The following is a 71,347-nucleotide window of genomic DNA, read 5'->3' as shown; positions in this document are numbered from 1 at the left end:
GCTGTCAGCGGACACAGCCAGTCATCCAGTCTATCAATCACGTTATGCTGTCAGCGGACACAGCCAGTCATCCAGTCTATCAATCATGCTATGCTGTCAGCAGACACAGCCAGTCATCCAGTCTATCAATCATGTTATGCTGTCAGCATACACAGCCAGTCATCCAGTCTATCAATCACGTTATGCTGTCAGCAGACACAGCCAGTCATCCAGTCTATCAATCATGTTATGCTGTCAGCAGACACAGCCAGTCATCTAGTCTATCAATCATGCTATGCTGTCAGCAGACACAGCCAGTCATCCAGTCTATCAATCATGTTATGCTGTCAGCAGACACAGCCAGTCATCCAATCTATCAATCATGTTATGCTGTCAGCAGACACAGCCAGTCATCCAGTCTATCAATCACGCTATGCTGTCAGCAGACACAGCCAGTCATCCAGTCTATCAATCATGTTATGCTGTCAGCAGACACAGCCAGTCATCCAGTCTATCAATCACGCTATGCTGTCAGCAGACACAGCCAGTCATCCAGTCTATCAATGAACTGAATTATTTATACCAGGTTAAATTATTCATTGATAGTTGATGACATTATTGATTGATTTTGCAGGTGAGTCTGTTGAAGGAGTCGGACCTTGAAGACTTTGGCTTCAGCGTGTCGGACGGCCTCCTGGAGAAAGGCGTTTATGTTAACAACATCTGCGCAGGGGGACCTGCAGAGGTCGGGGGGCTGAAGTCCTACGACAGGCTGCTACAGGTACTCACACTCACACACACACACACACACACACACACACACACACACACACACACATAGCTGCTTCAGGTGATAATGAACAATATACAGTGGGGGAAAAAAGTATTTAGTCAGCCACCAATTGTGCAAGTTCTCCCACTTAAAAAGATGAGAGAGGCCTGTAATTTTCATCATAGGTACACGTCAACTATGACAGACAAATTTAGAAAAAAAATCCAGAAAATCACATTGTAGGATTTTTAATGAATTTATTTGCAAATTATGGTGGAAAATAAGTATTTGGTCACCTACAAACAAGCAAGATTTCTGGCTCTCACAGACCTGTAACTTCTTCTTTAAGAGGCTCCTCTGTCCTCCACTCGTTACCTGTATTAATGGCACCTGTTTGAACTTGTTATCAGTATAAAAGACACCTGTCCACAACCTCAAACAGTCACACTCCAAACTCCACTATGGCCAAGACCAAAGAGCTGTCAAAGGACACCAGAAACAAAATTGTAGACCTGCACCAGGCTGGGAAGACTGAATCTGCAATAGGTAAGCAGCTTGGTTTGAAGAAATCAACTGTGGGAGCAATTATTAGGAAATGGAAGACATACAAGACCACTGATAATCTCTCTTGATCTGGGGCTCCACTCAAGATTTCACCCCGTGGGGTCAAAATGATCACAAGAACGGTGAGCAAAAATCCCAGAACCACACGGGGGGACCTAGTGAATGACCTGCAGAGAGCTGGGACCAAAGTAACAAAGCCTACCATCAGTAACACACTACGCCGCCAGGGACTCAAATCCTGCAGTGCCAGACGTGTCCCCTTGCTTAAGCCAGTACATGTCCAGGCCCGTCTGAAGTTTGCTAGAGTGCATTTGGATGATCCAGAAGAGGATTGGGAGAATGTCATATGGTCAGATGAAACCAAAATATAACTTTTTGGTAAAAACTCAACTCGTCGTGTTTGGAGGACAAAGAATACTGAGTTGCATCCAAAGAACACCATACCTACTGTGAAGCATGGGGGTGGAAACATCATGCTTTGGGGCTGTTTTTCTGCAAAGGGACCAGGACGACTGATCCGTGTAAAGGAAAGAATGAATGGGGCCATGTATCGTGAGATTTTGAGTGAAAACCTCCTTCCATCAGCAAGGGCATTGAAGATGAAATGTGGCTGGGTCTTTCAGCATGACAATCATCCCAAACACACCGCCCGGGCAACGAAGGAGTGGCTTCGTAAGAAGCATTTCAAGGTCCTGGAGTGGCCTAGCCAGTCTCCAGATCTCAACCCCATAGAAAATCTTTGGAGGGAATTGAAAGTCCGTGTTGCCCAGCGACAGCCCGAAAACATCACTGCTCTAGAGGAGATCTGCATGGAGGAATGGGCCAAAATACCAGCAACAGTGTGTGAAAACCTTGTGAAGACTTACAGAAAACGTTTGACCTGTGTCATTGCCAACAAAGGGTATATAACAAAGTATTGAGAAACTTTTGTTATTGACCAAATACTTATTTTCCACCATAATTTGCAAATAAATTCATAAAAAATCTTCCAATGTGATTTTCTGGAAAAGAAATGCTCATTTTGTCTGTCATAGTTGACGTGTACCTATGATGAAAATTACAGGCCTCTCTCATCTTTTTAAGTGGGAGAACTTGCACAATTGGTGGCTGACTAAATACTTTTTTCCCCCACTGTATACTGTATGTATATATATTTTTTTAAACAAAACATCCACATACAAACGACAACATACTGACGCACACAAACCACAACAACATCCCACCTGCCCAGACCCACCTGATCCCACCCCCCCGTCTCCAGCGCCTGCATCCCTCTCCGCCACGTGGCCTCAAACTGCACCATTTTGTTTCTCTACGTCACCCATTGCACTTTCAACGTTTAGATAATAAATCATTTGACCTTTCCAATATTTTCTATTTCCAACATGTAGCTAAAAGGTAGTAAGTAGATATGGATGTTACAGTCACAGAGCTTCAGAGCTCCCTAAAGTAGAGAGTATCTACGCAGTTCATAGAACGTCAAAGGGGTTTTTGTATTTCTTGGCCCAAATTGATACACAACATTGGCATAATTTCCCCCTGGTCTAAATGAGGCTGACTTTGCGGAGAAAGTCCCGTTGATGGATAGATGAATCCCTCTCCAGGGAAGCTATCAATCTAGTAAAAGTCTCATTAACATATGAAGAGGAGAGAACGGGTTGTCTCGTGTTGTCTTGAAAAGAAAGGAAAGTCGCTCTCATTATTCGCTGCTCAGTGAGAGACTCGTTCCTTATCAGCTGTCCTCAGGTCACCGTTGTTGTTTTGAAAGCACAAACAAGGAACTCAACTACAATTTCGTCTGCTGACATCAGGTGAAAGTCAACGTGGGACGATATTCAACTTTTATGTTGATATTTTCAAGTCACCGACAATGTTGTTTAAGGAGAGGAACTGCAATGTATTCTGATAGCCAAGATGATACATTATTCAGCTTTTATGTTTCTAGTCGGGTAATGGAAGGGTACATCAGTCAATATTAATAATATAATAATAATAATAATAATATGCCATTTAGCAGACGCTTTTATCCAAAGCGACTTACAGTCATGTGTGCATACATTTTTGTGTATGGGTGGTCCCGGGGATCGAACCCACTACCCTGGCGTTACAAGCGCCGTGCTCTACCAGCTGAGCTACAGAGGACCAGTCTATCATACACAGGAGCAGAGGGAGAGAAGTGATCTGGGTTTACAAACTGTTTACCTGAAGGTTTGAACAGAGTAGATGTATTCATCTTCTACGCTTCTAACTGAAAATGAAAGGAAACTGCTCTGAGGCGAAGCCTGAAGTAAAGATTTCAGCCTCAAGAAATACAAATATTAGATTTGTATTTATTTTTTAAAGCTTTTAAACCAAAGCTTTTAAACCACCATAGCGGCAAACCTCTGCTCACCCGATGATGGTCGAACAGAGGTTTTCCAAAAGCGGACCTCCAATCTGTGCTCGCTAGCTGGAAACTCCAAACTCAAGTCATTTCCTTTTGTTGCCTCTGTAACATCTGAGTTGAAACTTAATTCAATGGACCTCAAAGCTTTTAAACCAAATATAAATAACTCATAACTTTCCCATGTCTTTGCTTTCTCAGATCAACCATGTGAGGACCAGAGACTTCGACTGCTGTCTGGTGGTCCCTCTGATTGCTGAGTCAGGCAACAATCTGGACCTGGTGATCAGCAGGAACCCTGCTTCCTCCAGGACCGGGTCCCAGTCAGAACTGAACCAACTACCCACCGAGGAGCCCGTCATCAACTGGACCGAGCCGGGGGAGAGCCTCTCTGGCCCTCCACCGAACCAGAACCACCACTCCTTATCCAGGATGGCTGCCGGGATCGGGGTGACTGGTATCGGGGTGGCGCTGGCCGGGGCTGAGCTAGATGACAGAGACCCCTCTAAGACCTTATAGCAGACTGGAGGTCTGAAGGCTCAAGGCTCTGTCTGTCTGATAGCCAGCGCCGGCCCTTCCCCTGCGAGTTAGCCTCCCCCTGGTGCGCCGGCCCTTCCCCTGCGAGTTAGCCTCCCCCTGGTGCGCCGGCCCTTCCCCTGCGAGTTAGCCTCCCCCTGGTGCGCCGGCCCTTCCCCTGCGAGTTAGCCTCCCCCTGGTGCACCGGCCCTTCCCCTGCGAGTTAGCCTCCCCCTGGTGCGCCGGCCCTTCCCCTGCGAGTTAGCCTCCCCCTGGTGCGCCGGCCCTTCCCCTGCGAGTTAGCCTCCCCCTGGTGCGCCGGCCCTTCCCCTGCCAGTTAGCCTCCTCCTGGTGCGCCGGCCCTTCCCCTGCGAGTTAGCCTCCCCCTGGTGCGCCGGCCCTTCCCCTGCGAGTTAGCCTCCCCCTGGTGCGCCGGCCCTTCCCCTGCGAGTTAGCCTCCTCCTGGTGCTACTGTAGAAAACCACTCTGATGAGACAGGGGTCAATCTAAAAATGGAGCCCTATTGCATGTGTAGGGCACTACTTCTGTCCAGAGCCTCTTTGCAGGCTAACCCTCACAGCTCTGGCTAAACGTAATGCACTACCAAGGGAATAGGGTACCATTTAGGACACAGACAGACAGACAGACAGACAGACAGACAGACAGACAGACAGACAGTGTTCCTAGGTGGACGGTGGGGGCCCGGGGCCGCTAAGTCAAAGCACACTGACAAAAACTAAACTCCTTCCTCTGAGCCACAATCACAAGAGGTTCCCTCTCCTCTTCCTCCTTCACACTGGGGACTATTGGCTACTGTGTGCACCTCTAGCCCAATAACTACAAAGAACTTCAAAAGATGGAGGCAACATCGACCACACTGACCTCTTGGAAAATACCTGAGACAAAAACGAATAACAGTGAAGAAGTGAAATAATAGTGCCATCCAATCTATCCATCCTTTTTATTACTGCAGCTGGACAATAAACAGGAACACACTTCTGTTCTTTAAAACAAAAGGGAAAAAAAAAAGAACATTTGCTGAAACGTTTCCATGTGATGCTGGACTGGCCACTCTGTAAGTGTATGTGTATGTTTGTGCGCGTTCACCACTGCTGCGTCACGGCGTGACTGAAACAAGGCCAGAGCGAAACAAACCCTCCATCTTGTTTTTCTAGGAGTCCTTCCTTCTCTCCCTTTCTCTCTGTCTCTCTCGCTCTGTCCTTCCTTCTCTCCCTTTCTCTGTCTCTCTCGCTCTGTCCTCCTCCTCTCCCTTTCTCTCTGTCTCTCTCGCTATGTCCTTCTTTCTCTCTGTCTCTCTTGCTCTGTCCTTCCTCCTCTCCCTTTCTCTCTGTCTCTCTCGCTCTGTCCTTCTTTCTCTCCGTCTCTCTCGCTCTGTCCTCCTCCTCTCCCTTTCTCTCTGTCTCTCTCGCTCTGTCCTTCTTTCTCTCTGTCTCTCTCGCTCTGTCCTCCTTCTCTCCCTTCAGACCTGGGTCTAACTAGCTCTCTATTCCCAGTGATTTCTAAATGATTTCTACAGAAAAAAATATCAGTGCTGCTTCTCACTTCTTCCCAATGATTTCTAATGATTTTTAAGTAGACTATTTCACTTGAAAAAAAACATATGGAAAATACCACAATATTTTTACGTTAGCCCCATTTAGTTTCTCAGGCTGGTACTGTAGACGAGCCTCTCGTAGACAAGACTGAGGAGGAGGATGTTGAAACGAGGACAGTCAGGCATCCCCTTGGGCTTCATCACAATGCATTTGGCAGACGAGATATGGTGTGATGTCTCCTATCCATGTATGTCACCAAGCTCACTGGTTGACCTAGAAGCATAATATATGAAACCCTTTAGAAAGTGATTTAAAAAAGCTAGCTTTGGGGAGGAGAAGAAAGAAGCAGCTTTATCTAGGCTACACGCAATTAGAAAGAAAGAAAATCGTACCCGCCGTACAATCTGCAATTCCCAAACAAAATGGCAACTTCTCTGAATCATAGAATACAGGGTCACCATTTCCCTTATAATACGGTGGTGGTACTGAAGCACCTTATCCTTCATTTGGACATAATCTATTTTCATAAATAGATGCAGAAGAGATGTGTTTTACCGTACGAGAGGTAATATATGCAATGTGAGCATAGCTTCCTTACAGCTGCGCTAGAGGAAGGACTGACTTCGTGGTCCTGTCTGACTTGATTGCATGCAGTATGTGTGAAATAGGTATGCTAACATTGTGCTGTTACAGGGACCAGAGAGAGATTTTTGCTGTTGTTGTGATATCCAATTAGTAGTTACAGTCTTGTCCCATCGCTGCAACTCCCGTACGGACTCGGGAGAGGCGAAGGTCGAGAGCCATGTCTCCTCCGAAACACGACCCTGCCAAGCCGCACGGCTTCTTGACACACTGCTCGCTTAACCCGGAAGCCAGCCGCACCAACGTGTCGGAGGAAACACCGTACAACTGGCGACCGAAGTCAGCTTGCAGGTGCCCAGCCCGCCACAAGGAGTCGCTAGAGCGCGATGGGACAAGGAAATCCCGGCCGGCCAAACCCTCCCCTAACCCGGACAACTGTGTGCCGCCTCATGGGTCTCCCGGTCACGGCTGGCTGTGACACAGCCTGGGATCGAACCCTGGGCTGTAGTGACGCCTCAAGCACTGCGATGCAGTGCCTTAGACTGCTGCGGCACTCAGGATGCCCCAGAGAGAGAGAGTCCTATTACTTCAGAACACTGGACACCGCACATTACAGGTAGTTTCATTGGTACTGAAACTAACTCCTACTTAGGAAGCGGCACCCCATAAAACTGGGTTTAGAAAACGACCTCCATATTACAGCAGTCATTTATCCTTTTAAAATGACGTTCTGAAAGAACACCAACCAACCAGATATCAAATCAACCTTAAATGTCCCATCCTGAATAGTAACGTTACTCGTTTAATTTCTACCAATCAATCAATCAATCAATCAATCAAAATGACCCATTGATTTAAGATTTTAAAAAAGAAAAAAAAAAGCATGAGGTAAAATCAAAAATAATAAGTAATTCAAAACAGCTTTTCTATTCAGCATCTTCCAGCCCTGCACCCTCTGAGTAAATATCAACTCATATGCTAATCTGTGTGCTACTGGCGTTGTTTAAAGTATGTTTTTGTATGTTTCGTTGTTTTTCTGAGGTTCGCCCCTCCCAAAGGCTTCAAATAATAACAAAGGATTTGTAATATAGAAAATGGCACTTGTTTGATGATGATGATGATGGAGAGATGCAAGGTGTATGTTGAAGGGTCCAGTTTAATTTCTTACCCTATAGCGGTAAGGCGACAAGACGTAATTCCAGGTGATTTTTTCAATTCATAAAGAAACTATTACGCAAGAAAAAAAATAACAGAAAGGTCTGTTCAAAAGCAGGCTACCTGTGACAAAACCGTGTACTTTATGTAAACTAGTGGCTTTTTGATGAGTGATGTCACCTTTGTCTTCAGTGCTCACACAACACTGTCTCTTGCTTATAGAAATAGAACATAGACTTGAATGGGGAAATCCCATTCTAGTATTTCTATTTCTATGGTCTCACCATTTGGAATGGCTCCACGTACAACAGCATTACCCGTCCCACTGTACAACCAACCACTCAATCTCTTATTTAGAGAACGATTTCGCTCTCTCTCTCTCACACTCTCACTTATGCCATAGAGACTGTTTGAAAAGCCATGTCGTCTCAATGTTCACTTTCAAGTACTGTATATATATATATATACTCCAACTCCAATACACTGGATCCTACTGAAATACACTGACAACTCCAATACACTGGATCCTACTGAAATACACTGACAACTCCAATACACTGGATCCTACTGAAAAACACTGACAACTCCAATACACTGGATCCTACTGAAATACACTGACAACTCCAATACACTGGATCCTACTGAAATACACTGACAACTCCAATACACTGGATCCTACTGAAATACACTGACAACTCCAATACACTGGATCCTACTGAAAAACACTGACAACTCCAATACACTGGATCCTACTGAAATACACTGACAACTCCAATACACTGGATCCTACTGAAATACACTGACAACTCCAATACACTGGATCCTACTGAAATACACTGACAACTCCAATACACTGGATCCTACTGAAAAACACTGACAACTCCAATACACTGGATCCTACTGAAATACACTGACAACTCCAATACACTGGATCCTACTGAAATACACTGACAACTCCAATACACTGGATCCTACTGAAATACACTGACAACTCCAATACACTGGATCCTACTGAAATACACTGACAACTCCAATACACTGGATCCTACTGAAATACACTGACAACTCCAATACACTGGATACTTAACTACTGAAATGGCTGACAGCTCAACTACTGAAATGACTACACACAGTTCAACCATAGTAGCCCAACAGTAATCTTCGACTACTTCAGTCACCTGGTACTACTGTTGCCTTTTAGAGTTCAGTTGAATCTCAAACTATCGCGGTGTCAAAAAACAGTGGCTTATTTAACCACAGATACAGTTCATTGCAGACATGTGCACCTTAGTTTTGTTACAATTCACCTCAACGTTACAGAGAACAAGCTTTTGACTTATGCAGACGAAACCTTGAGTTGAAAAAAGCTCAGGTGGAGTGGTCATTTTTTCTGTTCTAATTACTGGAGTATACACTGCCAATTACCATAGTGGGGTCAACCATTTTCAACGTATGATACATTTAAAGAATCAAACTCACTGTTAAGTCCCTGAAAAATTGTATTTTTATTTCTAATGGACCGGTATTATGAACTGTAAAGTATTTTTGTACAAATTTAATACTTTGGTAGCATGATATTTATCGTCTATGTATAACTTTGGGAATTCCTCCAGCTGTAAACCTTTGTATGGCCGAGAAAAGATAAACAATAAAAAAAGATTTACAGAGTGGAAAAAACAACATGGCTGATGTGATTTACAGAGTGGAAAACAACATGGCTGAGGTGATTTACAGAGTGGAAAACAACATGGCTGAGGTGATTTACAGAGTGGGAAAAAACAACATGGCTGAGGTGATTTACAGAGTGGAAAACAACATGGCTGAGGTGATTTACAGAGTGGAAAACAACATGGCTGAGGTGATTTACAGAGTGGGAAAAAACAACATGGCTGAGGTGATTTACAGAGTGGAAAAAACAACATGGCTGAGGTGATTTACAGAGTGGAAAAAACAACATGGCTGAGGTGATTTACAGAGTGGGAAAAAAAAACATGGCTGAGGTGATTTACAGAGTGGAAAACAACATGGCTGAGGTGATTTACAGAGTGGAAAAAACAACATGGCTGAGGTGATTTACAGAGTGGAAAAAAACATGGCTGAGGTGATTTACAGAGTGGAAAACAACATGGCTGAGGTGATTTACAGAGTGGAAAAAACAACATGGCTGAGGTGATTTACAGAGTGGAAAAACACAACATGGCTGAGGTGATTTACAGAGTGGAAAAAACAACATGGCTGAGGTGATTTACAGAGTGGAAAAAACAACATGGCTGAGGTGATTTACAGAGTGAAAAACAACATGGCTGAGGTGATTTACAGAGTGGAAAACAACATGGCTGATGTGATTTACAGAGTGGAAAAAACAACATGGCTGGGGTGATTTACAGAGTGGAAAAAACAACATGGCTGATGTGATTTACAGAGTGGAAAACAACATGGCTGAGGTGATTTACAGAGTGGAAAAAACAACATGGCTGAACAAGGTGATTTTCTGTCAATATCTCAGCCCATCTCCATCTGCAACAAGGTACTGACGAAATGATCACAATCTCATCTGAGGCAATTAATTACATGATACAAGATGTATAGCAATTAAAACATGACTTTAAAATAAACAGATAATAATACACAGAGTTTACTGTCTAATGATGGCGCCTGAAGGGATTGTGACCGCAAGGCGCTGCAGAGGGTGGTGCGTACGGTCCAGTACATCACTGGGACCAAGCTTCCTGCCATCCAGGACCTCTATACCAGGCGGTGTCAAAGACTCCAGCCACCCTAGTCATAGACTGTTCTCTCTGCTACCGCACGGCAGGCGGTACCGGAGCGCCAAGTCTAGGTCCAAAAGGCTCCTTAACAGCTTCTACCCCCAAGCCGTAAGACTGCTGAACAATTAATCAAATGGCCACCCAGACTATTTACTTTGACCCCCCCCCCCACCCCCACTGCTGCTACTCGCTGTTTATTATCTATGCATAGGTCACTTCACAAATTACCTCAACTAACCTGTACCCCCGCACGTTGACTCGGTACCGGTAACCCCTATATCGCCTCGTTATTGTTATTTTATTGTGTTACTTTTCTTTTTTACTTTAGTTTATTTAGTTTTTAAAAAATCTTAATTGCATTGTTGGTTAAGGGCTTGTAAGTAAGCATTTCACTGTAAGGTCTACACCTGTTGTATTCGGCGCATGTGACAAATACAATTTTATTTGATTAAAATATCCTGGTATCAATGCAGTACTGGACATCAATCATAATATATCTTGGTATCAACAAAGATGTTTTATAACTAAACCAAGATAGACCATAGCCCATCGTTTCAAATGAGAACAAATGAGTCATAGTGGGCAGAACAAGCAAGGAGGTGGGCAGAGCCAAGCACGAGCTAGCGAGATCCTATTGGCTGTGTTCTAGCATGCATTTGCATATTTATGTTAGGTAACGCCTACTGTGTGTAGTGCGCGTGTGCAGTAATTCAATTTGCCTTTGCACTCCTAAAACAACGCCATTTTTAAAAACTTTGGCAAAGGGTAAAGTCTAAAAAATATAGTCCACCCTGTTCGTAACAGATTCTAGTTTTGGGAACTGTATTGAGATAAGATGTTTCATCGATGGGAACATTTGCAGAATGTCGGCCAAAATCCATCTTGTTCCATCATCTCCCACTGCCGGCCACTGGGCTTCCTCTCACTACCATATTTGGTAGTGAGTAGAAACGCCAAGCGGATGCTTCACATTTATACATCCGGTGAAATATCCGTCTCATTGTTCTGTGGTATCAATGTAGTAGTGTCCATCAATCATAAGATATCACGGTATCAATGCAGTAGTGTCCATCAATCATAAGATATCCTGGTATCAATGCAGTACTGGACATCAATCATAAGATATCACGGTATCAATGCAGTAGTGTCCATCAATCATAAGATATCCTGGTATCAATGCAGTACTGGACATCAATCATAAGATATCACGGTATCAATGCAGTAGTGGACATCAATCATAAGATATCCTGGTATCAATGCAGTGGAGATCAATCATAAGTAGAGAACATTAAGTGTTAAATCCATGTAAAATCCTCCCCATGTTGAATATTGGGTATTTATATAATCAATAAGAATTGCACGCTGCAAAACATTTTGCTATGGTGTACCCTAACAAACAGAACCCATGTGTGGACGGGTCTCTGCGGGGGGGTCAGGGAGAGAAGGTGGTCAGTCCCGGTCGGAGGGTGGATCTTGGAAGAGCCGTTTACCGCGGGGGTTGTGAGTTGGCGTGCGGAGGGAGAGCTGCTGCAGGCTGGAACAGCCCAGCGGTGATTCGAATGGCTCCACCTACACAGATGACAGAACAACAACAGCAAGATGGAGTCAGAGAAAAGTGACAACTCTTCCAAAATAACTCTCTTAGAATAACCGCATAAAAACACTTCTACTAAAATAACCCCTCCACACCATACCACAAACACTTCTTCAGACGTGCCCTAGTCATGTGTGAAATGTACTGCTTCCACCACAAAAAGCACAATTGAAAATCTGCCTGACTATACACCAAGGCTTCCTTCTCTTACCTTCATCTGTTTTGAAGGAGTTACATTCTGTTGCCCACTGTCAGGACTGAGCGTCCTCTTGAGAGGGGAGCTCTCACCCCCAGACAGAGCAGCTTTCCCCGTGTGTCCATCCTCTACAGAGCTAGCCTCCATCTTGATCCCCTCCTCCTCCTCCTCCTCCTCACACCACCCAGGCTGCTCCTGAGAGGGGTCCTCAGAGCTGCTGTTCATAGGCGACCAGGTATATGCCTGACTGAAAGTGATGTCGTCCATTAGAGAGGTGTCTGTAGCATCTGCCTGAGAAGCTGCTGGAGGCTCATTTCTCCACAGCTGCCTGGGTAGGACCGATGTAGAGTGGGACTGGACACGATTGGCGTGAAGTGGGACTGCTAGGATGGGTGTAGAGAGGACGCTGGGTGCTGCTACAGGGGTTCTGTAGGGGCTGCTCCCTAGAGACCAGCTAGGTGAGGCCAGAGGAGTGGACCGCGTAGGCCCGAAGCCTGGGGCTGCCCTGCGAGGTGTGCCTGGCAGGGGTTGGTTCTGGTCTGGTTGGTCCTGCCCCACAGCCCCTCCAGCTCCAGGCTGGACCAGTAGCTCTTTGACCAGGGTTCCCAGCCGGGTGTTACGTGGGATGATGCGTCTCTTGATGGCTGAGGCCATGCCCTCCTGCTTGGCTATGACATATACACGCTTCTGTCCCCGTGTCACGGCCGTGTACACGTGTTTCCACGTCTGGACGCTGCCGTTACCCAGCACGTACACAACCGTCTCCGTCTCCGAGCCCTGATACACAGCGGGAAGGTACAGTACAACTGAATCATTCCATCAGAGAAAATGGCTAACTAGTTAGAATCTACTGAACTGCTTAGTTTAATCATACACCATTCATAAACTGAGTAGAGACAGAAAGAGAGAGAGAGAGAAAGAGGAGGGAGAGAGAGGGAGAGAAAGGAGAGAGAGAGAAAGAAAGGAGAGAGAGAGAGAGAGAAAGGAGAGAGAGAGAGAGAGAAAGAAAGGAGAGAGAGAGAGAGACAGAACGGAGAGTGAGGGAGAGAGAAAAAGGAGAGAGTGAGAGAAGAGAGTGAGAGAGGGAGAGAATGTATGTGGGTACCTGGAAGGTGTGTACGGTCCTAGCCCAGGTGTGTTGCAGCCTAGTCTGTGGTGTGTGTGTGTGTGTATATGTGTGTGTGTATGTGTATGTGTGTGTATATGTGTGTGTGGGTACCTGGAAGGTGTGTATGGTCCTAGCCCAAGTGTGTTGCAGCCTAGTCTGTGGTGTGTGTGTGTGTGTGTGTGTGTGTGTGTGTGTGTGTGTGTGTGTGTGTACCTGGAAGGTGTGTATGGTCCTAGCCCAAGTGTGTTGCAGCCTAGTCTGTGGTGTGTGTGTGTGTGTGTGTGTGTGTGTGTGTATGTGTGTGGGTACCTGGAAGGTGTGTACGGTCCTAGCCCAAGTGTGTTGCAGCCTAGTCTGTGGTGTGTGTGTGTGTGTGTGTGTGTGTGTGTGTGTGTGTGGGTACCTGGAAGGTGTGTATGGTCCTAGCCCAGGCGTGTTGCAGTCTACACTCTCTCTGCAGATCCCTAAAGGACACACACAGCATCCGTCCGTCACGATCATCCAGAGTCAGGTACCTCTGCTTCCTGCTCCGCTGTGAGCCCGCCTCCTCCTCTGTCACGTCCTGTCACAGGAGGAGACACAACCAAAAGAGCAGGGCTCAACCAATTAGAATTGAGCCGGAGCCAGAGCCATTGTAGTCATTGACAGCCTAAAAAACATGTAAACTATTGCTTAAGTGAAGGGTCCTCTCATTTTCTCACATGTTTAATGAAGAATATCTCTCCGTTGCACAGGCGTTCTTTCTCCTTCTTTTTGCTTTTCCCCCTCTCCTCTCTGTCCAGTCCAGGAAGTCTCTGCCCTGTCCTGGCCCTGTCAGCTATGTTCTCCAGGACCTCTTCTTCAGGAGACCCCTCCTTGTTCCTGTCTGCGACGTAGCCGTTCTTTGTACAGCAGACTTTATCTCCCGGCTGGAAATCAAGTCGGTTCTTGACGTTTCTGAGGTAAAAGATCAACATATCAAACCCAAAATGATCCATCTATCTATATATACACAGTGCATTCGGAAAGTATTCAGACCCCTTGACTTTTTCCACATTTTGTTACGTTACAGCCTTATTCTAAAACGGATTAACCTCTACGGGATCGGTGTGTCCCGTATACGGGACGGTTGAGCTAACGTGCGCTAATGTGATTAGCATGACTGTTGTAAGTAACAGCAAACTTTCCAGGACATAGACATGTCTTATATGGGCAGAAAGCTTAAATTCTTGTTAATCTAACTGCACTGTCCAATTTACAGTAGCTCTTACAGTGACAACATACCATGCTATTGTTTGAGGAGAGTGCACAACAACAAAAAACGAATCACGGCAACTGGTTTGATACATTCAACTCTGAAGGTAAATAATTTACTTACACTACCGGTCAAAAGTTTTAGAACACCTACTCATGCAAGTGTTTTTCTCTATTTTGAGTATTTTCTACATTGTAGAATAATAGTGAAGACGTCAAAACTATGAAATAACACATATGGAATCATGTAGTAACCAAAAAAAAAAAGTGTTAAACAAATCAATATATATATTTTATATTTGAGATTCTTCAAATAGCCTTGGCATTCTCTCAACCAGCTTCACCTGGAATGCTTTTCCAACAGTCATATGCTGAGCACTTGTTGGCTAGTTTTCCTTCACTCTGCGGTCCGACTTATCCCAAACCATCTCAATATGGTTGAGGTCGGGGGATTGTGGAGGCCAGGTAATCTGATGCAGCACTCCATCACTCTCATTGGTAAAATAGCCCTTACACAGCCTGGAGGTGTGTTGGGTCATTGTCCTGTTGAAAAACAAATTATATAGTCCCACTAAGCCCAAAACAGATGGGATGGCGTATCGCTGCAGAATGCGGTGGTAACCATGCTGGTTAAGTGTGCCTTGAATTCTAAATAAATCACAGACAGTGTCACCAGCAAAGCCCCCCCACACCATCACATCTCCTCCTCCATGCTTCACGGTGGGAAATATATATACGGAGATCATCCGTTCACCTACTCTGCGTCTCACAAAGAAATGGCGGTTGGAACCAAAACTCTCAAATTTGGACTCATCAGACCAAAGGACAGATTTCCACCGGTCTAATGTCCATTGCTCGTGTTTCTTGGCCCAAGCAAGTCTCTTCTTCTTATTGGTGTCCTTTAGTAGTGGTTTCTTTGCAGCAATTCGACCATGAAGGCCTGATTCACACAGTCCCCTCTGAACAGTTGATGTTGAGATGTGTCTGTTACTTGAACTCTGTGAAGCATTTATTTCCACTGCAAATTCTGAGGCTGGTAACTCTAATGAACTTATCCTCTGCAGCAGAGGTAACTCTGGGTCTTCCTTTCCTGTGGCGGTCCTCATGAGAGCCAGTTTCATCATAGCGCTTGATGTTTTTTGTGACTGCACTTGAAGAAACTTTCAAAGTTCCTGAAATGTTCCGTATTGACTGACCTTCATGTCTTAAAGTAATGATGGACTGTCTTTTCTCTTTGCTTCTTGCCATAATATGGACTTGGTCTTTTACCAAATCTTCTGTATACCCCCCTACCTTGTCACAACACAACTGATTGGCTCAAACACATTAAGAAGTAAAGAAAATCCACAAATTAACTTTTAAGAAGGCACACCTGTTCATTGAAATGCATTCCAGGTGACTACCTCATGAAGCTGTTTGAGAGAATGCCAACAGTGTGCAAAGCTGTCATCAAGGCAAAGGGTGGCTATTTGAAGAATCTCAAATATAAAATATATTTTGATTTGTTTAACACTTACATGATTCCATATGTTATTTCATAGTTTTGATGTAGTTACAATGTAGAACATTTTTAAAATTAAAACCCTTGAATGAGTGAATGAGGGGAATGAGGTGTTCTAAAACTTTTGACCGGTAGTGTACATTCAGTAATCTTGCTCTGATTTGTGATAAAATGTAGCATAGTTTTGTTTGAAACAATCCATTTTCATATTAAAATGTAGGAACTGGGTTCTACAGGTTGTACCCCTGCTGTCTCTGGCTCCACACCCACCCCGCCCGGCCATCTAGATGTGTGAAAGTTAGTGTATAAGCTAATGATCCATCATGTATTACATTCCTGGGAGTGTGTAAACATACATTTTGTATTACCATATCATTTTTTTGTATGTTCTCTATAGTTATGTACATGAAAATTTATCAACTGACCATTTCGGCACATTTGGGCAGACTTTCTACAAAATAGTCCAGTGTTGCAATGCTTCACTGGATCAATCTGAAACTTTGCACACACCCTGCTGCCATCTAGTGGCCAAAATCTATATTGTGCCTAAACTGCAATGCTATTAAATAAAAACAATTCTTCATCAATCTACACACGATACCCCATAATGAGTGAAAACAGGTTTGTAGAAACCTTATTTACATAAGTATTCAGACCCTTTGCTATGAGACTCAAAATTGAGCTCAGGTGCATCCTGTTTCCATTGATCATCCTTGAGATGTTTCTATAACAATATAACAATCGGGGGAGAAGGGCCTTGGTCAGGGAGGTGACCAAGAACCCGATGTTCACTCTGACAGAGCTCCAAAGTTCCTCTGTGGAGATGGGAGAAACTTCCAGAAGGACAATCATCTCTGCAGCGCTCCACCAATCAGGCCTTTATGGTAGAGTGGCCAAACGGAAGCCACTCCTCAGTAAAATGCACATGACAGCTCGCTTGGAGTTTGCCAAAAGGCACCTAAAGGACTCTCAGACCATGAGAAACAAGATTCTCTGGTCTGATGAAACCAAGATTGAACTCTTTGGCCTGAATGCCAAGCGTCACGTCTGGAGGAAACCTGGCACCAACCCTACCGTGAAGCATGGTGGTGGCAGCATCATGCTGTGGGAATGTTTTTCACCGGCAGGGACTTGGAGACTAGTCAGGATCGAGGGAAAGATGAACGGAGCAAAGTTCAAAGAGATCCTTGATGAAAACCTATTCCAGAGCGGACCTCAGACTGGGGCGAAGGTTCACCTTCCAACAGGACAACGACCCTAAGCACACAGCCAAGACAACGCAGGAGTGGCTTCTGGACAAGTCTCTGAATGTCCTTGAGTGGCCCAGCCAGAGCCCGGAATTGAACCCGATCGAACATCTCAGGAGAGACCTGAAAATAGCTGTGCAGCGACGCTCCCCATCCAACCTGACAGAGCTTGAGAGGATCTGCAGAGAAGAATGGGAGAAACTCCCCAAATACAGGTGTGCCAAGCTTGTCGCATCATACCCAAGAAGTCTCGAGGCTGTAATCGCTGCCAAAGATGCTTCAATAAAGTACTGAGTAAAGGGTCTGAATACTTAAGTAAACGTTTCAGTTTTTTATATTTAATAAATGTGCAACAAATTCTAAAAACCTGTTTTTTGCTTTGTCATTATGGGGATTGATGAAGAAAAAAAACTATTTTATCAATTTTAGAAAAAGGCTGTAATGTAACAAAATGTGGAAAAAGTCAAGGGGTCTGAATACTTTCCGAATGCACTGTATGTATACAGCTAAGGAGACCTGCTGGACTTTCTAATAGAAACAAACAGGGTCTAGGAGTGGAGTAAACTCCCCTCTGCCTCATCACATCGCAGATTCTTCCTTTTTATAACTGGTTACATAGCAGTAGAAACAACATCTCTTCTAACAACATCTCTTCTAATAGCAGTAGAAACAACATCTCTTCTAATAGCAGTAGAAACAACATCTCTTCCAATAGTAGTAGAAACAACATCTCTTCCAATAGCAGTAGAAACAACATCTCTTCTAACATCTCTTCTAATAGCAGTAGAAACAACATCTCTTCTAACAACATCTCTTCTAACAACATCTATTCCAATAGCAGTAGAAACAACATTGCTTCTAACATCTCTTCTAATAGCAGTAGAAACAACATATCTTCCAATAGTAGTAGAAACAACATCTCTTCCAATAGTAGTAGAAACAACATCTCTTCCAATAGCAGTAGAAACAACATATCTTCCAATAGCAGTAGAAACAGCATCTCTTCCAATAGCAGTAGAAACAACATCTCTTCCAATAGCAGTAGAAACAGCATCTCTTCCAATAGCAGTAGAAACAGCATCTCTTCCAATAGCAGTAGAACCAACATCTCTTCCAATAGCAGTAGAAACAACATATCTTCCAATAGCAGTAGAAACAACATCTCTTCCAATAGCAGTAGAAACAACATCTCTTCCAATAGCAGTAGAAACATCTCTTTCAATAGCAGTAGAAACAACATCTCTTTCAATAGCAGTAGAAACAACATCTCTTCTAATAGCAGTAGAAACAACATATATTCTAATAGCAGTAGAAACATCTCTTCTAACAACATCTCTTCTAATAGCAGTAGAAACAACATCTCTTCTAATAGCAGTAGAAACAAGATCTCTTCCAATAGCAGTAGAAACATCTCTTCTAACAACATCTCTTCTAATAGCAGCAGAAACAACATCTCTTCCAATAGCAGTAGAAACAGCTCTTCTAACATCTCTTCTAATAGCAGCAGAAACAACATCTCTTCCAACAGCAGTAGAAACAACATCTCTTCTAATAGCAGTAGAAACAACATCTCTTCCAATAGCAGTAGAAACATCTCTTCTAACATATATTCTAATAGCAGCAGAAACAACATCTCTTCTAATAGCAGTAGAAACAACATCTCTTCCAATAGCAGTAGAAACAACATCTCTTCCAATAGCAGTAGAAACAACATATCTTCTAATAGCAGTAGAAACAACATCTCTTCTAATACTTTCCGAATGCACTGTATGTATACAGCTAAGGAGACCTGCTGGACTTTCTAATAGAAACAAACAGGGTCTAGGAGTGGAGTAAACTCCCCTCTGCCTCATCACATCGCAGATTCTTCCTTTTTATAACTGGTTACATAGCAGTAGAAACAACATCTCTTCTAACAACATCTCTTCTAATAGCAGTAGAAACAACATCTCTTCTAACAACATCTCTTCTAACAACATCTCTTCCAATAGTAGTAGAAACATCTCTTCCAATAGCAGTAGAAACAACATCTCTTCCAATAGCAGTAGAAACAACATCTCTTCCAATAGCAGTAGAAACATCTCTTCTAACATCTCTTCTAATAGAAGCAGAAACAACATCTATTCTAATAGCAGTAGAAACAACATCTCTTCTAAAAACATCTCTTCCAATAGCAGTAGAAACAACATCTCTTCTAATAGCAGTAGAAACAACATCTCTTCTAATAGCAGTAGAAACAACATCTCTTCCAATAGCAGTAGAAACACATCTTCTAACATCTCTTCTAATAGAAGCAGAAACAACATCTCTTCCAATAGCAGTAGAAACAACATCTCTTCTAATAGCATTAGAAACAACATCTCTTCCAATAGCAATAGAAACATCTCTTCTAATAGCAGCAGAAACAACATATCTTCCAATAGCAGTAGAAACAACATCTCTTCCAATAGCAGTATAAACAACATCTCTTCCAATAGCAGTAGAAACATCTCTTCTAACATCTCTTCTAATAGCAGCAGAAACAACATCTCTTCCAATAGCAGTAGAAACAACATCTCTTCTAATAGCAGTAGAAACAACATCTCTTCTAATAGCAGTAGAAACAACATCTCTTCTAATAGCAGTAGAAACAACATATCTTCCAATAGCAGTAGAAACAACATCTCTTCTAACAACATCTCTTCCAATAGTAGTAGAAACAACATCTCTTCCAATAGCAGTAGAACAACATCTCTCCCAATAGTAGTAGAAACAACATCTCTTCCAATAGCAGTAGAAACAACATCTCTTCCAATAGCAGTAGAAACAACATCTCTTCCAATAGCAGTAGAAACAACATCTCTTCCAATAGCAGTAGAAACAACATCTCTTCCAATAGCAGTAGAAACAACATCTCTTCCAATAGCAGTAGAAACAACATCTCTTCCAATAGCAGTAGAAACAACATCTCTTCCAATAGCAGTAGAAACAACATCTCTTCCAATAGCAGTAGAAACAACATCTCTTCCAATAGCAGTAGAAACAACATCTCTTCCAATAGCAGTAGAAACAACATCTCTTCCAATAGCAGTAGAAACAACATCTCTTCCAATAGCAGTAGAAACAACATCTCTTCCAATAGCAGTAGAAACAACATCTCTTCCAATAGCAGTAGAAGCAACATCTCTTCCAATAGCAGTAGAAGCAACATCTCTTCCAATAGCAGTAGAAGCAACATCTCTTCCAATAGCAGTAGAAACAACATCTCTTCTAACAGCAGTAGAAACAACATCTCTTCTAATAGCAGTAGAAACAACATCTCTTCCAATAGCAGTAGAAACAACATCTCTTCCAATAGCAGTAGAAACAACATCTCTTCCAATAGCAGTAGAAACAACATCTCTTCTAATAGCAGTAGAAACAACATCTCTTCCAATAGCAGTAGAAACAACATCTCTTCTAATAGCAGTAGAAACAACATCTCTTCCAATAGCAGTAGAAACAACATCTCTTCCAATAGCAGTAGAAACAACATCTCTTCCAATAGCAGTAGAAACAACATCTCTTCCAATAGCAGTAGAAACAACATCTCTTCCAATAGCAGTAGAAGCAACATCTCTTCCAATAGCAGTAGAAACAACATCTCTTCTAATAGCAGTAGAAACAACATCTCTTCTAACAGCAGTAGAAACAACATCTCTTCTAATAGCAGTAGAAACAACATCTCTTCCAATAGCAGTAGAAACAACATCTCTTCCAATAGCAGTAGAAACAACATCTCTTCCAATAGCAGTAGAAACAACATCTCTTCCAATAGCAGTAGAAGCAACATCTCTTCCAATAGCAGTAGAAACAACATCTCTTCTAATAGCAGTAGAAACAACATCTCTTCTAACAGCAGTAGAAACAACATCTCTTCCAATAGCAGTAGAAACAACATATCTTCCAATAGCAGTAGAAACAACATCTCTTCCAATAGCAGTAGAAGCAACATCTCTTCCAATAGCAGTAGAAACAACATCTCTTCCAATAGCAGTAGAAACAACATCTCTTCCAATAGCAGTAGAAACAACATCTCTTCCAATAGCAGTAGAAACAACATCTCTTCCAATAGCAGTAGAAACAACATCTCTTCCAATAGCAGTAGAAACAACATCTCTTCCAATAGCAGTAGAAACAACATCTCTTCCAATAGCAGTAGAAACAACATCTCTTCCAATAGCAGTAGAAACAACATCTCTTCCAATAGCAGTAGAAACAACATCTCTTCCAATAGCAGTAGAAACAACATCTCTTCCAATAGCAGTAGAAACAACATATCTTCCAATAGCAGTAGAAACAACATCTCTTCCAATAGCAGTAGAAACAACATCTCTTCCAATAGCAGTAGAAACAACATCTCTTCCAATAGCAGTAGAAACAACATCTCTTCCAATAGCAGTAGAAACAACATCTCTTCTAATAGCAGTAGAAACAACATCTCTTCTAATAGCAGTAGAAACAACATCTCTTCCAATAGCAGTAGAAACAACATCTCTTCCAATAGCAGTAGAAACAACATCTCTTCCAATAGCAGTAGAAACAACATCTCTTCCAATAGCAGTAGAAACAACATCTCTTCTAATAGCAGTAGAAACAACATCTCTTCCAATAGCAGTAGAAACAACATCTCTTCCAATAGCAGTAGAAACAACATCTCTTCTAACATCTCTTCCAATAGCAGTAGAAACAACATCTCTTCTTCCAATAGCAGTAGAAACAACATCTCTTCCAATAGCAGTAGAAACAACATCTCTTCCAATAGCAGTAGAAACAACATCTCTTCCAATAGCAGTAGAAACAACATCTCTTCTAATAGCAGTAGAAACAACATCTCTTCCAATAGCAGTAGAAACAACATCTCTTCCAATAGCAGTAGAAACAACATCTCTTCTAACATCTCTTCTAATAGCAGTAGAAACAACATCTCTTCCAATAGCAGTAGTGACTTACTTGGTGCGGTGGTTGCAGTAATGCTTGCAGCAAAGCTCATTGATCAAGGCACACTCCCTCCTGCAAAAGAAATGGAGGTACAGTTAAGATACAGGTCAAACAATGGTGTAGAGAAGCCCTCTACATATCTGACCACCCTACTCTCCTATAGCATCAATGGTGCAGAGAAACCCTCTACATATCTGACCACCCTACTCTCCTATAGCATCAATGGTGCAGAGAAACCCTCTACACTACTGGTCAAAAGTTTTAGAACACCTACTCATTAAAGGGTTTTTCTTTATTTTTACTATTTTCTACATTGTAGAATAATCGTGAAGACATCAAAACTATGAAATAACACATATGGAATCATGTAGTAACCAGAAAACTGTTAAACAAATTAAAATATTTTATATTTGAGATTCTTCAAATAGCCACCCTTTGCCTTGATGGCAGCTTTGCACACTCTTGGCATTCTCTCAACCAGCTTCACCTGGAATGCTTTTCTAACTGTCTTGAAGGAGTTCCCACATATGCTGAGCACTTGTTGGCTGCTTTTCCTTCACTCTGCAGTCCAACTCATCCCAAATCATCTCAATTTGGTTGAGGTCGGGGGATTGTGGAGGCCAGGTCATCTGATGCAGCACTCCATCACTCTCCTTCTTGGTAAAATAGCCCATACACAGCCTGGAGGTGTGTTGGGTAATTGTCCTGTTGAAAAACAAATGATAGTCCCACTAAGCCCAAACCAGATGGGATGGCGTATCGCTGCAGAATGCTGTGGTAGCCATGCTGGTTAAGTGTGCCTTGAATTCGAAATAAATCACAGACAGTGTCACCAGCAAAGCAGCCCCACACCATAACACCTCCTCCTCCATGCTTTACGGTGGGAAATACACATGCAGAGCTCATCCTTTCACCCACACGCGTCTCACAAAGACATGGCGGTTGGAACCAAAAATCTCCAATTTGGACTCCAGACCAAAGGACAATTTTCCACCGGTCTAATGTCCATTGCTCGTGTTTCTTGGCCCAAGCAAGTCTCTTCTTCTTATTGGTGTCCTTTAGTAGTGGTTTCTTTGCAGCGATTCGACCAAGAAGGCCTGATTCACACAGTCTCCTCCTGAACAGTTGATGTTGAGATGTGTCTGTGACTTGAACTCTGTGAAGTATTTATTTGGGCTGCAATTTCTGAAGCTGGTAACTCTAATGAACGTATCCTCTGCAGCAGAGGTAACTCTGGGTCTTCCATTCCTGTGGTGGTCCTCATGAGAGCCAGTTTCATCATAGTGCTTGATGGTTTTTGCGACTGCACTTGAAGAAACGTTCAAAGTTCTTTAAATGTTCCGTATTGACTGACCTTCATGCCTTAAAGTAATGATGGACTGTCGTTTCTCTTTGCTTATTTGAGCTGTTCTTGCCATAATATGGACTTGGTATTTTACCAAATAGGGCTATCTTCTGTATACAGTGGGGGAAAAAAGTATTTAGTCAGCCACCAATTGTGCAAGTTCTCCCACTTAAAAAGATGAGGCCTGTAATTTTCATCATAGGTACACGTCAACTATGACAGACAAATTGAGAATTTTTTTTCTCCAGAAAATCACATTGTAGGATTTGTAATGAATTTATTTGCAAATTATGGTGGAAAATAAGTATTTGGTCACCTAAAAACAAGCAAGATTTCTGGCTCTCACAGACCTGTAACTTCTTCTTTAAGAGGCTCCTCTGTCCTCCACTCGTTACCTGTATTAATGGCACCTGTTTGAACTTGTTATCAGTATAAAAAGACACCTGTCCACAACCTCAAACAGTCACACTCCAAACTCCACTATGGCCAAGACCAAAGAGCTGTCAAAGGACACCAGAAACAAAATTGTAGACCTGCACCAGGCTGGGAAGACTGAATCTGCAATAGGTAAGCAGCTTGGTTTGAAGAAATCAACTGTGGGAGCAATTATTAGGAAATGGAAGACATACAAGACCACTGATAATCTCCCTCGATCTGGGGCTCCACGCAAGATCTCACCCCGTGGGGTCAAAATGATCACAAGAACGGTGAGCAAAAATCCCAGAACCACACGGGGGGACCTAGTGAATGACCTGCAGAGAGCTGGGACCAAAGTAACAAAGCCTACCATCAGTAACACACTACGCCGCCAGGGACTCAAATCCTGCAGTGCCAGACGTGTCCCCCTGCTTAAGCCAGTACATGTCCAGGCCCGTCTGAAGTTTGCTAGAGTGCATTTGGATGATCCAGAAGAGGATTGGGAGAATGTCATATGGTCAGATGAAACCAAAATATAACTTTTTGGTAAAAACTCAACTCGTCGTGTTTGGAGGACAAAGAATGCTGAGTTGCATCCAAAGAACACCATACCTACTGTGAAGCATGGGGGTGGAAACATCATGCTTTGGGGCTGTTTTTCTGCAAAGGGACCAGGACGACTGATCCGTGTAAAGGAAAGAATGAATGGGGCCATGTATCGTGAGATTTTGAGTGAAAACCTCCTTCCATCAGCAAGGGCATTGAAGATGAAACGTGGCTGGGTCTTTCAGCATGACAATGATCCCAAACACACCGCCCAGGCAATGAAGGAGTGGCTTCGTAAGAACCATTTCAAGGTCCTGGAGTGGCCTAGCCAGTCTCCAGATCTCAACCCCATAGAAAATATTTGGAGGGAGTTGAAAGTCTGTGTTGCCCAGCGACAGCCCCAAAACATCACTGCTCTAGAGGAGATCTGCATGGAGGAATGGGCCAAAATACCAGCAACAGTGTGTGAAAACCTTGTGAAGACTTACAGAAAACGTTTGACCTGTGTCATTGCCAACAAAGGGTATATAACAAAGTATTGAGAAACTTTTGTTATTGACCAAATACTTATTTTCCATCATAATTTGCAAATAAATTCATAAAAAATCCTACAATGTGATTTTCTGGATTTTTTTTCCTCAATTTGTCTGTCATAGTTGACGTGTACCTATGATGAAAATTACAGGACTCTCTCATCTTGGTCCTCTGTAGCTCAGCTGGTAGAGCACGGCGCTTGTAACGCCAAGGTAGTGGGTTCGATCCCCGGGACCACCCGTACACAAAAAAAAATGTATGCACGCATGACTGTAAGTCGCTTTGGATAAAAGCGTCTGCTAAATGGCATATTATTATTATTATTATTATTATCTTTTTAAGTGGGAGAACTTGCACAATTGGTGGCTGACTAAATACTTTTTTTCCCCACTGTACCTCATTAAGCTGGTTGAGAGAATGCCAACAGTGTGAAAAGCTGTCATCAAGTCAAAAGGGTGGCTATTTGAAGAATCTCAAATACAAAATATGTTTTGATTTGTTTAACACTTTTTTGGTTACTACATGATTCCATATGTGTTATTTCATAGTTTTGATGTCTTCACTATTATTCTACAATGTAGAAAATAGTAAAAAAAATAAAGAAAAACCCTGGAATGAGTAGGTGTTCTAAAACATTTGACCGGTAGTGTACACATCTGATCACCTTACTCCCCTATCGCATCAATGGTGTAGAGAAACCCTTTACATATCTGACCATCCTACTGTCCTATACATGTCTTACCTTCTGAAGGCAATGAACTGTGACGTGGTATCATTCTTCAGTCCTGGAGCAGCGTTCAGTAATAGTTCGATAGCCACCTGGAGGTCTGAAAAAAACGACATCAATTGTGTTGCTTTATATTGTGAGTTTTAGGGGTTTTCAGCACAGAGCCCGTACCGAGCCTGTAAGATGGAGTCCATGGTGTCCTCACCATAGACAGAGTCCTCGTTGGTGTTGGGCAGCAGGATGAGGATGAACCTCTTGTCTTCAGAGGGCATGGTGTAACTCCCATTCAGATCCAAGATGGCGTCGTAGTGGAGCGGTCTGAAAGTATGCTTCATCCCCATCTCGGCGATTCTGAAAGAAAAAAAGGACAGACGCAGGATCTCTCCTTTCTCATGGTCATCAGTCATGGCATCAGGACATGATAAGAACATTTGTCAAAAATCTAGCTTACAGAATTTGCAATTTAAACAATCAAGAAAATGTTATAATGCATTTAATATCTGAATTTGCAAAGTTGTATCTAAAATTCTGGATATTCTAGCTACATATTGCATTTTTAAAATATATATATATATATATATATATATATATATATATATATATATATATATATATATATATATATATATATATATATATCAAAGAATGACTGAGGCATGTCTATGTGTGTTGGAAAACTAAAGACAAAAACCAATGTCATATTTACAGTCCGGCGTTGTTGACGATGAGTTGAGACTCAGCTCTGTGGTTGGTCCTCATCTCGATGGCCCAGTGAGCCCGGCCCAGACTGTGGAACAGGTCATACAAGGTGTTGCCTGGCTGGATACTGGGCAGCTGACGCACATCGCCTAGACAACCAGAGCTACACCTTCACATACGGTAGCTGGAGCCCAGACCTGACTAGCCTCCATTATGGCAGACATATGGCTAACTACACAAGGCTAACCTAGAACAGGTCATACAAGGTGTTGGCTGGCTGGATACTGGGCAGCTGACAGCGTCCCCTAGACAAACAGTCAGCCAGCAAGTCCTAATCGTTAAGTGTTTGCAGGATAGGTTTAAGCAGCATAGTCTCATCTCATTCCGATAATGAGGAGTTTATTGGAATACAAGGTGATTTGTAGATCAGTGATTCTGAGCAGTCTGAAGGCAATGTAAGAACGCAAGTGTTCCATTACCATTGTAAAGGACAGGAAGTCCTCTCCTTAACTAACTATGTTCCACCTTCACCCCCCACAGTTGTTCCATTACCATTGTACAGGACAGGAAGTCCTCTCCTTAACTAACTCTGTTCCAGCTTCACCCTCCACAAGTGTTCCATTACCATTGTACAGGACAGGAAGTCCTCTCCTTAACTAACTATGTTCCAGCTTCACACCCAACAACTGTTGACATCATACTTTACACGTTTCACATTGTACAGCTTAAACCTGAGCTTAAAACCCAACGTACCCAGAAAGACAAACTTCCTGAGCTGTGCGTGTTTGGTGAGCATGGTGAGGACAGAGTGGAGGAGCTGAACGCACACCAGACTGCCCTCATCCACCACCAACACACGCACACAGGCAAACTTCCACTCCTCAGGAGCCCCATTAAGGTCTTTCTTGGCCTGCATGAAACTCCACAGCACCTGAGAGCGAGGGATGACAGGTAAGAGTGAGGGATGACAGGTTAGAGTGAGGGATGACAGGGAAGAGTGAGGGATGACAGGGAAGAGTGAGGGATGACAGGGGAGGAGTGAGGGATGACAGGGGAGAGTGAGGGATGACAGGGGAGGGTGAGGGATGACAGGGGAGGGTGAGGGATGACAGGGGAGTGTGAGGGATGACAGGGAAGAGCGAGGGATGACAGGGAAGAGCGAGGGATGACAGGGGAGGGCGAGGGATGACAGGGGAGGGCGAGGGATGACAGGGGAGGGCGAGGGATGACAGGGAAGAGCGAGGGATGACAGGGAAGAGCGAGGGATGACAGGGAAGAGCGAGGGATGACAGGGAAGAGCGAGGGATGACAGGGAACAGAGCGAGGGATGACAGGGTAGAGCGAGGGATGACAGGGAAGAGCGAGGGGTGACAGGGAAGAGGGATGACAGGGAAGAGCGAGGGATGACAGGGAAGAGCGAGGGATGACAGGGAAGAGCGAGGGATGACAGGGCAGAGCGAGGGATGACAGGGAAGAGCGAGGGATGACAGGGAAGAGCGAGGGATGACAGGGAAGAGCGAGGGATGACAGGGCAGAGCGAGGGATGACAGGGCAGAGCGAGGGATGACAGGGAAGAGCGAGGGATGACAGGGAAGAGCGAGGGATGACAGGAAAGAGCGAGGGATGACAGGGAAGAGCGAGGGATGACAGGGAAGAGTGGCTGCTGGCGGTCAATGTGGCTGCTGGCGGTCAATGTGGCTGCTGGCGGTCAATGTGGCTGCTGACGGTCAATGTGGCTGCTGACGGTCAATGTGGCTGCTGACGGTCAATGTGGCTGCTGACGGTCAATGTGGCTGCTGACGGTCAATGTGGCTGCTGACGGTCAATGTGGCTGCTGACGGTCAATGTGGCTGCTGACGGTGAATGTGGCTGCTGACGGTGAATATGGCAGCTGACGGCGACAGGCTAATGTTTGCCATTCAGAAACCTGTTCTGTACCTTGCTAATTTAAATATACAGGGTCAGAACTTCAGAGATCCTATTGAATAACTATTCTATATGTCATTCTAAGGTCAGAACGGTCTCCTGTACCAACCTGATGCAGGGTGTAGGCCTTGAAGCAGGTTCTCTTGGTGAGCAGAGATGCAGCTCTCCCTGTGGGTGCTGTTAGTAACACCTCTTCCTCTCCCTGTAAAACCGACAACTTCTCCCTCTCCTCCCCCTTTACCTCCCCCTCTAACTGAGAGAGGAGACTCTGCGACAGGGCTTCTTCTTCCCACCGCTCGGACAGACAGAAGTCATTCTCAAAGTCCCAGCATGCCTTCCTGACCTCCTCCTCCTCCTCCTCCTCCTCCTTCTTCTTTGAGCTCTGCTGCATGGCTGCCTTGAACACCAGACTCACCACCGTGGTCTTACCACAGCCCCCCTTACCGCTGATCACAGTCACCGGGTTGGAGCAGATCATCTCCGCCGCACGCACCTGGTCTGGGTCTAAATCTACTGGAGGAGGATAGGGGCCCTGGTATGTAAGGGGGGCTGGTTCTGGGTCTCGTTTGATGTGGTCTGGGTCAGAGTATCCATTGGCCGTTCCAACAGCAGTATTAGTACGGCCTGTCTCTGCAGCGGTGCCCTCCATATCACACCTTTCATTCAGATGATCAGCCTTCTGCTCTGTGTCGGAGTCCACCTCACCTCGATCCTCCCCACTCCCTCCTCTCTTCCTCAGCCTCTCCAGTGCTGAAGCAGTCAGTACCTCTATGACATCCAGAGGTATAACCCAGGGCTCTCCCTGCACCAGACAGCGTAGACACTCAGCTATCCCAGTCTCATAAGAATGCAGGTTCTGCAGCGCCACCTTCTGGCGATCCCGCACCACCACACCCAGCTCTTTGAGGAAGTGGACAGCGTCCCAAACCTGAATGAATGAATTCATTAAGTCATTTGGAAATTCCAAATACATATGGAGCTGGCTCAGCAAGCGAGTCAACAACAACACATCAAAACAATCACTGAGGATTAAAAACACAAAGTGGACAGAGGTCTTTCTACAGTGTTCCTCGTACCTCCTCCTCCCCCACGGAGCTACACCCCCTCCTGACCTCGTCACACAGGCTGGGGAGTTCTGTGTAGGTACTGCCCGTCCTGCAGCAGTGGATCTTTAGAGAGTCGTAGACTCGCAGGGCGTTACGCTGCTTCAGGGGGATCTCTTGGAAGAGTTTACACTCATGGAAGGATCTCAGCTGAGCCTCGCAACGGACGAGCCTCAACTCCTTGTACATAACCTAGAGAGAGAGGGGAGAGAGAGGGAGAGAGAGAGGGAGGGGAGAGAGAGAGGGGAGAGAGAGGGAGAGAGAGAGGGAGGGGAGAGAGAGGGAGATAGAGGGAGAGAGAGAGAGAGAGAGAGAGAGAGAGAGAGAGAGAGAGAGAGAGAGAGAGAGAGAGAGGGGAGAGAGAGAGGGAGAGAGAGGGGAGAGAGAGAGAGAGAGAGAGAAAGAGAGAGAGGGAAAAAGGGAGAAGTGATTACTCAAGATAAACTAAATTAAGAAAATAATTGAGTCTGTCTGACTCAATGCGTTCATGGCAGATTGGAGGGATGCTATGATAGGTCACTACTGGATTGGTCTGATCGAAGTCTACAGAAACTGTTGACACAGTTTGTTAACCAAACAACAGTCCACAACCAGCCAGGAGATTACACTTACATAGTTAAAGCCCAGCTTCCAGACATCAGTCTTGATAATCTCCTCTATTTTAGCCAGCAAGCTGAGACGCTCCTCTTCCTCATCTTCATCCATCGGTGTGACATGTGTAGGGGCTTGTGTAGCTCCCTGTGCTGCAGGACGTTTCTCGCTGCCCTTGCCCCGGCCCAGTAGCTCAGTGAAGCGCCCGGGCAGCAGGGTAGGCAGGTATCTCATCACATGGGGGTACAGAGAGGCAGCCTTCACGCGCATCCCTGCAACTGATAGACAGACAGACCGATGACGAGCTGTGTTCGAATACCCAGACTAACATACTGTATACTACATACTTAATGAGTATATACTGCATACTATTAGTTCATTTTAGTATACTGTAAACGAACGGTATCATTTCAGTTGCGCGTATTAGCGCTTCGACTGTCTACCGGAAGTTGATGCTGTTGCTATGCAACCTCTTGCTAGCTTGTTAGCGTAACACATTTCTAGCTAGACTCTGGGTGTGTTCGTAAATTCAATCTGGAGTGCCTGAATGTGCTCTGGGCGTTCGTAAATTCAGGGCGTTGTCAGATTGTCAGTTCGTAAATTCAGAGCGCTTTGTTCTCGGAGCATTCAGAGCGCACACTGGACGCTCTGGCCGAGGAGTAGGGTTGATCCGAGCGTTCTGACCTAACAACGGCAGTCAAGCACCCAAGCTAACTGGCTAGCTTGCTAGCTACTTCAGACACAAATGAGAGAACACCTCACTCTGACCATTTTACTCGCCCGAGCAGAGCTGGTTAGGCTGTTTTCATGTTATCCAGAGCGTTGGTGAATGTAGCTGCTGCTGGCAACAATTTAATTTATCTTTTTGCCGACGTTTATCGACACCGGCCTCATTCAACGGGTGTTGAGCGTTCGTAAATACATACGTTATTCTGCGCTCTGGCACACAGACGAGAGTGCTCTGAAATCGGAGTAGATAGCCAGAGCGAATTTACGAATCTTTGCAACTCTGCCTAGAAGGTCAGCATCCCTGAGTCGTCTCTTCACTGTAGACATTGAGACTGGTGTTTTGCGGGTACTATTTAATGAAGCTGCCAGTTGAGGACCTGTGAGGCGTCTGTGTCTCGAACTAGACACTAATGTATTTGTCTTCTTGCTCAGTTGTGCACCGGGGCCTCCCACTCCTCTTTCTATTCTGGTTAGTGCCAGTTTGCGCTGTTCTGTGAAGGGAGTAGTACACAGCGTTGTACGAGATCTTCAGTTTCTTGGCAATTTCTCGCATGGAATAGCCTTCATTTCTCAGAACAAGAATAGACTGACGAGTTTCAGAAGAAAGTTATTTGTTTCTGGCCATTTTGAGCCTGTAATCGAACCCACAATTGCTGATTCTCCAGATACTCAACTAGTCTCAAAAAGGCCAGTTTTATTGCTTCTTTAATCAGCACAAGTTTTGAGCTGTGCTAACATAATTGCAAAAGGGTTTTCTAATGATCAATTAGCCTTTTTAAATGATAAACTTGGATTAGCAAACACAACGTGCCATTGGAACACAGGACTGATGGTTGCTGAAATAGATTTTCAAATTATTATTTTTTTTTTTTTAATCAGCCGTTTCCAGCTTCAATAGCCATTTACAACATGAACGATGTCTACACTGTATTTCTGATCAATTTGATGTTATTTTAATGGACAAAAAAATTGCTTTTCTTTCGAAAACAAGGACCCCAAACTTTTGAACGGTAGTGTACGTTGGGTAGTTATAGTTAGATAGCATTAGGTAAATATACTGGTAAGTTCGATGTATTAGTAGCCAACTAACGTTACAGTATGTAGCTAACATACCTGGTACATACTGCTGTAATGATATGCTATGCGGTTCATAAAGATAGCGTAGCTAACAAATTGTCAGCCAACATAACTTGTAACTTATTTGAAAAGTCATTACTTCATTACATTGCTCAACATTTTCATTAACATTTGTCATAATTAGTTAAAGCAACGAATTTGTATCCGCTCTCGTCTGACTTCTGCTGCACTTTGTCCGCCATTTTCTTCAAATCTGAAAACGTTGTGAAGCCAAGCACATTTTCTGAAGAATTGCATTATGGGCCCTAAAAGCACGGAAATAGTGTCCATTGATTGTATACTTCGTATTTTGGCGAATGTAGTACGACATCCGGGAACTTTTGGCATACTAACTATATCCATACTATGACCAATAAGCATACTACATACTCAATTTATGTCACAAATAGTACGGTTAATATTAGTATTTGAACACACCTATGGTCTTTGCTCACAGCACTCCATATTACCAAAACACTGTAGGTCAAGATGTATCTCTCCCCCACGTCCACCTACCTGAAACAGAGACCAACGCTTTAATCTGCTGTGCCAATGCTCTGTGCTGCTCTCCTTCCTCAAACTCAGCCAGAACTTCCTGCAGGTTGTCAAACCCCACCTTCCTTCCCATCGGCAGCCAAGCAAAGAACGGGGTGACGAACTCTGCACCCACGCCGCAGGCCGCTAGGAACAGAGACAGGACGGAGCGACCCTGGTCCACCTGGAGGTCTGAGCGAAGGCGGTAGGCAGGGTAGCCCCGCAGAGACAGGACGGAGCGACCCTGGTCCACCTGGAGGTCTGAGCGAAGGCGGTAGGCAGGGTAGCCCCGCAGAGACAGGACGGAGCGACCCTGGTCCACCTGGAGGTCTGAGCGAAGGCGGTAGGCAGGGTAGCCCCGCAGAGACAGGACGGAGCGACCCTGGTCCACCTGGAGGTCTGAGCGAAGGCGGTAGGCAGGGTAGCCCCGCAGAGACAGGACGGAGCGACCCTGGTCCACCTGGAGGTCTGAGCGAAGGCGGTAGGCAGGGTAGCCCCGCAGAGACAGGACGGAGCGACCCTGGTCCACCTGGAGGTCTGAGCGAAGGCGGTAGGCAGGGTAGCCCCGCAGCACCAGCTTGCCCCTGGCTGCGCGGGCCGTGAAGGTTGCCTCCCACCATGGGTCCTTCAGACTGAACCGGCCCTCTACTCTGCATCTCTTACCAGACACAATGTCCAGGAACTCAACTGGAATGGGCATGTGATAGAAAACGAAACAATTACACAAGATAGTTAGTTATTTTGCGGACTAGCTAGCTAGCTAGATCATCAGAATGCATTCATCGTGGTGGATTGTATGAGTTTTGTGTGTGTGTTTTAGTGTCACTATCAAGAGATAAAGCAGATTGAACAAACTGTAGAATTACAGTAGGCAACTAGCTCCTATTTCTACAGTAGAAGTTACAATCAATACATGCTCGATCGACAAAGTGACACTGTCACGGTCCCTTATCGCAGATGGTTGGCAACTTGTTAGCTAGATAAACATGCCTCATTTGTTGCAAGTGACAACCTCATTAGCTAGTTAGGCTAACTTTATCATGTGAACTTATCAAAGCTATGATGATCTGTCAACGACCAACCACCTTCGTTTCGGGCCGGTATGGAGGACTTAAACAGATGTCCTCCAGAGCTAACGCTGTCCATCTCTTTCATATCCAGAAACTCCGGCTGTGCTTCTTCCTCCTCATCATCTTCCCCATCAGAATCGGCATTTTCAGCCTTTTTAACCTTATTTTCAGGTAAAATGTAGCCGATTATGTTTCTGTCACCAAGAGGACACCCCAACAGTGACATTTCTGTTTTGTTTAGCTTATTTCGCGCGTCAATTTCATTTCACAGCTGACATAAAAACAAGGAAGTGCCAAAGCGGAAGTGCTTTAGTTTTTTTTCGAGCCAGCCCAAAAACTAGCATATAAGCGCCACCCACCGGCCTAGTCGGCATGCATTTAGTTTTACTAGTGTTTAAGAGCAGTTGGAGGCTACTGAAGGAGTGTTGTATGGCATTGAAGCTCGTTTGGAGGTTTGTTAACACAGTGTCCAATGAAGGGCCAGATGTATACAAAATGGTGTGAGAATGGATCTGAGAATCACCAGCAGCAAGAGCGACATCATTGATATACACAATAATTGAACCCTGTGGCACCCCCATAGAGACTGCCATAGGTCCAGACAACAGGCCCTCCAATTTGACACATTGAACTCTATCTGAGAAGTAGTTGGTGAACCAGGCGAGGCAGTCATTTGAGAAACCAAGGCTATTTAGTCTGCCAATAAGAATGCGGTGGTTGACAGAGTCGAAAGCCTTGGCCAGGTCGATGAAGACGGCTGCACAGTACTGTCTATTATCGATCGCGGTTATAATATCGTTTAGGACCTTGAGCGTGGCTGAGGTGCACCCATGACCAGCTCGGAAACCGGATTGCATAGCGGAGAAGGTACGGTGGGATTCGAAATGGTCGGCGATCTGTTTGTTAACTTGGCTTTCAAAAACGTTTGAAAAGCTGGGCAGGATGGATATAGTTATGTAACAGTTTGGATCTAGAGTGTCACCCCCTTTGAAGAGGGGGATGACCGCGGCAGCTTTCCAAATCGCTAAGACAACAACTGGTAATGGCGATGAAAGTTTGGGCTGAGGCTAAACAGATAAACAGGACAGGGTACCGTGTAAAGGAACAGTCCAGCAGGCATCAGCTGTGCAGCTGAGTGATCATAAGGTCCCAGTGAACAGCCGAGAGCAGTTCGAATTGGTGCTACAACATCTTATTTGAAGTCATGAATGCAGTTTATAGTTGTGTACTACAGTGAAAGCGGACTATAGTTTGTTTACCTATAAATAATTCAAACTAATTCATCCACATTGTCAATCATATTTTATTAATAAAAAGGCATGAAAAATGTAAAGTCAACTTACGAAACATAAATAAGGGGATAGTTCACCCAAATTACAAAATGACACGTTGGTTTCTTACTCTGTCAGCAGCCTATGGACAAGGTATGACAGCAATTCATGCTTTGGTTTAGTTTCCCTGGCACAGTTTCTACACGCTAATGTTTTAAATTATCTTTATAAAAATGCTTTATAGAAATCATGTCCTAATTTTATAAATAAGAAATATAAATGGAATCTGTCAGCAGATAATAAATAGCTTTCTATAATAATATACCTTTTAGCATAATATACCGTCAATGAAGGACATAGATTGCTATCGTTCAACCATATGAACGTCACGTCTTGTCACATACCAGGGCTGGGTTTCCAAAAGCATCGTAGCACTTAGATCATCTTAATTCCATTGAAACTAAATGGACGAAAGATGAGCCCAGATCCGTACAGTCATTTTAAAGAAAGGGAGGTTTGAAACCAATATTATTTGATGTGTACACCTACAGTATCCTGAGGCTGAGAGGCCATGCCAGGTCATTTAACCAGGGCCAGAAGTGATTAAGTCAGATATATGGATATAATTAACTCTCTCTCTCTCTCTCTCTCTCTCTCTCTCTCTCTCTCTCTCTCTCTCTCTCTCTCTCTCTCTCTCTCTCTCTCTCTCTCTCTCTCTCTCTCTCTCTCTCTCTCTCTGTCTCTCTCTCTGTCTCTCTCTCTCTCTCTCTCTCTCAGCAGGCCATGTATGCATGTGTCATTCAAAGTAGTGAAGTTGTCCTAGATGCTGGTCTGGGTTTTGTTTTGTGTTTTTACCTCTAAATGGTTAAGATTAGGATTTGGGGAAGGGCAAGCAGATCCTCGATCAGCGTTTGTCACTCCTGGGTTGCCATGGAGATAGAGAGGAGTTCCTCTGTTCTGATGAGGCTTCTGTTGTACAGATCAATCTTATTCCTCAGTCTGTCCTTGGCAGGGTTGTCCACTATACCAAGGGAAGGGAAGCTGAGGTCACCTGTAACATAGACACCACCATTGGAATGAAACCATGGTTACAGTATGTGACTCTCCACTCAACATTGGCTGCTGTGTAAAGAAGAAACCATCTCTGAAATCTTTATTTTTATACAACCAGGTTCTATAGCTAAAACAGTGTTTTTCCTTGACCCTTTGACCAGACCTGGATAAACTCCAGGTCCTAGTTACAGTCTCTAGGTAGATATAGTCTATAGGTAGTTACAGTCTATAGATAGTTACAGTCTATAGATAGTTACAGTCTATAGGTAGTTACAGTCTATAGGTAGTTACAGTCTATAGATAGTTACAGTCTATAGGTAGTTACAGTCTATAGGTAGTTATAGTCTATAGGTAGTTAGAGTCTATAGGTAGTTACAGTCTATAGATAGTTAGAGTCTATAGATAGTTACAGTCTATAGGGCCTTGGGCTTAAACCTGGTTAGGTTTAAGGTATAACTTCTGGTCCCAAACATAATACTTGCCTTGAGGGAGGTCTGAGGGGCAGGGAGTAAATCCATTGGCTGTACAATCCTCACAGCCCATTCCATCCACCTCAGCTGAACAGCTACACTGGACTGGCCAGCTACTGTATAGATCCACTGTCTCTCCATTGGTCTGGAGGCTCTGGCCTAGCCGCTCCCCACTGCCCAGATAGGTGACCTCTGACTGGCTACACTCACAGGGCCCTCCCTGGGCTGGAGCTGGCTGTGGGTTGGCACTGGGGTAACTGTGCAGCTCATCATCTTCCACAGGCACACTGGGGCTGGGGTTGGAGCTGGGGCCATCTCCCGTCTGGACAGAAGAGGCATGGGGAGCTGGGGCCCAGTCGGTCAGGGTGTGGGGCTGGTCTTCAGGTGGGGACGGCAGGGGAAGCAGCTGGCTCAATACCTGTAACACCTGGAAGAGACAGGTGGGGGGAAAACACCCATTTCGTTATTGTAAAAGATAACGTGCTATCAATGATTTACCTGTAAATAAAGGCTAATCTCTTCACTCATCAAAAATGGACAGAAATAAATATATTATGACTCATAAAGTCAATATTTACTAAGTCCACAAATGTTGAGAGGCTGTAAATGACTTTTGTTCTCATTTGTATAGTCAGCCCCTCACCTAGCTGCAGTATTCAGTCCAGACTGAGATAACTGTCGTTTTAACTATGCTTTCAGGGAAACACATAGTTACTTTGGAGGTGACTACAACTACTTGAAAACAGATCCCCCCCCCCCAAAAAATGACTACTTTTTAAAAACTATTTGAATACAGATTGGATTGGCTGCCTTCAACTAATGGCAGGGCTGTATCTGGAACTGCTTGTTTGAAGTAATATTTGATCTACAAAATACATTTCTATCTGAACATTCTGTAAATGTCCATTCTCCTGAATGTCCATTGCCCCAGGTGTACACGATCAAGTCAAACCAATTAACCAATGATATTTTGCACAGATAAGTTGTGACGCTCAACTACAGACGTAGGATCTTACTTTGATCACACTTTTGTTGCTGAGAATTTTCCTGCACAGCAGAAAATGCTAACTTGTAGTGTATTTGAGTTTTGAAAAAGGCTTCTAAAGTTTGTAATATCGACTTTAACATTTCAGATTTGATTTGCCCTAATGAAAAAAGTATCAAGCCCTACAAAAATGTCCATTAATTATAATCCACATAATAATTCACATTTCCTGTTGCTGCAGGATTATTTTCCTGCTGTAGCAAACTGGCTCAAATTAAGATCCTACATCTGTACTGTATGACTTTTAACATGCCACTGAAAAGTTTGAAAGATGCAATTAATTTGATGATACCTAAAAATACCGCAGAGTAATTCAAATCCATTTGCAAACATTGCTAACAGCAAGTTGGATGCTTAGCAAAAACAACGTTGAAATCTCTTTGTCCATCTGAGCGTAAGTGTTCTTGTTTTAAACACACACACACACTATACCATCTTTAAAGGGATAGTTTACTCACAAACTAACATGTTTTTCACACCTACCTTGGCTGTAGTTGATTCAAGAAGGCAGTTTTGGGATATTTATTTTCCCTTCGACACTTAATAGACATATTTTGTTCCTGTTAGCATTCTCACTAGCACTTAACGTGAAACTGTTCTTGTGCCTGAGTAATAAAACTCTAATTAGTTTTGGAGCAACATTTTATTAGCATGTGGTTACGTAATACTTTGGTAATTGCATTTGAATTGCATGGCAATGAGCTGAGAATCTTTGTAACTACTGTACACAAGAATAGTGACTGTTCCTTATTCCATGTAATAACTCCATTATTGTGCAATTATAAAGACATTTCCAAAGTCCTACGTAACAACAATGTTGCTATTGTAATAATCACAAAGTTACTACGTATGTAAAATAACTGGATGTCAAGTGTTGCTGCATTACCTTATGTCACTCAACAGAAATATTTGTTAGTCATTTTGTTAGTCTACTTTAATGTTGAGGTGATTTCACGTCCCTCATGTATTTAATTCTAGGTTATAGACTATATTAAAATTCATATCTGAGAGCTCTCCAAACTATGTGCTTCTGATCATTTATTTACACCAATTCAAAAACTGTTATAGTTTTTGGTTCTTCATCAAATAGTTGGCAGCCATCAAATAAGTATATATATTTTTTTCAAATAACTTGCATATATTCAAATACCTTCAAATATGATTAGGTTATTTGCGAGGTATTGTTTTTCTGAGACCTGGATTTGAATATCAAAGAAAATATTTGCCTTGTAGCTCAAACTCTACATAAACTATATTCAACTAGCTCAAACTCTACATAAACTATATTCAACTAGCTCAAACTCTACATAAACTATATTCAACTAGCTCAAACTCTACATAAACTATATTCAACGAGCTCAAACTCTACATAAACTATATTCAACTACCTCAAACTCTACATAAACTATATTCAACGAGCTCAAACTCTACATAAACTATATTCAACTAGCTCAAACTCTACATAAACTACATTAATAATAATAATAATAATAATATGCCATTTAGCAGACGCTTTTATCCAAAGCGACTTACAGTCATGCGTGCATACATTTTTTTTGTGTATGGGGTGACTGTTCCTTATATTCAACTAGCTCAAACTAGATTGCATTGAATTGTGTTGAGTTGACTCACATTCCCCATGGTGGGTCTGTGGCGTGGTCGTGTAGAGGTGCAGTCCAGGGCCAGGCGGAACAAGGGAAAGGACACAGAGTGGGGGCAGAGACCAGCCCTTGGGTCCAGATACTGAAGACAGGAGTCCACACTGCCACTGTCCTCCACCTCTCCATGTAGGATGTCTCTCTGGAGGGAGGGAGGGGAGGGAGGGAGGGAGGGAGGGAGGGAGGGAGGGAGGGGGGGGGGGGGGAGGGAGGGAGGGAGGGAGGGAGGGAGGGAGGGAGGGATGGAGGGAGGGAGGGAGGGAGGGAGGGATGGAGGGAGGGAGGGAGGGAGGATGAACCAGAGGGCATGTATCCAGTAATCCAGCATTATGTCATGTGTTTGCTAGCATTTCAATACAACATGTGCAAAATGTCATTGTAGTCTTACCAGCAGGGTGTGTTTAGGATTGTCCTCTCTGACGTTCCGTCCCGTTAATGTTTCCATTATAACCTAAGAACAAACGGCTTCTTATTAACAGGTTCTGGTCATAGACATCCAAGCAATTCACAAACAGCTATGTTCTGGCATTCAGATCAGTTTATCAGGTCCAGTATTTGTCCCAAGTACCTGACAAAGACCATGTCGTTTGAAAGATGATTGTTTGTCAAAAGATGTTTCAGAGCATTTTTGCCAAGTACTCCCTAACTCACCATTCCCAAGCTGAACACATCCAGACTGACGGACAGCTTTCCGTCTCGGATGTATTCCTCTGGCAGGTATCCCAGGGTTCCACAGGTCGTATCCAAGGTAATGGTGCAGCTCTGACTGACAGAGTGGGGTCTGAGACGGGCCGTCCCAAAATCAGACAGCTTGGGCTGCAGCCGCTCGTCCAGAAGTATGTTAGAACTACACAGAAAGAAGACACTTTGAAACAGGTGGGTCTTTGGAACTCAGGGGTGACTGGGATCTTTGAAACTCAGGGGTGACTGGGGTCTTTGGAACTCAGGGGTGACTGGGGTCTTTGGAACTCAGGGGTGACTGGGGTCTTTGGAACTCAGGGGTGACTGGGATCTTTGGAACTCAGGGGTGACTGGGATCTTTGGAACTCAGGGGTGACTGGGATCTTTGGAACTAAGGGGTGACTGGGATCTTTGGAACTCAGGGGTGACTGGGATCTTTGGAACTCAGGGGTGACTGGGATCTTTGGAAGTCAGGTGTGACTGGGGTCTTTGGAACTCAGGGGTGACTGGGATCTTTGGAACTCAGGTGTAACTGGAATCTTTGGAACTCAGGTGTAACTGGAATCTTTGGAACTCAGGGGTGACTGGGATCTTTGAAACTCAGGGGTGACTGGGATCTTTGGAACTCAGGGGTGACTGGGATCTTTGGAACTCAGGGGTGACTGGGATCTTTGGAACTCAGGTGTAACTGGAATCTTTGGAACTTAGGTGTAACTGGAATCTTTGGAACTCAGGGGTGACTGGGATCTTTGGAACTCAGCTGTGACTGGGATCTTTGAAACTCGGGGGTGACTGGGATCTTTGGAAGTCAGGTGTGACTGGGGTCTTTGGAACTCAGGGGTGACTGGGATCTTTGGAACTCAGGTGTAACTGGAATCTTTGGAACTCAGGTGTAACTGGAATCTTTGGAACTCAGGGGTGACTGGGATCTTTGAAACTCAGGGGTGACTGGGGCTTTGGAACTCAGGGGTGACTGGGATCTTTGGAACTCAGGGGTGACTGGGATCTTTGGAACTCAGGTGTGACTGGGATCTTTGGAACTCAGGGGTGACTGGGATCTTTGGAACTCAGGTGTGACTGGGATCTTTGGGACTCTGGTGTGACTGGGATCTTTGGAAATGTGCTATGCTAGGCTATGCTATGCTAGGTTATACTGTGATATGCTGTGTTATGCTATGCTAAACGAAATGCTTAAAAAAGGCTGTCTCTTTCCTGGTCCCATCATTCACCAAGACCCTAAAAGGGGGTGAGGTGAGTGATTAGCCTAGGGGTTTGAGCTGGTACCTTGTGATGTTACCACAGACCACAGTACAGGGCTGGGCCGTATGTAGGTGATGTACTGCCTTAGCCGTCCCCTTGATGATGTCCAGACGCTCCTGCCATGAGAGAGTGGGCACTAGGTTCTACAGAGAGATGCAGGAGGGAGACATGTTAGCATTTAAACGCCAATACACCTACTACCACACAGTCTGTCCACCACAGAGACAGATAAACTGATCTTTTTGGCATTGAAATAGAATAGTATAGTAGTTTAGTAGAATAAAATGGAAGTTTATGGTCCATCAGAGGATGGAAATCTGCCTTTACAGTAACACAACATACAACTAGAATAGGTAACACCACCTACAACTAGAATAGGTAACACAACCTACAACTAGAATAGGTAACACAACCTACAACTAGAATAGGTAACACAACATACAACTAGAATAGGTAACACAAAATACAACTAGAATAGGTAACACAACATACAACTAGAATAGGTAACACAACCTACAACTAGAATAGGTAACACAACATACAACTAGAATAGGTAACAAAACATACAACTAGAATAGGTAACACGACCTACAACTAGAATAGGTAACACAACCTACAACTAGAATAGGTAACACAACCTACAACTAGAATAGGTAACACAACATACAACTAGAATAGGTAACACAACCTACAACTAGAATAGGTAACACAACATACAACTAGAATAGGTAACACAACATACAACTAGAATAGGTAACAAAACATACAACTAGAATAGGTAACAAAACATACAACTAGAATAGGTAACACAACATACAACTAGAATAGGTAACACAACATACAACTAGAATAGGTAACACAACCTACAACTAGAATAGGTAACACAACATACAACTAGAATAGGTAACAAAACATACAACTAGAATAGGTAACAAAACATACAACTAGAATAGGTAACACAACCTACAACTAGAATAGGTAACACAACCTACAACTAGAATAGGTAACACAACATACAACTAGAATAGGTAACACAACCTACAACTAGAATAGGTAACACAACCTACAACTAGAATAGGTAACACCACCTACAACTAGAATAGGTAACACAACCTACAACTAGAATAGGTAACACAACATACAACTAGAATAGGTAACACAACATACAACTAGAATTAGGTAACACAACATACAACTAGAATAGGTAACACAACATACAACTAGAATAGGTAACAAAACATACAACTAGAATAGGTAACACAACATACAACTAGAATAGGTAACAAAACATACAACTAGAATAGGTAACAAAACATACAACTAGAATAGGTAACACAACCTACAACTAGAATAGGTACATTTTCTGTAGAAAATGTGTGTGCTTGTGCGTAGTGGTGTCTGAACTGAAGTAGTATATCTCACCTGGTCATGCAGTCTGTGGAACAGTGATCCGTTGGGAAGGTAGGGGGTACAGAATAGAATATCTCACCTGGTCATGCAGTCTGTGGAACAGTGATCCGTTGGGAAGGTAAGGGGTACAGAATAGAATATCTCACCTGGTCATGCAGTCTGTGGAACAGTGATCCGTTGGGAAGGTAAGGGGTACAGAATAGAATATCTCACCTGGTCATGCAGTCTGTGGAACAGTGATCCGTTGGGAAGGTAAGGGGTACAGAATAGAATATCTCACCTGGTCATGCAGTCTGTGGAACAGTGATCCGTTGGGAAGGTAGGGGGTACAGAATAGAATATCTCACCTGGTCATGCAGTCTGTGGAACAGTGATCCGTTGGGAAGGTAAGGGTACAGAATAGAATATCTGACCTGGTCATGCAGTCTGTGGAACAGTGATCCGTTGGGAAGGTAAGGGGTACAGAATAGAATATCTCACCTGGTCATGCAGTCTGTGGAACAGTGATCCGTTGGGAAGGTAAGGGGTACAGAATAGAATATCTCACCTGGTCATGCAGTCTGTGGAACAGTGATCCGTTGGGAAGGTAGGGGGTACAGAATAGAATATCTCACCTGGTCATGCAGTCTGTGGAACAGTGATCCGTTGGGAAGGTAAGGGGTACAGAATAGAATATCTCACCTGGTCATGCAGTCTGTGGAACAGTGATCCGTTGGGAAGGTAAGGGGTACATAATAGAATATCTCACCTGGTCATGCAGTCTGTGGAACAGTGATCCGTTGGGAAGGTAAGGGGTACAGAATAGAATATCTCACCTGGTCATGCAGTCTGTGGAACAGTGATCCGTTGGGAAGGTAAGGGGTACAGAATAGAATATCTCACCTGGTCATGCAGTCTGTGGAACAGTGATCCGTTGGGAAGGTAGGGGGTACAGAATAGAATATCTCACCTGGTCATGCAGTCTGTGGAACAGTGATCCGTTGGGAAGGTAAGGGGTACAGAATAGAATATCTCACCTGGTCATGCAGTCTGTGGAATAGTGATCCGTTGGGAAGGTAAGGGGTACAGAATATAATATCTCACCTGGTCATGCAGTCTGTGGAACAGTGATCCGTTGGGAAGGTAAGGGTACAGAATAGAATATCTCACCTGGTCATGCAGTCTGTGGAACAGTGATCCGTTGGGAAGGTAAGGGTACAGAATAGAATATCTCACCTGGTCATGCAGTCTGTGGAACAGTGATCCGTTGGGAAGGTAAGGGGTACAGAATAGAATATCTCACCTGGTCATGCAGTCTGTGGAACAGTGATCCGTTGGGAAGGTAAGGGTACAGAATAGAATATCTCACCTGGTCATGCAGTCTGTGGAACAGTGATCCGTTGGGAAGGTAAGGGGTACAGAATAGAATATCTCACCTGGTCATGCAGTCTGTGGAACAGTGATCCGTTGGGAAGGTAAGGGGTACAGAATAGAATATCTCACCTGGTCATGCAGTCTGTGGAACAGTGATCCGTTGGGAAGGTAAGGAGTACAGAATAGAATATCTCACCTGGTCATGCAGTCTGTGGAACAGTGATCCGTTGGGAAGGTAAGGGGTACAGAATAGAATATCTCACCTGGTCATGCAGTCTGTGGAACAGTGATCCGTTGGGAAGGTAAGGGTACAGAATAGAATATCTCACCTGGTCATGCAGTCTGTGGAACAGTGATCCGTTGGGAAGGTAAGGGTATACCAGCCAGTAACGATCCCCATCAGAGTAACAACCCAACAGCTCCAATATGTTAGGATGCTGATAGCTGAAACATAAACAGGCAGATTTGATGATTAGTAACAGACAGATATTTGCCTTTATTTAACCAGGTTAGTCATTGAGGGCAGATTTTATTGTTTACCATTACGAGAAGATGTGTGCATGGAAGAAGAGTGATATGTCCTAATGGATTTCAGTGGTAAATATATACGCAGAAACCATCTAAAATGGAGGCTGAGTGGAGTAGTTAAACGTACAGATGATGAACTTCCATCTCTCTCCTGAATAGATCCCACAACTTCCTCCACGAGGCTTTCTGCACCTGTACAGACCAACGAAGACCAACAAACATTTGAACTGTGTTGTGTGTCCTCAGTCCTTCTGAAGCACATAACCAAATAAATGTCTCTCTAGTTCGATAATGACCTCTAGTATATTTCATCTCCATCAAGCCAGGGACATTTTCAACAGATTTCATTTATAAATAGAGTATAAAATGGAGGAGGGAAGTTAGTACCTGCTTAAAGAGCTTGACAGCCAAGGTTTCATTTCCCTTTACCGCTCTGTAGACAGCAGAGAAGCTGCCCTCGGAGATCTTCATGTCCTGGTGAAAATGTCTAGTTCCCTCTATGACGTCCGAGTAGGTGATCACAAGCCTGTGGTTTCTACCTAGGAACAAGGTCAAACCACTAAGCCTGTGGTTTCTACCTAGCAACAAGGTCAAAACACTAAGCCTGTGGTTTCTACCTAGCAACAAGGTAAAAACACTAAGCCTGTGGTTTCTACCTAGCAACAAGGTCAAAACACTTAGAACATAAGCAGAGTACCCAGGAAAAACCTCAGCATTCTCACTAGTACATTTACACATGTTCAATGAGCCGTATGGGCGCGTCCCAAACGACACCATACACCCTACATAGTGCACTACTTTTGACCATGGGCACTATTTAGGGAATAGGGTACCATTTGGGACGCATCCTATGAAATCTGTCGTCAATGAAACCACTTAATAAAAAGTGAAGTGAAATAGGGAATTAGATACCTCCCAGAAGCTTGCTCTCACTGAAACCATACAGTAGGATGTTCCAGATAATGCCCTCAGTATTATTTATGAGTCTAGTAGGATGTTCCAGATAATGCCCTCAGTATTATTTATGAGTCTAGTAGGATGTTCCAGATAATACCCTCAGTATTATTTATGAGTCTAGTAGGATGTTTCAGATAATGCCCTCAGTACTATTTATGAGTCTAGTAGGATGTTCCAGATAATGCCCTCAGTATTATTTATGAGTCTAGTAGGATGTTTCAGATAATGCCCTCAGTATTATTTATGAGTCTAGTAGGATGTTTCAGATAATGCCCTCAGTATTATTTATGAGTCTAGTAGGATGTTCCAGATAATACCCTCAGTATTATTTATGAGTCTAGTAGGATGTTTCAGATAATGCCCTCAGTACTATTTATGAGTCTAGTAGGATGTTCCAGATAATGCCCTCAGTATTATTTATGAGTCTAGTAGGATGTTTCAGATAATGCCCTCAGTATTATTTATGAGTCTAGTAGGATGTTTCAGATAATGCCCTCAGTATTATTTATGAGTCTAGTAGGATGTTCCAGATAATACCCTCAGTATTATTTATGAGTCTAGTAGGATGTTCCAGATAATGCCCTCAGTATTATTTATGAGTCTAGTAGGATGTTCCAGATAATACCCTCAGTATTATTTATGAGTCTGTCGTATCAAGGGACCATCTCAACACATGCTGAGGTGGGATGTATTGACGACCCCTTAGGGACCATCTCAACACATGCTGAGGTGGGATGTTTTGACGACCCCAAGGGACCATCTCAACACATGCTGAGGTGGGATGTTTTGACGACCCCAAGGGACCATCTCAACACATGCTGAGGTGGGATGTTTTGACGACCCCAAGGGACCATCTCAACACATGCTGAGGTGGGATGTTTTGACGACCCCTTAGGGACCATCTCAACACATGCTGAGGTGGGATGTTTTGACGACCCCAAGGGACCATCTCAACACATGCTGAGGTGGGATGTTTTGACGACCCCAAGGGACCATCTCAACACATGCTGAGGTGGGATGTTTTGACGACCCCAAGGGACCATCTCAACACATGCTGAGGTGGGATGTTTTGACGACCCCAAGGGACCATCTCAACACATGCTGAGGTGGGATGTTTTGATGACCCCAAGGGACCATCTCAACACATGCTGAGGTGGGATGTTTTGACGACCCCAAGGGACCATCTCAACACATGCTGAGGTGGGATGTTTTGATGACCCCAAGGGACCATCTCAACACATGCTGAGGTGGGATGTTTTGACGACCCCAAGGGACCATCTCAACACATGCTGAGGTGGGATGTTTTGATGACCCAATATAAGAACAAGTGATAGTAGTACTGACACAGCATGATGAACACAACTCATACTGAAACAGAGAAATGGCTCAGCAATCTAATGTCTCATTATGAATATTAAAAGGTGGACAGAAAATCACTGGACAAAAAAAATACAAATACAAATACAAATAATAACAATAATAATAATAATGATAATAATTTGTCACATATACCAGATAGGTGCAGTGTAATGTGTTGTTTTACAGGGTCAGTCATAGTAGTACAGCACCCCTAGAGCAAATTAGGGTTAAGTGCCTTGCTCAAGGGCACACCGTCAGTTTTTCACCTTGTCGGCTCAGCAACCTTTCAGTTAAGTACCTTCACTCGACACATGATTATCAGACTGGTTCCAACCAGGTTGGGTTGACTCACTGTCAGGTGGGGGTGACTGAGAAAACAGGACATGATGACAAAAATACAGTTATTACAGTGTAATACAGGATCAATTACAGGGTCACACATGCACTAGCCTATATAGACAATATGGTGCCACTGGAGACACATGCACTAGCCTATATAGACAATATGGTGCCACTGGAGACACATGCACTAGCCTATATAGACAATATGGTGCCACTGGAGACACATGCACTAGCCTATATAGACAATATGGTGTCACTGGAGACACATGCACTAGCCTATATAGACAATATGGTGTCACTGGAGACACATGCACTAGCCTATATAGACAATATGGTGTCACTGGAGACACATGCACTAGCCTATATAGACAATATGGTGTCACTGGTGACACATGCACTAGCCTATATAGACAATATGGTGTCACTGGAGACACATGCACTAGCCTATATAGACAATATGGTGCCACTGGAGACACATGCACTAGCCTATATAGACAATATGGTGTCACTGGAGACACATGCACTAGCCTATATAGACAATATGGTGTCACTGGAGACACATGCACTAGCCTATATAGACAATATGGTGCCACTGGAGACACATGCACTAGCCTATATAGACAATATGGTGTCACTGGAGACACATGCACTAGCCTATATAGACAATATGGTGTCACTGGAGACACATGCACTAGCCTATATAGACAATATGGTGTCACTGGAGACACATGCACTAGCCTATATAGACAATATGGTGCCACTGGAGACACATGCACTAGCCTATATAGACAATATGGTGTCACTGGAGACACATGCACTAGCCTATATAGACAATATGGTGCCACTGGAGACACATGCACTAGCCTATATAGACAATATGGTGCCACTGGAGACACATGCACTAGCCTATATAGACAATATGGTGTCACTGGAGACACATGCACTAGCCTATATAGACAATATGGTGTCACTGGAGACACATGCACTAGCCTATATAGACAATATGGTGTCACTGGAGACACATGCACTAGCCTATATAGACAATATGGTGTCACTGGAGACACATGCACTAGCCTATATAGACAATATGGTGCCACTGGAGACACATGCACTAGCCTATATAGACAATATGGTGCCAGGGTCACACATGCACTAGCCTATATAGACAATATGGTGTCACTGTAGACACATGCACTAGCCTATATAGACAATATGGTGTCACTGGAGACACATGCACTAGCCTATATAGACAATATGGTGTCACTGGAGACACATGCACTAGCCTATATAGACAATATGGTGTCACTGGAGACACATGCACTAGCCTATATAGACAATATGGTGTCACTGGAGACACATGCACTAGCCTATATAGACAATATGGTGTCACTGGAGACACATGCACTAGCCTATATAGACAATATGGTGCCACTGGAGACACATGCACTAGCCTATATAGACAATATGGTGTCACTGGAGACACATGCACTAGCCTATATAGACAATATGGTGTCACTGGAGACACATGCACTAGCCTATATAGACAATATGGTGCCACTGGAGACAACCTCTCATACATTCATTAAGGCGAAAGTTACTAGTGTCTATAAAAGGGAGATTATTAATTGCAAGTTCAACACAAACTACATTGATCATAACATGATAGGTTGATCATGACATGACTAGTAGCCTAGCACGGGTGACTCAGGAGGGGAGGGGTTTGATTTAAGCAATAAGGCCCGAGGGGGTGTGGTATATGGCCATTATACCACGGCTAAGGGCTGTTCTTAAGTTCGACGCAACGCAGAGTGCCTGGACACAGCCCTTAGCCGTGGTACAGTATATTGGCCATATACCACAAACCCCAGAGGTGCCCTATTGCTATTATAAACTGGTTACTAATGTAATTAGAACAGTCAAAATAAATGTTTTGTCATACCCATGGTATACGGTCTGATATACCATGGCTTGCAGCCAATCAGCATTCAGGGCTCGACCCACCCAGTTTATAATAATAGATATATCATGACCAGTTACAGTAGCTTACCACGGGTGACTCAGGAGGGGACGGGTTATCCCTGCTGCTCTCTGATGGTCCACTGTTGGGGAAGGAATACTTTGTTTCTGAAAGGACAACATTTCACAGTTTTATTCATCTTTAATAACACGGGCCTACATGTTCAACCGTTAGTGTAGCAGGCACTGAATTTGTTCAGTCTCACATTTGCTCAATGTGTTGTTGACACAGCTGAGCGCTTGCACACCGACAGAGGAAGTTTATGCAACAATGACATTACAGAACTGAAACCAACGGTTTAGGCCAGTGAAAAACAGGCTACAGTTAAACAGGCTACAGCCATTTGAAACTGACACAAACCGCACCATCATATAGGTCTAATAACACACAACTATTGAATAGTCCCTTACCTTGAGGCATAAAGAGCTGTAGCGCTCTGTAGTGGCCCATATCCTCCAATACCTTCAGAAGGTCCCCAACAGTTTTGTTCTGTTGCGCCCACGACCAGATGAGTTCGCGCGTGGGGCTCTTGCCCATTGCCTCCAGCCTCTCGGTGCGTCGCACCTCCGTCCAACTTGGCACAATACGCGCAGCTGAAGGGGGGATAGGTAAAGTAGAGAAATGGAAGCAAGTTCTTATTGGGCGTGGGCGGATTGGCCGCCTGGCAATTCTGGCAAATAATGCCAGAAGGACCATCTTTAATTGGGGTGGGCTGGTCGGAATTGACCCAAAAATATATGTAAACAATGTATTTTTAAAATGGCACGGCCGGCAGCCCATGGGCCTGTTTTTTTTTATGACTTTTGCGCAATTCCTCTGTTGTCATAATAATCTATATTGAGCATTTCGCTGACCTGCTGCCTATTGAAATCACTGGCCACTTTAAGAAATGGAACACTAGTCACTTTAATAATGTTTACATATCTTGCACTACTCAGCTCATATGTATATACTGTATTCTATTCTATAATATTCTACTGTATCTTAGTCCATGCCGCTCTGTCATTGCTTGTCCATATATGTATATATTCTTAAATCCCATTCCTTACTAGTTTTGTGTGTATTGGGTATATGTTGTGAAATTGTTAGATATTACTGCACTGTCGGAGCTAGAAGCACAAGCATTTCGCTACACCCGCAATAACATCTGCTAAACAGGTGTATGTGACAAATATAATTTGATTTGATTTGATTTAAGTGGCAAATGCCCCCGAAAAGGGGTTGGGGAGCGGTGACGTGACGTCAAGTGAGCTGGTGTAGCTAAAATGCCAGCGCTGAATTTTTCTCCCAGTTATAGTGTTATTGTGACATGATACCATATGTGCTACAGTGCTATACACTAACAGCGTTACATAATGTGGACAAAACGAAAGTGAATGTGAATTTATCACAGAAGAGATCGTTCCAGGTAATCTACACAACCTATACCTCAGTGAACACAACACTTCCGCTTTGGTAAACCAATAGAGATAAAGTTTAAAGCGCGCACAAGAAGTAACACTTTTTAGTTCACATTACTCACCAAGCCCGCGCCATCCGAGGCTGTCATCACCGCTGTCGATTACCTTGCAAAACGTCTCAATCAAAACCGGGGGGACATCATACAGGTACATAGACGGGTCCATTTTATGTGTGACTGAGCTAGAACGTTGTTATGGTAAAGTATATAACCTGTGTGACGTCAGCCACAATAAGGATTAGCCACAATAGTGGAACGTTTGTGGTTTGCCTTCAAAATAAAGGTCCCTCATTGAACGTGACGCAAATGGATACACAAAGTGGAATCATGCCATATTTGGACTAGATCATGCTAAACAAGATTTTAATGTTGTTATATAAATACAACAAAAGAAATAGCACTGTGGATGTATTAGACTTCAGAATGGCATTGGGGGCATACTTATATTTTTCACTGTCCAGCCTTAGATATGGATTGTGAATCAATGAAACGGGGTATCAGTCTACTCCGGGACACCCAAAAGAACACAACTGTGAAGCGATTTACACAGTGGTCTAGTGGTGGTGCCTGGAGAAGTGGGTATACTCACACACACAAAAATCAGAACGGCCCGCCAGGCGAAGGAAAGACGCCCATATTGGTCTTTCACAGTCAGGCCAACCCAAGCTGTGCTGTGCAGTAGGCTAATATTGTAGACCTATTATTGAAACAGATAAACTGAGTCAACATTTTTTTTCAAGGTTTTTGTCCTCAAAGTCACACTTTTTGAAAACAAAAAACAACACAATTGTATGTTCTAAGTCCATAACAATGCTTAAACTACACCAGGAGACCACTTTTTGAGGTCTGGGAAAGATCTAATACATTTCGATTTTTGAGAGTAGTTACCCTTTAATTCAAGTGTGCAGGCACCTAGCACTATTTTTTGATTAGCAGTGTTTCTGTATCACATGAGATGGAGTTTGCAAAAGAAATGGCCGCTGGATTGACGCAAATAATCACGATATCATTCTGACAGATTACTTTGTAGCTAGTTAACATTTAATAGAGAAGGTTTTCGGGAAAGCCTATCCAGCTAGAAGACATTTAGGCCTATCATTTTGCATAGGCCCTGTGTAGCTCAGTTGGTAGAGCATGGCGTTTGCAACGCCAGGGTTGTGGGTTCGTTTCCCACGGGGGGCCAGTATGAAAAATGTTTGCACTCACTAACTGTAAGTCGCTCTGGATAAGAGCATCTGCTAAATGTAAAAATTGTTCCTTAATTGTTTGAAACCTGGACTTTTTACTTCATATTATGAGGAATGCAGAGGAATCAATGGAATGGAGTCAAACATGTGATTTCCGTATGTTTGATGTGTTTGATACCGTTCCATTAATTCCATTCCATCCAATGAGCTTGTCTTCCTATACCTCCTCCCACCAGCCTCCTCTGGAGGCATGTCTTACCTTGCTTCAAAAGTAGCCTATGGCAAAATCCAACCATAGAAACGTGGAGGCAATTATTTTTATAGAGACTTCCTCATATGCGTTCTCCTGTTCTATTGGTTTTCTCTCAACTTTCTTTCATTGTCTAGCAGCCAAAGGCATTATCCTAATCATATAGAGCCCCACAGTGTAGGTGTCATAATACCCATAAAACCTAGTGGTCAAACAGGGAAATGGTTCCAATCGTTTTTCCACCATTCATTTTTCCCATAGGGGATTATAGATCAACTTAAAGTAAGGGCTGTGTTTCCTGTAGGCTTACTCTGGCGTGATATTTTGTTAACCGTGTAAATCGCTCACCGAAAAGGTGATTTTTATCAATATATTCGCCTATATTTACCCCCCCCCCAAAATGAAACGCTAATGTGGTTATCATAAAGAACTACAAATGCTATGATCTGGACGAGACTGCCGGCAAAGGTAAGAATCTCTGGATTAACTATATAATGTTAGCTAAATGTAGTAATTAATAAATACTATATATATATATATATATATATATATATATATATATATATATATATATATATATATATATATATATAATACTGATCAAATTGGCTACATTCTATGAATTACATTCTGTGATTTGTCTTGTGCAAGTTTGAAATTGACACAATACCTGTTAGCAAAGGTGTCAGCTAGAGATGACGTGAAGGAGCTTTGTAGTTTGGCATGATGTCTACTTTGATGCTAATTAGCATTTTAGAACCTGAAAGTAAATAGAGCTGAATATATTGATAAAAAATCACCTTGTCCGAGAGAGATTTACATGGTTATCAAAACCATCACTCCAGGGTAAGCCTACACAAAACACAGCCCTTATTTTAAGTGTTACTAAAATCCCCTATGGGAAAAATAAATGGGGGAAAACGATTGGAGCCATTTCCCTGTTTGACCGCTAGGTTTTATGGGTATTATGACACCTCCACTGTGGGTCCTCTATTAGCAACCCATGATAGTTGTTGCATCTTTAAATCCCCCCTCTTTCTAACGGATATTTCCATCTCTGTCCATGAAACCCCATGCATGTGCAGTGTGCGTTTTAGAACGGTGTTTTCCGGCAAATTTCATTTTGGATCGTTCACATGTAGGCCCTACTGCGTACATTATGAAGAAATAATCGTTTATCAACATTTTAAGCTAAACATTTCCGATCTGTTCCATCGGCCTTATTAATTTGATACACCGTATACCTCCACTACGTTACTGTGATCCGTATCAGTGGGGATTAAGGAGGGAGTCCACTCGATGCCCACTGAAAAATACCTCCACTACGTTACTGTGATCCGTATCAGTGGGGATTAAGAAGGGAGTCCACTCGATGCCCGCTGAAAAATACCTCCACTACGTTACTGTGATCCGTATCAGTGGGGATTAAGGAGGGAGTACACTCGATGCCCACTGAAAAATACCTCCACTACGTTACTGTGATCCGTATCAGTGGGGATTAAGGAGGGAGTCCACTCGATGCCCGCTGAAAAATAGCTCCACTACGTTACTGTGATCCGTATCAGTGGGGATTAAGAAGGGAGTCCACTCGATGCCCACTGAAAAATACCTCCACTACGTTACTGTGATCCGTATCAGTGGGGATTAAGAAGGGAGTCCACTCGATGCCCACTGAAAAATAAGTGGGTGTACGGCGTATACCACCCACTACACCAACGAGTTTACACAAATATAGTGTCATAGCTCTTATTGAAGGACACTGAAACCACTGTGAAATGGGACACAATAAGCTCACCAGTTACTTTACTGACTGTATTGTCCCCGTGCAGTATCATGTACGTTTTAGTCATTTAGCAGACGCTCTTATCCAGAGCGACTTACAGGAGCAATTAGGGTTAAGTGCCTTGCTCAAGGGCACATCGGCAGATTTTTCACCTAGTCGGCTCGGGGATTAGAATCAGCGACCTTTCGGTTACTGGCACAACGCTCTTAACCACTAAGCTACCTGCCGCCCCAATGTACACGTTTGAAGTGGAGTTAAAATACAGTTATAACTACAAATTGACAATACAAAATGCATAAGTTACATACAGTGTATACCGATGAAAGAGACTATGTCACGCCCTGACTCTGGGGACTCTTATTTGTTGAGCCAGGGTGTGATTTTCAATGTTTGTGATCTAGGTTTTCTAGATCTATGTTGGCCGGTGTGGTTCCCAATCAGAGGCGGCTGTCGCTCGTTGTCTCTGATTGGGGACCATACTTAGGCAGCATATTGGCACTAGTGGGTTGTGGGATCTTGTTCCATGTTGTTTGTGTACCTTGGACTTCACGTTTCGTTGTTGTGTGTTATAGTCAAATAAACATGTATGCATATCACGCTGCGCCTTGGTCTGACCCGTTCATGAACGAACGTGACAGACTAGCCTGCTGGTCTTACTGTGTGGATAGGAACATTAACCCCAGCTGTTTAGGAGGGATATCACACCTGGTATAAATGTCTAGTTGTGTTTTTCCTGGCTTGCTGTGGTGATAATCCTTCTCAGCAAAACATTTTCTGGCTGACAGTGGCATTACCAAACCAACAAACAATACAAAAAGTTAAAATACTCTCAACGAAAGATTTGTAAAACAGTGTCAGTATAGTCCAGTCAACATTTTAAAAAATCCCAGCTTTTTTGAGGAAGTACAGTCTCTGTTGACTCTTTTTGTAGATCAGGTCTGTACATTTACTCCACTGAAGCTTATCGTCCAAGAGGACACCCAGATATTTGTATTCCTCAACAATCTCTATGTTCTGACTAAAAGATGTTGCAGAGAGTGGGTGTTGTTCGTTCCTGGTACTCCCGAGTGGCGCAGTGGTCTAAGGCACTGCATCGCAGTGCTAACTGTGCCACTAGAGATCCTGGTTCGAATCCAGGCTCTGTCGCAGCCGGCCGCGACCGGGAGACTCATGGGCGGCGCACAATTGGCCCAGCGTCATCCAGGGTAGGGTAGGGGAGGGAATGGCCGGCAGGGATGTAGCTCAGTTGATAGAGCATGGCGTTTGCAACGCCAGGGTTGTGGGTTTGATTCCCACGGGGGGCCAGTATTTACTAACTGTAAGTCGCTCTGGATAAGAGCGTCCGCTAAATGACGTAAAATGAAGTCTATGCACATCTTGTTGGTATTGAGGACCAAGTGTGATTCGTCACACCACTCTACACAGTCGTTTAGGACGGGGCCATGGTGTTGCTCGTCACCATGCAACAGGCTGATCAGGGCAGTGTCATCTGCTAACCTGACGAGGTGTCTGTCAGGATGGGAACTAGGTGTCTGTCAGGATGGGAACTTGGTGTCTGTCAGGATGGGAACGAGGTGTCTGTCAGGATGGGAACTTGGTGTCTGTCAGGATGGGAACGAGGTGTCTGTCAGGATGGGAACTTGGTGTCTGTCAGGATGGGAACGAGGTGTCTGTCAGGATGGGAATGAGGTGTCTGTCAGGATGGGAACTTGGTGTCTGTCAGGATGGGAATGAGGTGTCTGTCAGGATGGGAACCTGACGAGGTGTCTGTCAGGATGGGAACTAGGTGTCTGTCAGGATGGGAACCTGACGAGGTGTCTGTCAGGATGGGAACGAGGTGTCTGTCAGGATGGGAACCTGACGAGGTGTCTGTCAGGATGGGAACTAGGTGTCTGTCAGAATGGGAACTAGGTGTCTGTCAGGATGGGAACTAGGTGTCTGTCAGGATGGGAACCTGACGAGGTGTCTGTCAGGATGGGAACTTGACGAGGTGTCTGTCAGGATGGGAACCTGACGAGGTGTCTGTCAGGATGGGAACGAGGTGTCTGTCAGGATGGGAACTAGGTGTCTGTCAGGATGGGAACTAGGTGTCTGTCAGGATGGGAACTAGGTGTCTGTCAGGATGGGAACCTGACGAGGTGTCTGTCAGGATGGGAACGAGGTGTCTGTCAGGATGGGAACTTGACGAGGTGTCTGTCAGGATGGGAACCTGATGAGGTGTCTGTCAGGATGGGAACGAGGTGTCTGTCAGGATGGGAACTAGGTGTCTGTCAGGATGGGAACTAGGTGTCTGTCAGGATGGGAACTAGGTGTCTGTCAGGATGGGAACTAGGTGTCTGTCAGGATGGGAACTGGTACAACTGTTGGTGTACAAGATGTACAGGAGATGGGACAAAACACCTCCCTGTGGGGAGCCTGTTGTCTGACACGTGGGGACCCCCCTTTGACCCCGCTGTGACCTCTGGCTCAGGAAGTCCAGCAGCCACAAAACCAGCCCCCCCCCCCCCCCCCATCTAAGGAGGAGTCCCTTATGAGTCTCCGTGGCAGAATGTAAGGCTGGATTGTGTTGAAGGTAGAAGAAAAGTCAACAAAAAGAACCCTGAAATGGGATTTGGCGCCCTCTAGATGTCTATAGACCATGTTGAGGAGAGGAAGAATGGCATCAACTCCTCTGCTGGGCTGATACGCAAACTGAAAAGGGTCGAGGAACTGCTGGGTGGCGCTGAGAATATGACTTCTCACAATTTTCTCAAAGCATTTCATTACTAAGGATGTCAAGTCATTCATCACAGAGGGATTAGATGCTTTAGGAATGGGTGTAATTGTTAAGTTTGTCCACAACACTGGCAGGTGTTGCTGGTCGAAGGAGGATTGGAAAATGTTTGTAAAAACACCAGCTATCAATACGTACAATGGGCTGACTGGGGAGGTGATTTCCCACAGTCAAAGTCCCGCAATAAGAGCTAAGAAATTAATATTTGTATAAACTCACAGTTGTGTTCTGTGGTTGTCACTGAGTAGACTGATATCCCGTGTCATTGATCCACCATCCACAGGTAAGGCTGCGCAGTGAAATAGAAGGATGCCCCCGATGCCATTCTGAAGTCTAATACATCCACAGTGCGATTTTTTTTGTTGGTCAAATTCACTAATTATTGTCTGTTGTTGAATTTATATAACAACATTCCACTTTTTTTTTTAAATTATTTGTTATTATCTAGTCTAAATATGGCATGATTCCACTCTTTGTATCCATTTGCATCACTTTCAATTATGAACTTTTATTTTGAAGGGAAACCGCAAATTCCACTGTTGCATCTAATCCTTATTGTAGCTAGCTAAGACCAGAGGTATTGACTTCACGGAGACTACTAGACCGAGGCGCATGTTGCAGAATTCTGGAAATACCCTAGTCAGAACTAGTACACTCGGAAATGTCTGACTTGCTGATTCGTTGAAGGTGGCATGTGTATAACTACAACCAGTTAGCAAGCCTGACATTTTCGAGTTCCTAATTCTGACTAGAACTTGAAAGGAGGCATTAGAAAGCAGTGAGGTGATGGTGAGGTGACATCCTACCAGTGGAGGCTGGTGGGAGGAGCTATAGGAGGATGGGCTCTGTGTAATGGGCTGGAATGGTATCTATGGAACGGAGTCAGACATGTGGTTTCCATATGTTTGATGTGTATGATACGTTAACATTAATTCCATTCCATCCATTACAATGAGTCCGTCCTCCTATAGCTCCTCCCACCAGCCTCCACTGCAGTTTACTGTAGTGGAATTATGACAAAAAATCTGAAACACAGTTGGTTACATAACTATTGTATTAGGTGGCTACTTTGCGTAACATTTTGGCGTTTCCCACTTTACTTGATACAGGTTATCTCGTGAGAAGGAGGCCTACAATCAGCTGCAGCAACCACCAACCATTATTCAGCCAGGGCATAAAAGTGACACATTTGTCTAAAGGGCAATGGCCGTTTCTTCTCACTCCAGTATTATGAACGGTGAGTCATCGTGACAGGGCCACTACTAGTAAAAATGTCACCGGTAACACTCAAGTATGTCCACTGGATGGCGACATCACACCAGGAAAACAAATGGGAACCTTGAACACAGACCAAGGCAATCGATCAAACCCCGTTACCAGGGTTACAGGATGACACCACTGTGATGTTTAGACAGTGCAGTAGCATTGATAACTGTTTACGACAAGACCAACCTAATTCCACAACACATGGTGGATCCAGAGTGCTATAGTTTATGGCAGTCAGTCAACCACTGAATGTGTGCGCGAGCCATGCAAAGCTTCTAGATAAATGATAATCAACTCAATCTGTCTGGACATTTCTCTATTATTCATATTGAATATATTGAATATTACACATCCTCCTCCCTCCTCTTCCTCATCTTCCTCCTCCCCCTCCTATGTGAGAGAGAGAGAGAGAGAGCGAGAGAGAGAGAGAGAGAGAGAGAGAGAGAATGTGTGTGTGTGTGTGTATGAGTGTTTTGATACACTTTTGCATAATATGATTTTTGAGCCAGTTGTAAATGCTGTGTTCGGTAGCGTGTCTGTTGATGACTGAATCATCGTCCAGCAACACAGATGCTGCCTGCCTGGTAGTCATTTCACCTGTGAATAACTATTTGAAATTGCTGAACATACAAGTTGTATCTGAACCCACATATCTGTCAAATGGCAGCCGAACAAGACTAAACTATACTGAACAAAAATATAAACACAACATGCAACAATTTAAAAGATTTTGCTGAGTTACAGTTCATGTAAGAAAATCCGTGAATTTAAATAAATAAATGAGGCCCTAATCTATCTTCACATGACTGGGAATATAGATATGCATCTGTTGGTCCCAGATATCATAAATAAATGATAGGGCCGTAGATCAGAAAACCAGTCAGTATCTGGTGTGACCACCATTTACGTAATGCAGCGCGACACATCTCCTTCGCATAGAGTTGATTAGGCTGTTGAATGTACCCTGTGGAATGTTGTTCCACTCCTCTTCAATAGCTGTGCGAAGTTGCTGAATATTGGCAGGAACTGGAACACAATGTCGTACAAGTCGATCCAGAGCATCCCAAACATGCTCAATGGGTGATATGTCTGGTGTGTATGCAGGCCATGGAAGAACTGGGACATTTTCAGCTTCCAGGAATTGTGTACAGATCCTTGCAACATGGGGCCGTGCATTATCATGCTGAAACATGAGGTGATGGTGGCGGATGAATGGCACGACAATGGGCCTCAGGGTCTCGTCACGGTATCTCTGTGCATTCAAATGGCCATTGATAAAAGGCAATTGTGTTCGTTGTCCGTAGCGTATGCCTGCCCATACCATAACCCCACCACCACCATGGGGCACTCTGTTCACAGCGTTGACATCAGCAAACCGCTCGCACACACGATGCCATAAACGCTGTCTGCCATCTGCCCGGTACAGTTGAAACCAGGATTCATCCATACAAAGCACAGTTGTCCAGCATGCCAGCGGCCATCGAAGGTGAGCATTTGCCCACTGAAGTCGGTTACGACGCCGAACTTCAGTCAGGTCAAGACCCTGGCGAGGATGACGAGCACGCAGATGGGCTTCCCTGAGACGGTTTCTGACAGTTTGTGCAGAAATTCTTTGGTTGTGCAAATCCACAGTTTCATCAGCTGTCCGGGTGATTGGTCTCAAATGATCCCGTAGGTGAAGAAGCCGGATTTGGAGGTCCTGGGCTGACGTAGTTACACATAGTCTGCGGTTGTGAGGCTAGTTGGACGCACTGCCAAATGCTCTAAAACGACGTTGGCGGCGGCTTATGGTAGAGAAATTAACATTCAACAGGGATGTAAACATATTTGTGCGCAAAATTTGACAGAAATACTGTAAGCTTTTGTGAATTAGGGACATTTCTGGGATCTTTTATTTCAGCTCATGAAACATTGGACCAACACTTTACATGTTTCGTTTATATTCAGGAGAAGGGTGGAGAATAGGTCCAGGGTTTGGCTGCTCTGTAGCGTTGCCCATTTCCTGGCTACTCTGTAGCGTTGCCCATTGCCTGGCTGCTCTGTAGCGTTGCCCATTGCCTGGCTGCTCTGTAGCTCTGCTCTGTAGCTCTGCTCTGTAGCTCTGCTCTGTAGCTCTACTCTGTAGCTCTACTCTGTAGCTCTGCTCTGTAGCTCTGCTCTGTAGCTCTGCTCTGTAGCTCTACTCTGTAGCTCTGCTCTGTAGCTCTGCTCTGTAGCTCTACTCTGTAGCTCTACTCTGTAGCTCTGCAGCTCTACTCTGTAGCTCTGCTCTGTAGCTCTACTCTGTAGCTCTGCTCTGTAGCTCTGCTCTGTAGCTCTACTCTGTAGCTCTGCTAGCGAAGGCAATCAGGGAGAGGACTACCTGTTTCTTTCTTTTTGTTGGTTTAGTTTAATAATGTATGTTTATGTTTGTTATGCATTTCAAGCAGTTCTGCCTTAGCTGTAGTACTATCATCCAGCCACTGGGTGGCACTAGCAGATAGCCTGCCTGTCCTGATTCAAGGGAGTTGACTAACTGTCCCCCCAACATTTTTAAAAACGTTCTGCTCACATGAGTTGAAATGAATCATGAGTCATCGTTTCTGAAATGGCCTAGCCTCTGGTCTCAGTGGTCTCACAACATGGTGCAGTGACAATATGGAACGGCATCATTTAGGTCCAGAGAGAGACTCCTTCCTGCACTTCAATCGCCTCAGTTCAATTTGCATTTGGAAGTTGCATTCATTTATACACTACATGCCCAACAGTATGTGGACACCTGCTCGTTGAACATCTCATTCCAAAATCATGAAGAATCACTCTTCTGGGAAGGCTTTCTACTAGATGTTGGAACATTGCTGTGAGGACTTGCTTCCATTCAGCCACAAGAGTATTAGTGAGGTCGGGCACTGATGTTGGGCGATTAGGCCTGGCTCGCATTCGGCGTTCCAATTCATCCCAAATGTGTACGATATTTTTGAGGTCAGGGCTCTGTGCAGGCCAGTCAAGTTCTTCCACACCGTTCTCGACAAACCATTTCTGTATGGACCTCGCTTTGTGCATGGGGGCATTGTCATGCTGAAACAGGAAAGGGCCTTCCCCAAACTGTCGCCACAAAGTTGGAAGCACAGAACCGTCTAGAATGTCATTGTATGCTGTAGCGTTAAGATTTCCCTTCACTGGAACTAAGGGGCCTAGCCTGAACCATGAAAAACAGCCCCAGATAATTATTCCAAATTGTATTTGTCACATACACGTGTTTAGCAGATGTTATTGCAGGTGTAGCGAAATGCTTGTGCTTCTAGCTCCGACAGTGCAGTAATATCTAACAAATAATATCTAACAATTTCACAACATATACCCAATACACACAAATCTAGTAAGGAATGGAATTTAAGAATATATACATATATGGACAAGCAATGACAAACTTTACAGCTGGCACTATGCATTGGGTCAGGTAGCGTTCTCCTGGCATCCACCAAACGGTCTGCCAGATGGTGAAGCATGATTCATCACTCCAGAAAACGCGTTTCCACTGCTCCAGAGTCCAATGGCGGCGAGCTTTACACCACTCCAGCCGACGCTTGGCATTGCGCTTGGTGATCTTAGGCTTGTATGCAGCTGCTCGGCCATTGAAACCCATTTCATGAAGCTCCGGACTAACAGTTCTTGTGCTGACATTGTAGAGGCAGTTTGGAACTCGGTAGTGAGTGATGCAACCGAGGACAGACGATTTGTACGCGCTACGAGCTTCAGCACTCGGCGGTCCCGTTCTGTGAGCTTGTGTGGCCTACCACTTCACGGCTGAGCCGTTGTTGCTCCTAGACGTTTCCACTTCAAAATAACAGCACTTACAGTTGACCGGGGCAGCTCTTGCAGGGCAGAAATTTGACAAACTGACGTGTTGGAAAGGTGGCATCCTATGACGGTGCCACGTTGAAAGTCACTGAGCTCTTCAGTAAGGCCATTCTACTGCCAATGTTTGTCTATGGAGATCGCACGGCTGTGTGCTCGATTTTATACACCTGTCAGCAGCGGGTGTGGCTGAAATAGCTGAATCCACTAATTTGATGAGGTGTCCACATACTTAGGTATATATAGTGTAGTTCACATTGAGACATTGGATAAAAAAGTATAGGCTATTATTGCTGCATGAAGTTGTCTTAGAGGATTTATCACCTGCATTGATAGACCTTTAAATGAACTAATTTCATCTCACATGTAAATTCATGCAGGTGTATCCAGGACAGCATCAAATGCTCTAAGGTATTTTATCACGTCAGGTTTTCGCTGAGCTTCACAACTACAGAACCTTGCAATCCCAACACGTCTGGCCGTCATTACAGCCGTGTTGATGGATGAGCCTCTGGTCAAAAGCAATGCACTAGGTACGGAATAAGGTGTCTCTGGTCAAAAGCAATGCACTATATCTTCAGGATAGGTCAGGGGTTCCCAAACTTTTTTGCTTCGTGACCCACCAATTGAAGTGACTTTTGAGTCGCGACCCACCATAAGGGTTGAACGGTGAAAGAACATACGCAGACCAAAGAGGAAGTAAAACATTATCTTGTCAGCAGAGAGAGAAAAATGTTGCAGTTTCAAAGCGGATCTCCTGCAATTCCGCACATCCTGCCATTGAGCTGAAAGAAAATGTTGCAGTTTTGAAGCCAATTTCCTGCAATTATATACATTTTTCCATGGAAATTGAGAGATAATGTTGCCGTTTTTAAGCTAATTTCCAAAAATTCTATGCATTTTTGACATGGCTAATGTTGTGTTGTTATCAAACATTATAACAAATAAATGGGGGCCTGATTGTCTAGCTTTTATTTAGTTGATTGTAAATTCTCAAAGGCTATAAGGTATTATGGAAAAAGATATAGGTTCCTTATCTTTTCTACACACTGCCCTAGATTTCAGTGTCAAACGCCAATCCCCAGTCCCTCTCAACAACCCCCACCCTTAGTCTCCCTTATATTCTCCCCAGTCCCCCTCAGCCTTCCTCTCCTCTCTACCCCACTCCTCTACCATCCTGGCCCAGGAGCGGTTTAAAACAGGATTCAGTGGAGGAGGATGAGGGGGAAACAACAGCACAGTGGCTAGCTCTTCTGAAGTGACGGCTCATAGCGGCAAATAATGCACTCAATTTGCAGGCAGTGGAATGGCTGGTTAAGCAGCGCTCTGTGCTCGGTGCTCTGTGCAGGGTCTGAGAACATACGTGCTGGGAAGACCAAGTCAGAGATAGCGGAGAGGAACCTGGACTGAGAGAGAGAGAGAGAGAGAGAGAGAGAGAGAGGAAGCAGAGAGCTATGACCATTCCATTGAATCCACTTAGATTCAAACACTAACTGTACGGTGTCCATATTAGGACACCCTTCAGCGTCACAAGGAGTTGAGGCTGTCCTAATATGGACACCGTATTCATGGCATAGAACGGCAAAACCCTTTTAAGACTCTTTACCCCTCAAAACATCTCCACATGAGCCATGGTGATGTACAGTACACTGATGTACATGACAGACCAACGGCAGTAGAAAGAGGGGAACAGTTTGCCTTTGTCGATGGGTCTAAACTGCTATGTATTTATATTGACTGTGTTCAGCCTCGAGGCCTAATGAGAGGGGCGTAATTGAACGTTACAGCCAGGATAAAATGACACGGTAGCGGCTATAGGATTGGATCCAGGTCAGAGTGACCCAGAGGGAACAGCAATAACCTGCTGCTGCGACGTTATCAGGAGGGAGTTAGAGACAGACATGGGCTGGCTTACCTGTCCCAGAGATTATCAGGAGGGAGTTAGAGACAGACATGGCTGGTTTACCTGTCCCAGAGATTATCAGGAGGGAGTTAGAGACAGACATGGCTGGCTTACCTGTCCCAGAGATTATCAGGAGGGAGTTAGAGACAGACATGGCTGGCTTACCTGTCCCAGAGATTATCAGGAGGGAGTTAGAGACAGACATGGCTGGCTTACCTGTCCCAGAGATTATCAGGAGGGAGTTAGAGACAGACATGGCTGGCTTACCTGTCCCAGAGATTATCAGGAGGGAGTTAGAGACAGACATGGGCTGGCTTACCTGTCCCAGAGATTATCAGGAGGTAGTTAGAAACAGACATGGCTGGCTTACCTGTCCCAGAGATTATCAGGAGGGAGTTAGAGACAGACATGGCTGGCTTACCTGTCCCAGAGATTATCAGGAGGGAGTTAGAGACAGACATGGCTGGCTTACCTGTCCCAGAGATTATCAGGAGGGAGTTAAGAGACAGACATGGCTGGCTTACCTGTCCCAGAGATTATCAGGAGGGAGTTAGAGACAGACATGGGCTGGCTTACCTGTCCCAGAGATTATCAGGAGGGAGTTAGAGACAGACATGGCTGGCTTACCTGTCCCAGAGGAGTCGTTCCAACTCAAGAAGCACGAGAACACCTACCATCTCAGATTGGTCTGAAAATGGTTCAGGTAAGACAAGTATTCCTGAAACATTATTTTGTTGAAAGATCATTTGAACTGAGAAATTAAAGCTAATTGATTGCATCCAAATTGGCCATTTCAATTTATTGGATTCGTATAGCATTCAATAAATATAGTACCAAACCTCTTCTTAACAATTGTTTAAGACGTGAGGAATCCAAATAGATGGTGAAAAGCTACCCGCGGACCTTCCAAACACCACATGAAGCCCACCCCACACCCCAAGTATATAGTATCAGTTCTCTATGTTTGACAAGTAGTGTGACGCTGCAGCTTGGAGTATTGTTTGTAATGTATTCTCAGTGAATTTGGTGATGGGTTTTTCCCCTGTTCAGAGAAATTAGCCATTGAAGTCGCTTGCATTTTCCCCTATAAATGAGTGTGAAAGTACCAGGTTTTACCCACTAGATAGTACATGTTTCTATTCTATAAGAAACTATTATATTCTATTATTCTAAATGATGTCATCACTAAACTGTTCTGACCACTCCAAGATTCCATAGAACCAGGAAGAGATTAGCAGCAGAAGTGAGTGATTGGCTGAACCGATGAAACGTGCAGTAATAGGTTGTTAACATGAATAGATTAGTATCTTTTAATTCAAGTGGACAAAAGCAGAACGGCAAGACTTATTCCCTTAAATGATGATCAATTGAAGAAGAGGAGTGTGTTTGATCGTTACCATTTCCTTACCATTAGTATCATTACTCATGTTACTGCTTGGATATATAGGGGCTGTCCCAAATGGCACCCTATTCCCTTTACAGTGCACTACTGTTGACCAGGGTCCATTGGGCTCTCAGATAGATAGATAGATAGATAGATAGATAGATAGATAGATAGATAGATAGATAGATAGATAGATAGACAGACAGACAGACAGACAGACAGACAGACAGACAGACAGACAGACAGACAGACAGACAGACAGACAGACAGACAGACAGACAGACAGACAGACAGACAGACAGACAGACAGACAGACAGACAGACAGACAGACAGACAGACAGACAGACAGACAGACAGAGAGAGAGAGAGAGAGAGAGAGAGAGAGAGAGAGAGAGAGAGAGAGAGAGAGAGAGAGAGAGAGAGAGAGAGAGAGAGAGAGAGAGAGAGAGAGAGAGAGAGAGAGAGAGAGAGAGAGAGAGAGAGAGAGAGAGAGAGAGAGAGAGAGAGAGAGAGAGAGAGAGAGAGAGAGAGAGAGACACACACACACACAGGCAGACCTTGGCTGAAATGGCACACTGCAGCCAGCCCCTCTAATGACGTCCCCTGAGCCATGTCTCCTGCTGAATGGTTCCAATAGAAAGACAACCAGACCTGGAGCATCCCTTCCTGGAGAGATGCAGAGGCCTTGTCCCAAATGACACCCTATTCCCCATTTAGTGCACAGGCTCTGGTCAAAAGTAGTGTACTATATAGGGGAGAGGGTGCCATTTGGGACGCATGGGAGAGACAGGGCCGAGGGCAAGGCAGCCCACTGGGAGGCTCTGAAGAGAAACACAAAGGCTGTTTGTTTTGTTGTGTTTTGTTGATACATCTTTATTGAGTCACGCTTATTCTGATATGGCATCCCTCATAGAAGAGGAACTGGTCTCTCACTCTCTCTCTCTCTCCAATCCAATGAAGCCCTCAACTTTAAAATACCATTGGATACCCCTTTAAACGATCCCACTTCATAGACTGCATAATGCTGTAAAAGCACATAGATTACCCTAAAATGTACGGTGGCTTGTAGGGGCCATGTGTAATCCCTCAGACATCTGACAGCAGTAGATATTAGCTGGATAGGAAACTAATGCCCTCCTGGTAGTATTTAGTCCCATTAATTATCTCTCTAACATATGTCCTTGTCCACCCTCACTTGGATTGTCCTGCTTGCAGTTTGAGAAAAGCCGACCAGCAGTTTGTGTGTGTGTGTGTGCGTGCGTGCGCGCGCGTGTGTGTGTTGTTGCCTGCAATTAATTTTCAGTTCTTAGCTGAAATATTCCCTGATGTTCCCTCCTCCTACCTTGGAGTCAATCCAAATGACACAGAGACTCGATGTTGTTCATTACTTTTCATTACTCATTACTGAGGGACTTTTGATCATGTGAGGGTTTGTAAAGAAGAAAAACGATCTACTTTATTTTATTCGTATGGGCCACACCCACACCAGTACATCAGGAATAACTAATAGAAGAGGAGGAAGTGACGTCTGTCTGGAGAGGAAATAGGAAGAGGTAGTCGACGGACAGATTAATACCTGAGTCAACTCTGAGGACGAGTGTTATTACAGGCTGGATATCATCCCTGTCTGGTGTAACTTAACCTGATCCAGCATCTTTTTGGAAAACGATCCGTCAGCAGTTCCATCCACCCCGCAGACACCGACACAGACACACACACACACACACACGCACGCACGCGCGCACGCACCCACGCACGCACGCGCGCACGCACCACACACACACACACACACACACACACACACACACACACACACACACACACACACACACACACACACACACACACACACACACACACACACACACACACGCACACGCACACACACGTCCCCCCAGATACACACACCCTTGGCAGTCATTCATAATTCATACCTTATTCCTCTCCGTTCTCTCTCTAGATATTACTTACCCTCTTACCTCCCAGAAATAAATATCACTGTCTAACACAGTCAGGATGTAGGCTCTAAGCTGTGTCTGAAATCAATGGCACCTTCTATATAGTGGTCAAACGTAGTCCACTACATATGAAATAGGGTAACATTTCGGGATTCTCGGTGGCCATCTTGGAACATTTTATCACAGGTGCATTTTTCCCCCAACACACTCCAGTTGTTCGAATGTCTGATTCAGCACTGTGGTCAGTCAGTTAAACCGGACTTACACTATATCCTGGAACGAAGACAACTTCGCCATCGAGTCACAAAATTGTTCCCTTCCCTGTCAGAGGGCTAATATTTCACATCACACCTTGCACCATCTTTAACTTTTCTGGTGGGTTAAATTAATGTCTCAAAACTTACTGTGGTGGTTTTTCCCAGACACAGAATAAGCCTGGACTGTGTGAGAATAAGCGGACTGCGACCGCGCCTAAACGTACACAAACCAGGAGAGGGCTGGGTGGGCATTCCTCCTCGGAGGCGGTTCCGGCTCCGGGCTTGACCACCACCCTTCCACCATCCCCCCGTGGCGCCCCTGGTCCGGTCTGGCCCCGCTGGCTGGAGCTGGACCGGACATCGTTGAAGCGGACCGCTTAGGCTCCGGTGTGGAGCAGCTGACCGGTACCTTACCAGGCACCGGTGACCCAGGCACGGGTTGTGCGGGACTGACGACGCGCACCCCTGGCTTGGTGCATGGAGTAGGAACGGGCCGGACCGGGCTGACGATGCGCACCCCTGGCTTGGTGCATGGAGTAGGAACGGGCCGGACCGGGCTGACGATGCGCACCCCTGGCTTGGTGCGTGGAGTAGGAACGGGCCGGACCGGGCTGACGATGCGCACCCCTGGCTTGGTACGTGGAGTAGGAACGGGCCGGACCGGGCTGACGATGCGCACCCCTGGCTTGGTGCGTGGAGTAGGAACGGGCCGGACCGGGCTGACGATGCGCACCCCTGGCTTGGTGCGTGGAGTAGGAACGGGCTGGACCGGGCTGACGATGCGCACCCCTGGCTTGGTGCGTGGAGTAGGAACGGGCCGGACCGGGCTGTCGAAGCGCACCACTGACTTGGTGCGGGGAACAGGCACGGGCCGTGCCGGACTGACGACGCACACCACTGGCTTGGTGTGGGGAGCAGGAGCGGGCCGAGCCGGGCTGTCGAAGCGCACCCCTGACTTGGTGCGAGTGGCAGGAACAGGCCGGACTGTACTGGGAACACACACCACTGGCCCTACGTGGGGATCAGGAACAGGCCGGACCGGACTGGCAACACACGCCAGTACCTCTCGCAGTGCCTCTACAACCTCCTTCCCCCTGGTGACCAGTGACTCCCGTAACCTGGCGTCCTCCTGCTGCCCCGTCGTCCACAGCGTTAGCCCCCCCCTAAAAAATGTATGGGCTTCACTCCTACCCGTGGCCAAGGCCTCCATCCCTCTTGCCAGACTCGCACTCATCTCCTCCCAAGTCCATCCTCTCTCCTCGTCACGCTGCTTGATCCAGTCGAGGAGGGATCTTCTGTCACGATCGTCTACCAAAGAGGAGGACCAAGGCGCAGCGTTGAAGGTGAACATATTATTTATTTGGAATGATCACACGATCAAAACGATAATGTGACGTCTACGGTATAACACAAATCAGAACAAGATCCCACAACATTTGTGGGAAAATAGCCTCTATAAATATGGCTCCCAATCAGAGACAACCCGCCACAGCTGACACTCGTTGCCTCTGATTGGGAACCACTCTGGCCAACACAGAAATACAACATATAGACTATCCACACCCTGGCTCAACATATAGAGTCCCAGAGCCAGGGTGTGACAATATTTCACATCACACCTGGCATCTTTAACTTTTCTGGTTAAATTAATGTCTCAAAACTTACTGTGGTGGTTTTTCCCAGACACAGAATAAGCCTGGACTAAAAAGCAAGTTCAATGGAGAATTTCTCTCTCTCTCTCTCTCTCTGTCTCTCTCTCTCTCTCTCTCTCTCTCTCTCTCTCTCTCTCTCTCTCTCTCTCTCTCTCTCTCTCTCTGTGTCTCTGTGTCTCTCTCTCTGTGTCTCTCTCTGTGTGTCTCTCTCTGTGTCTCTCTCTGTGTCTCTCTGTGTCTCTCTGTGTCTCTCTGTGTCTCTCTGTGTCTCTGTCTCTCTCTCTGTGTCTCTGTGTCTCTCTGTGTCTCTGTGTCTCTCTGTTCTCTCTGTGTCTCTATGTCTCTCTGTGTCTCTGTGCGTCTCTGTGCGTCTCTGTGTCTCTCTGTCTCTCTGTGTGTCTCTGTGTCTCTCTATGTCTCTGTGTCTCTCTGTGTGTCTCTGTCTCTGTGTCTCTCTCTCTGTGTCTCTCTGTGTCTCTCTGTGTTTTTGTGTCTCTCTGTGTCTCTCTGTCTCTCTGTTTGTCTCTGTGTCTCTCTGTGTGTATCTGTGTCTCTCTGTGTCTCTGTGCATCTCTGTGTGTCTCTGTGTCTATGTGTGTCTCTCTGTGTGTCTCTGTCTCTCTCTCCATCTCAGGGCTCAGTATAATACACTGTGTGGGTAGTGTGTGTAGCAGCATTGTGACAAAACACTGAGACATTTTGTTGAGATGATTAATGCAGGTAGAGACTGAAAACATTCTGCTGGAATCTGCTGTTGTGTTTCATTGGCACCATCCCTACAAACCCACAGTGAGGATAACACATTCATGGCTGCTCTGCTTTTTACAGAGAATAGATTTCCTAACGACCCAATCAACTTGGTAGGCATCTGATATTCTACATTTTTAAGGGCTTCTGTGGACACAGTTCATGATCAAACATATCAATGATTAGCTATATCAAACTGATTTCACATTCTTCTGAGAACAAAGCAGATTGTTGTGTGTTGCTGCTGTGTGTGTTGCTGCTGTGTGTGTTGTAGTGACGTGTGAGTGAGGGAATGGATGAGGATCGACCTTTAGCGGAGACATGGAGGAGACACAGAGGAGACACGGAGGAGACACAGAGGAGACACAGAGGAGACATGGAGGAGACACAGAGGAGACACAGAGGAGACATGGAGGAGACACAGAGGAGACACAGAGGAGACATGGAGGAGACACAGAGGAGACACAGAGGAGACATGGAGGAGACACGGAGGAGACACAGAGGAGACACAGAGGAGACATGGAGGAGACACAGAGGAGACACAGAGGAGACATGGAGGAGACACGGAGGAGACACAGAGGAGACATGGAGGAGACACAGAGGAGACACGGAGGAGACACAGAGGAGACACAGAGGAGACATGGAGGAGACATGGAGGAGACATGGAGGAGACTCAGAGGAGACACAGAGGAGACATGGAGGAGACATGGGGGAGACTCAGAGGAGACATGGAGGAGCCTCAGAGGAGACACAGAGGAGACATGGAGGAGACATGGGGGAGACTCAGAGGAGACACAGAGGAGACATGGAGGAGACATGGGGGAGACTCAGAGGAGACATGGGGGAGACTCAGAGGAGACATGGAGGAGACATGGAGGAGACATGGAGGAGACACAGAGGAGATATGGAGGAGACTCAGAGGAGACATGGGGGAGACTCAGAGGAGACATGGGGGAGACTCAGAGGAGCCATGGAGGAGACTCAGAGGAGACATGGGGGAGACTCAGAGGAGATATGGGGGAGACTCAGAGGAGACTCAGAGGAGACATGGAGGAGACTCAGAGGAGACATGGGGGAGACTCAGAGGAGACATGGAGGCGACATGGAGGAGACTCAGAGGAGACATGGAGGAGACATGGAGGAGACATGGGGGAGACTCAGAGGAGACATGGGGGAGACTCAGAGGAGACTCAGAGGAGACATGGAGGAGACATGGAGGAGACTCAGAGGAGACATGGAGGCGACATGGAGGAGACACAGAGGAGACATGGAGGAGACATGGAGGAGACATGGAGGAGACTCAGAGGAGACATGGAGGCGACATGGAGGAGACACAGAGGAGACTCAGAGGAGACATGGGGGAGACTCAGAGGAGACATGGAGGAGACTCAGAGGAGACATGGAGGAGACTCAGAGGAGACATGGGGGAGACTCAGAGGAGACATGGGGGAGACTCAGAGGAGACATGGGGGAGACTCAGAGGAGACATGGGGGAGACTCAGAGGAGACATGGAGGAGAGCAGGGTGAATACTGCTGAGTCATCAGCCATCAGCCTTATGTAAGATGGATGCCTGCTTCAAGGAGGGGCAGTGGATGTACGTGTGTTTGTGTTTGAGTGTGTGTGTACAGTGGCTTGCGAAAGTATTCACCCACCTTGGCATTTTTCCTATTTTGTTGCCTCACAACCTGGAATTAAAATGGATTTTGGGGGGTTTGTATCATTTGATTTACACAACATGCCTACCACTTTGAAGATGCAAAATATTTTTTATTGTGAAACAAACAAGTAATAATACAACAAAACAGAAAACTTGAGCGTGCATAACTATTCACCTCCCCAAAGTCAATACTTTGTAGAGCCACCTTTTGCAGCAATTACAGCTGCAAGTCTCTTGGGGTATGTCTCTATAATCTAGCCATTGGCAATTTTGCCCATTCTTAAAGGCAAAACTGCTCCAGCTCCTTCAAGTTGGATGGGTTCCGCTGGTGTACAGCAATCTTTAAGTCATACTACAGATTCTCAATTGGATTGAGG

The 71,347-nt window shown here is 44.6% G+C and overlaps 2 protein-coding genes and 1 pseudogene across 4 annotated transcripts in view; 1 reads left to right on the top strand and 2 right to left on the bottom strand.

The window, feature by feature from the left end:
- LOC311119399 (glutamate receptor-interacting protein 1-like) overlaps positions 1–4,217 on the top strand; it is an 8,798-nt pseudogene extending 4,581 nt beyond the window's left edge. The window contains exons 4-5 of the transcript in view: positions 614–760; positions 3,900–4,217. The product of the transcript in view is annotated as a glutamate receptor-interacting protein 1-like (transcript). The remainder of the gene's footprint in view (positions 1–613; positions 761–3,899) is intronic.
- A 6,416-nt stretch (positions 4,218–10,633) lies between these two features.
- On the bottom strand, positions 10,634–33,735 carry helb (helicase (DNA) B). The gene is made up of 14 exons (XM_084194101.1): positions 33,466–33,735; positions 32,363–33,067; positions 30,023–30,279; positions 29,384–29,602; positions 28,417–29,235; positions 27,135–27,312; positions 26,389–26,530; positions 25,888–26,033; positions 25,698–25,782; positions 22,126–22,185; positions 13,875–14,109; positions 13,577–13,735; positions 12,081–12,842; positions 10,634–11,844 (listed from the first exon to the last, which is right to left on the bottom strand). The coding sequence occupies exons 1-14, from the start codon at positions 33,674–33,676 to the stop codon at positions 11,725–11,727; spliced, it is 4,098 nt and encodes a 1,365-aa protein (XP_084050227.1). The 5' UTR covers positions 33,677–33,735; the 3' UTR covers positions 10,634–11,724.
- Positions 33,736–34,737: 1,002 nt separating this feature from the next.
- LOC311119397 (interleukin-1 receptor-associated kinase 3-like) lies at positions 34,738–50,522 on the bottom strand. Of its 2 annotated transcripts, none has more exons than XM_084194100.1 (13): positions 50,377–50,522; positions 49,265–49,447; positions 48,885–48,961; positions 46,794–46,863; positions 44,567–44,718; positions 44,307–44,371; positions 43,981–44,095; positions 40,913–41,031; positions 39,599–39,794; positions 39,336–39,398; positions 38,922–39,089; positions 36,257–36,671; positions 34,738–35,772 (listed from the first exon to the last, which is right to left on the bottom strand). In XM_084194100.1, the coding sequence occupies exons 1-13, from the start codon at positions 50,477–50,479 to the stop codon at positions 35,636–35,638; spliced, it is 1,863 nt and encodes a 620-aa protein (XP_084050226.1). In that variant the 5' UTR covers positions 50,480–50,522; the 3' UTR covers positions 34,738–35,635. The 2 variants fall into 2 exon arrangements, with proteins under 2 accessions (XP_084050226.1, XP_084050225.1); XM_084194099.1 differs by having other exon boundaries at positions 44,567–44,835; positions 50,377–50,493.
- Between the last annotated feature and the right edge of the window lie 20,825 nt (positions 50,523–71,347).

The sequence above is a fragment of the Coregonus lavaretus genome (genome assembly GCF_964263955.1).
Source record: "Coregonus lavaretus genome assembly, contig: HAP1_SCAFFOLD_1314, whole genome shotgun sequence".
NCBI classification, from domain to species: domain Eukaryota; kingdom Metazoa; phylum Chordata; class Actinopteri; order Salmoniformes; family Salmonidae; genus Coregonus; species Coregonus lavaretus.
Note: the sequence above shows the minus strand (reverse complement) of the source record. Positions and strands in the feature narration are given on the sequence as shown.

What these genes read in the sequence shown, in the direction of transcription:
- helb (XM_084194101.1), bottom strand. Translation starts at nt 33,676, where the DNA reads ATGTCACTGTTGGGGTGTCCTCTTGGTGACAGAAACATAATCGGCTAC. An exon ending in AGCGTTGGTCTCTGTTTCAG is followed by an intron (nt 30,280 to 32,362) that starts GTAGGTGGACGT and finishes TCTGTCTATCAG; the next exon opens with TTGCAGGGATGCGCGTGAAG. An exon ending in CTCCTTCAAAACAGATGAAG is followed by an intron (nt 11,845 to 12,080) that starts GTAAGAGAAGGA and finishes TCATCTGTGTAG; the next exon opens with GTGGAGCCATTCGAATCACC.
- LOC311119397 (XM_084194099.1), bottom strand. Translation starts at nt 50,479, where the DNA reads ATGGACCCGTCTATGTACCTGTATGATGTCCCCCCGGTTTTGATTGAG. An exon ending in CTGTCAAGCTCTTTAAGCAG is followed by an intron (nt 44,372 to 44,566) that starts GTACTAACTTCC and finishes TGGTCTGTACAG; the next exon opens with GTGCAGAAAGCCTCGTGGAG. An exon ending in TCCACAGACTGCATGACCAG is followed by an intron (nt 41,032 to 43,980) that starts GTGAGATATTCT and finishes ATCTCTCTGTAG; the next exon opens with AACCTAGTGCCCACTCTCTC.